This window comes from Acomys russatus, chromosome 3 (assembly GCF_903995435.1).
Source record: "Acomys russatus chromosome 3, mAcoRus1.1, whole genome shotgun sequence".
Classification (NCBI taxonomy): domain Eukaryota; kingdom Metazoa; phylum Chordata; class Mammalia; order Rodentia; family Muridae; genus Acomys; species Acomys russatus.
In genome coordinates this window covers 43,087,299-43,148,246 of record NC_067139.1, presented here as the reverse complement: position 1 = coordinate 43,148,246, position 60,948 = coordinate 43,087,299, and the positions used below count along the sequence as shown (strand labels likewise).

Below are 60,948 nucleotides of genomic sequence, written 5' to 3'. Positions count from 1 at the left end.
CAGGTTCACTGAGAGTCTTAAAAATAAGGCTTGGAGCAACTGAGGAATAAACCCAATGGCTACCATCAACCTTTGGCCTCTTCACGTGTCCCCACAGATAAACACTTTTTTTGTTCTGTTTGTTTTTCAAGACAAGGTTTTTCTGTGTAGCTTTGGCTGACCTGGACTTGAACTCACAGTGTCTCCCCCAGTGCTGGGATTACAGGCATGAGTCTCCTTAGATAAACACATTTTGTTGTTGTTGTTGTTTTCCAAGACAGGGTCTCTCTGTGTAGTCTTGGCTGTCCTGGACTCACTTTGTAGACCAGGCTGGCCATGAACTCACAGCAATCTGCCTGTCTCTGCCTCCCAAGTGCTAGGATTAAAGGTGTGTGTCACCATACCCAGCTTAATAAACACATTTGTAAGTGAACAGAAAAAATCTATTAATATCGCACCCATTAGGAGCGCTCCAAAATAGAAAGCACCTGTAGTTGCCAGCCTAGACTTAGTAAATTTATTTCACATTATTGTGGTCACTTTTTTACAGCTGTTTGGACTTTTTTTTCCGATCACATTATTGTTCACAGAATTCACAGAATTCATTAACACGCTAGTATTTTACATCCAGGGTTTTCAGTGGAACAGCAGAATACAAAAGGTGCTCGCCCGTGAGCGGGTGCCTGGTGTGGAGCTCCACTCTGATTAGATACAAGTCCGGAACATTATTGCTTTATTAGTCCTTATTTTTAAAAATTATAAATTTTTCCTAGGAAACCCAGCCTGTCAGGATTTCTTTGTTCTGGTCACTCATGACATATCTGATTTGTAGGTACGCAAAGCCACCAGTCTATGTGTTCTGCCACTTGGGCATTTCTTAGGGCTGACTGAGGCTAAACGATGCCCCCTCGTGTATGTTTCTACATGTTTTAAAAAAAAAAAGGTAGAAACATTTTCTCTTTTCTAATTTTTGGACATTGTTTCAGTCAGTAGCTCAGGCAGGCCTTGAACTTGGATCCTCCTGCCTCAGCCTCCCAAGTGGCTGAGATTCCAGGTCTGTACATCAGGCCTAGGGGCGGAAACCTCCTCCACAGCTTGCTGTCTCTTCCCTGGTCTTGTGGCTAATGGGCTGCATTCACTCACACATGGGCCTCTATGCAAAACTTAGATCTAAACAAGAGAGTTCAAAAGATGACTAAGGCTCCCGGAGAAGAAGCCACTGACCATGCAGAGGGTACATCTGAAGCGACAACAAACAAACAAACAAAAAACCAGCTTGAGATTAATGTGTGTGGAATGTCTGAAAGAAAACGTCCTTAATGATCTTGATCCAAGGTGGCTGCTTCGTGCTGCTTCTCAGGGACATGGACCTTGAAGACTTCTAGTAGGCTTCGTGGCTGGCTATGTTTGTATTTTGTGCCATTTAATTTTCTATTTTGAAAAGAAAAAAGAAAAAAGATCTTGGAGGTTTCCTTGTGCCTCCCGACGCTCCATGGAACCAAGAGTACTGGGACAGGAGACTGGCTTCCTCAGGGACGTTGGCGTTCCTTCGGCATTGGGGACAGGATCCCTGAGAGAGGTGACTGTGTCAGGTTTTGGGGATGGGAGCAGATGCTGTGTGCACGATGCAGGCTATGGCAGCGGCCTCAGTTCAGCTTCTTGTTGTCTGTGTTATGCACAGAAGCTAAGAAGTCGACAATGAGCTTGGCTGTTTTCCTGGGTCTCTCCATCACCACTGAGTGGCCACAGTTTTCCAGCAGCTCTACCTGGCAGTTACTCACCGCCTTGGCTAATATGTCTGCCCCAGACACATCAAGCACCTGCAGGGGAAGAGAAGGGAAGACATGGCACACAAAGATTCAGAGGCTCCATCCACTGCATTGTGGCACTGCGGTTTTTACCACCGAGGCCTGGCACGCACGGGTCAGGGAGATGGGGTACATGGAGGCCACCAGCATGCCTTCTGTGTGACTCTGAAATGTGGCACTAGAAGTACAGCGCTGCTAATGACAGGGGTGGGGGGTGGGGGGCGGTGGGGACACAGTTCCTGTCTGCAAGGAGGTTAAGCTGGAGGGAGAGGCAGATGCATCAAGAGATGAAGATAGTATGTTGGGAACAGGGGCTGAGAAGGCAGACAGGGGCACAGAAAGGGAAGACATCACTTCTGGGCTCTGAGACAGCGGAGGGAGCAGAGGAAACTTTACAGAAAGGGAGAGCAAGAGGGTGAGGGGTTATGGCAAGGTCAAGGGTCAGGCAGGGCATACTAGAGCAGAGGGAGACCTTTACTCTGGCCTTACCAACACATCCACAGTTTTATGTCTTGCTAGGGATTGAACCCAGGGTCTTGTGCACGTTAGGTGCCATCAACTGCACCCCATCCCCAGTCCTATGCCAGCCTCGGGACAGAGGGTGGCCCTGAGACTTGTTAAGGGGAATGATTTGAGTAGTAGGGAGCCCAGATGTAGGAAAGTCTCACTAGAAAATTCAGGAGGTGGCGTGGTGGCGCACACCTTTAATCCCAGCACTTGGGAGGCAGAGGCAGGCAGGTCTCTGTGAGTTTGAGGACAGCCTAGTCTACAAAGTGAGTCCAGGAGAGCCAGAGCTTGTTATACAGAGAAACCTCATTTAAAAAAAAAAGCCACTCCCCGAAAAAAAAAGAAAGAAAAAGAAAATTCAAGAAGTGAACATCACAGGAGGACTCCCAGAGCTTTTCCAAGACTGATACTTTTCTTCCTTTGAGACAGGGTTTCTCTGTGTAGCCCTGGCTGTCCTTGAACGTTTTCTGTAGACCAGGCTGGCCTCAAACTCACAGAGATCCACCTGCCTCTGCCTCCCGAGTGCTGAGATTAAAGGCGTGCGCCACCATCACCCGGCTAAGACTGATACTTTCCTCCTTAGCTTCCTGCCAGTGTGCAAGTGGGTTCACTTTTCCCTCCACACTGTCCTTTAGAGCTAGGTTTGCAGTTGCACACCTGGTGCTAATCAAAGTCACCTGCAAGTCTTCCAAGCCAAGGCTCTCCCCTCTTGTCCTTAAGAGCAAAAGCCAGGAGCTCAAGTGCTGAAGCTGTTTTTCTGAGCTTCAGTCTCATCAACCTGAGGTTCCCAGCACCCTGAAGTGGGGGAGGCAGAAGGGAGTGTGGCGGAACATCCCGGAACAGGAAAAGGAATGTGAACAGGCAGCTTTGATGAGAAGGGATCACCATCTGTGGGCGGAAACCTCTGCTGAGGCCACTGTCTAAGAGGAACGAAGGCCCCATTACTGGAAATGAAGGGCCCAGAGAGGATGCAGGTTGAGTCCAGATGACAGAGGTAAATGAGAAAAAAGAAAAAAAAAAAACTTCCAAAAGGATCCGTCCTGAAGGTTAATCAAAAGCACTGAGATTCTGGTCAGCTCTGCAGATTTAGCATTCCCTGTGGTCACTCACGTAAAGCTGCCATATGCATGCCGATGGGAACCATAGATGTGATTTTGTGGACAGGTTATTTATAGAAATAGTCTAAAAAAGGTCTCCATTGCATTTGAGGCCAAGTTCTCACCCAGGGTACAAACTTTAAATGAACCCAAATTATATTCAGCATTGGAGATGACAAGTTCCTGAACATGGAGTTTTTAAACATAAACATTAATCCAAAGCGGTGGAGGGAAAGCAAGCTCCTGTATGCCATGCCCTGTGCACATAGAGACAAAAGGCTAAAAAAAAAGAAGCAAAATTCCTACTCTTTAAGGGCCTGGAGCCTGATGTCTCACATAAACATTCTTCTTCTCCTTCTCCTTTTTTTTTTTTGGTTTCTCAAGATAAGGTTTTTTTTGTGTATCCCTGGCTAACCTGAAACTAGCTCTGTAGACCAGACTGGCCTTGAACTCATGGAGATCCACCTACCTCTTCCACCCTGAGTGGTGGGATTAAAGAGGGGGCACCACTACCCGACACATAAACATTCTTAACAACCTATGGTGCCTTAGAGAGATGGCCAGTCTCATGAAAAACAACCTAGTTCTGTAGAATTGCTTACTTACAAGACAGTAAGATGCCCACTGATCTCTCCCATACAAGTGGCCCATGAGACAAACTCAAGTAGCTTCCCCTTTAAACTGTAAAACTCAGTCCCTCTCAACCACACAGTTGCCTCTCTGGGGCCTGCTTGCGCTCTTGTGGTATGTCTTCATAAGTTCTCTGCCTGTTCGTGTCCTGGTAAAATCTTTCACCACCTGCCTGTGTTACTGTCCTTCCATACATAGTGCTGGGAAGAAGAGAGCCTTTCTCTTGATGGACTAAAGATGGAAGAGAGTTCTTTTTTGTTTGTTTTTGTTTTCTCTCAGACAGGGTTTCTCTGTGTAGCCTTCGTTGTCCTGGACTTGCTTTGTAGACCAGGCTGCCCTCGAACTCACAGCAATCTACCTGCCTCTGCCTCCTGAGTGCTGGGATTAAAGGTGTGCACTACCACCGCCTGGCTGTTTTTGTTTTTAAAGACAGGGTTTCTCTGTCTAGCCTTGGCTGTTCTGAACTCACTTTGTAGACCAGGCTGGTCTCGAACTCAGTGATCCACTTGCCTCTGCCTCCCAAGTGCTAGGATTAAAGGCATGTACCACCACACCTGGCGGAAGAGAGTTCTTGACCTGACTGATGAACAGCAGCTCTCTCAGGAAAGGCCTTCAGGTTCACCATGCAGGCTCCTTACTGCCCAAATCCAAGAGCATCATCCATACAACTGACAGGACCCATGGATCCCTGTATCTGGGCAAACTAGCAGCTAACCTCCCAGGGCTCAAAAAAGAGGAAGGCTAAATTCAGTCTGACAGGTCCAGGTGCCGTGACACCAAATCCTGTTAGCAGGGCAGGCAAAGAGCAAGGGAACTTGGGAGCCAAAGGCCATGAATTAAAGATGCTCCTTGAAGCTTCTGTTATTGGGCCTCTGGCCTCGGTATGCACAAGACATAGAAGACTTGGTCCTATCTGTAGCGCCCCATAGGACATTAGATTGTCCTTCCATGCAACAAAATGGACTTCAGAATCTAGGGAGAAATTCTTGACCATAGGCTGAGGCCAGCAGTGAGAGGCAAAGGACGCATGGGATAAATCACTTGTGTTTTGATGGTTGAAAAAAAAAAAGATCATTTTCATACAAGTTGCTGCACTTGAATCTCATAGTTACCCCAACAGCAGAAGAGACGCCCTAACTTGGAGAGGCTGAGGTGCTTGCTTGGGGTCACAGGATGAGGAGGGGCACAAGTGGAACTACTAGAACATACTTCTGAGGCCTGCTGGGCTCTCTGATCATCTACCTTCCTGGGATAATGGGCTATGGGCCTGTCCCTGCAGGTCCACAAGGGACCAGCATTAAAAGAAAGGCTTTTGTTTTTCTGATCGAGTTCTTGCTGGCCAAGCTTCCAGGTCCTGCGTCTCTGGCTGTACACAAGGCTGTTTTCAGTCTCTTGGCTGCTGCAGAAAGATGTAGCTGGAGGGGCAATGGGGGAACGTCCCTCCTCTCCTTGTCCCCAGCCCTTTACAGTGCACCTTGGGCCATCCTTGGCCTATTTACCAGCTACAGGCTTTTGTGAGTACACACCCTCTCCCTCCCTGTCTCCCTGTCTCCAGGCCATAGGCACTCTGGGTCCCTGTAAGTACAGCGTGATTTTTTTCTGCTTCTGCTCTCAGCAGCCCAGAGAAGACTCACAATGGTGATTTTCATCTTGGGTTCTGCAAGAGCTTGAATGTGTCCCTTATTGATTCATGCACTGGAAGCTTTACCCTTCTGCCCTCCTAAATGGATTAATAACCATAGAGATCTCTGCCCTCAGCGATTGATCAATGCCACTATTATACTGTCTACTGTCCCCAGCCATATTATGCAACAGGTAGTCCCTCATTACATGCTAAACAGATGGTGGTGGCACTATGAACGTGGACTTCCCAGCTTCTGGAACCATTAGCCTATAAACTTTTAGTCCTTATAAACTTCTCAGCCTCAGGTATTTTATTATAGCAACAGAAAACAATATCAGAAAAAGCTTGTTTTTAATATCTTTTTCCCCCCACAATATTCCTTAATGCACCCTGTAGAATATACTGTCATTCATCTGCATTACACATTTCTCTCTGCCTCATCTTGCTTTAAACTTTATGAAAAATCTTTGGTAGGCATGATTTCTCAAAGGCAGTTTCAAAAGCCCTTCTAGGAATGAGTGTGGTGCGTCTCTGGAGAACTGGTTATGAGCTGAATGCTGTTCACACTGAGGCCCTAAATCCTGTATTCGGCATTGGCCAGATTTAGAATAGTGCAGTGCAGGTGTTAACGGGTTAAGATGATGTCATAAACTGGACGGTGGTGGCGCACACCTTTAATCCCAGCACTTGGGAGGCAGAGACAGGTGGATCTCTGTGAGTTCGAGGCCAGCCTGGTCTACAAAGTGAGTCCAGGACAGCTAAGACTACACAAAGAAACCCTGTCTCAAAAAACAAACAAACAAAAAAACCCAAAAGAGAACAAAAAAAACCCCAAATTATGCATCGAACACCTCAACAAATGAATGACAGAGTCAGCCCGAGAACTGCCCCTGTTTGAAGAGAATAAAAAGACAGGATATCCAGCATGAGGTGAGGTCTTGGGTGAGGTACTGGCTCAGGTGGCTAGAGGGCGAATGGGGGGTTACTGTGTAAGATACACTAAGGCAAATGATGAAACTGGACTGTGGGCTGTCGCACATTGATTTCTGGAATGTGCTTTCGCTACATGAAAGAGTGTTCTTGTTCACAGCAAATACACTCTGAGGTTCTGGGGACTCTGATGTAGGCACACTACATAGTCTGAATAGATCCTACTCATCTATACACCTAGCCAATGTGGTGAATGGGAAATTCAGATTGCAAGGAAATAAAATTTGGAACATATATGCCATAAAAAAAAAAAAAAAAAAAAAAAAAACCCAACAACTAAGTGAAGCCAGGTGTGGTGGCACACTCCTTTAATCCCAGCCCTCGGGAGGCAGAGGCAGGCAGATCTCTTTCAGTTTGAGGCCAGCCTGGTCTACAGAGTGAGTTCAGGATAGCCAAAGTGACATAGTGAGACCCTGTTTTAAAAAACAAAACCAAAAACTAAAAACTAAAACTATGTATGCAGCAATGTAGATGACTCTTAGAAACATGCCACAGTGAAAGAAGCCAAGTGCAAAGGAGTGCACGTTACATGACGCCATTTAGCTGGAATTTATAGAAAGGTCAGAGTTTAAGAAAGAGGACACACAATCAGAGATTGCATGGAGGTGCGTGGAAGCAGAAATGAGCTGCAAACAGGCAGGAGGGCATATTCTGCGGTGTCATCTTTTTCTGCAACTAGGCCGTGGGACAGTGTGCTCAGGTGAACCCCGGGGCTAAACAGCTATACCAGCCAAGCAGCAATAAAGCAGATGGTAAGATGGCTCAGGGAATACAGCAGCTTGCCAAGTATAGCCACCCATGCCTACACTCCACCCTGCCACACCTACACAAATAAAATGTAATTATATCTTTTCAATTGATTAAAGCAGCTAAAAGCTGAAAATTTATGGTAAAGGTGTGTAAGAAGACTCTGTACTTTTATTTTTGTCTATTATTTTTAAAAATGCAAGTGTACAGGTGTTTTGCATGCATATATGTCTATACACCACATATATGCCTGGTACTTGGAGAGGCTAGAAGAGGGGGTGTCACCGGAAATGAATTTTCAGATGGTTGTGAGCATCCACGTAGGTGCTAGGAATCAAACCTGGATAAGCAGTCAGTGGTAACTGCTGAGCCATCTCTCCAGATCCTTTACTCTTTTAACAGTATTTATTTTTAAAATTACACTAACTAATGTGTGAGCACGTGCATGCACATATATATCTGTACTACTGGCATGTGTGGAGGGCAGAGGACAACTTGCAGGATTTGGTTCTTTCCTTCTACCATATGGGCTCTTACAACAAACTCATACTGTCAGGCTTGGCAGGAAGTGCCTTTCCCTGTCGACCCGTCTCACTAGCCCTTTCTTTTTGCTTTTGAGACCAGGGTCTGGCTATGAGGTCCTGTGCTGGCTTTGAACTCATGATCATCCTTCCTCAAGTCTTCCCCATGCAAATTTTTCTACTAGTTTGAAATTATTTTGAAATAAAATGGTTTTCAAATGAGTACACAGATCTACAGACAGGCAGCATGAAGTGGTTTCTAAGGTATGTGTGTCATATATAAGGCATAGAACTTGGAGCAAAACAGTATGTTTGGGAAAGGTGTATCTTAATCCTGGCCCTCTGGAGGTGAAGGAAGAAATTCAAGGTCATCTTTGGCTACATAGTAAGTTAAAGGCTGGGCCAGCCTGAGCTACATAAAAGCATGTCTCAAAGCAAAACAAATTCCATAAATGTATATATCTGTAATACACACATACATATTTATTTAAATATTAACTGAGTAAAGGTAGGTAAACAATGGCTGTTTTTGTTTTGTTTTGTAGTGCTAAGAATTGAACCCAGAGCCTCCTCAAACATGCTCCTTCAGTGCTCTGCCACCGAGCGATGGCCCCTGCTCTTGCTCTGCTTTTGTAAATAGCAGTTCCTGTGACACAATCACGTCCTATCTTTACAGACCATCTACAATACTTTTATGCAGAGAGTGGAACTGAGTGAACGTGACTGAGACCCTGGAAAGCAAAGCTACAAGTGTTCACTATCTTGCCCTTACAGGAAGTCTGCTAACTTCTGGCTTAAGAAAGCTTGAGAGATCTTGCAAGGCAGTAAAGGATACAGGAACTAAGGTTTGTATGTGAAGGACAGACACCCTATTTGCATGATTAAATTTTTTGTGGTTTTTGTTTTGTTTTGTTTTTTTGTTTTTTTGTACCATGGGATAAAAGGGCATTGGTAGTTTTGATTGAAATAGGGTCTGTGTTGCTAAGGTGGCTGCTATTTCCTGGACACAAGGGACACCCTGCTTCCCCCTTCTCATGTAGCAGAACACAGGTTCGGCACCTGACAGATAAATTAGGACTGGGAGCTCAGCTGGCTTAGAGGGAGAGTGACTGCTTGGCAAGTACGAGGCCCGGTACTCCCCCCTGGTAACCTGTATTCCATTTACAGGGCCAGTGGAAGAAACCTTATCTCAATAAACAAATGAACAAATAAACTCTTTTTCTTGTTAAAAATCAAACATCACTGCTCTCAGCTCCTGGACTATGCCAGTTGTCGGCAGCCCCAGGGAGGCTCACTTTAAAGATCAGCCCTTGCTTTTCTTCTGTGGGGCCCCGTGACATACCTGGTCTTGTTTTCCCCAGATGATCTGTGTTGGGACCTTGATTTTGTCCATGTTCTCATGCAGAGAGTATCTGGATTTCTCATTAACGATTTCAAAGAACACTTGTCAGGGAAAGACAAAACAAAACAAAAAAAAACCCACAGTGAGCGCGTGCAGATTCCGCACATAGGTATCACAGGAGTCAGAGCTTCGTCAAGCCCAGGCCCACAGCTTCCTCTCTTAAGGGGCCCAGCAAACACTCTGCGCACAGAGGTTTACAAATGACAAGGCAGCCAGCTGCTTAAGCTGCAAGCTGGAGCAGGGCTACTCACATTTCCGGTAGAAGCTGTTATGAGGGATGCGGACATCAACAAGACCTTGAAGGATCTGAGGATGAATAAATGCAAAGTTAGAAAAGGAGAGAAGCCTCACTTCCTCCAGCCTCTCCCAGCTCCCGGGCAGCACAGGGGAGAAAGCTCAGCATGCTCTCCCCTTAACCCCCCTACCCCGGCCCGGCCCCCTCCCACCCCCCACCCCTGGCACCGCCCAGGACTGGGCTTCTGAATCCCCAGAATATAGAATATATAATTAGGAATCTTTGCAAAAGCAAACTATGGGTGCTGGAAAGATAGCTCAGTAGTTAGGAGCACTTGCTGCTCTCGCAGAGGACCCTGGCTCAATCCCCAGCACCAAAAAGGAGGCTCCCAACCAACCATCTGTAACTCCAGTTCCAAGGGCTCGGATGCCCTCTTCTAGCCTTTAGAGGTGCTTCATGTGTGTGGTGCACAGATGTGCAGGCAGAACGCCTTTCACATTACAAAGAAATATTTTTTAAAAATTCGGTAGGAGGAGACCCTATGAGCATATACAGGGGGAGGTAATCCCCCTCAGGAACAGTCATAGGGGAGGGGAATAAGGGGAAAATGGGAGGGAGGGAAGAATGGGAGGATACAAGGGATGGGATAACCATTGAGATGTAACAAGAATAAATTAATAAAAAATAAATAAATAAAGGTTACATTAAAAAAAAAAATTAGGGAGGAGGGGCTCAAGAAATGGCTTAGTAGTTAAGAGCATTGACTGCTCTCCCAGAAGTCCTGAGTTCAATTCCCAGCAACCACACGGTGGCTCACAGCCATCTATAATGTGATCTGATCATACTGTATTCATAATAAATAAATCTTAAAAAAAAATTAGGGAGGAACTCAAGAAGTGCTGCAAAGCAGAGGTCTGCACATTATGTTAAAGACATCTGTAATAGCATGGCATCTTGAGAAAGTCTTGATTTAGAGTTCAAGACAAAAATCTGAATAAACAAAACACCAGGTCATTATTCAATGATCTCCAAATGCAGAACAAGATTGAACCATCGAGAGTGATGATCCTATAAACCATGACGCAGCTGGAAACATAGCTCAGTGGGCAGAGTGCTGGCCTAGCAGGCACCAAGCCTCAGACATCTCCAGCACTACATAAACTACATGTGGTGCCATACAGCATGCCTGGAGGTAGAGGCAGAAGTATCAGGGGGTTAAATTCATCTGCAGCTAAACAGTGAGCTCCAGGCTAGCCTGTGAGACATGAGAAGACCTTCTTGAAAGAGGAAGAAGAGCCAGGCGTGGTGGCACAGGCCTTTAATCTCAGCATTCAGGGAGGCAGAGGCAGGCGATTCTCTGTGAGTTCGAGGCCAGCCTGGTCTACAAAGTGAGTCCAAGATAGCTAAGGCAACACAAAGAAACCCTGGAGAGAGAGAGAGAGAGAGAGAGAGAGAGAGAGAGAGAGAGAGAGAGAGAAAGAGAGAGTGAGAACGAGAGCGAGCCTGGGGAGCCTCCCATAGTCCCATAGAACACAGGTTATTTTTTGACACTGCCTTTGCTTTCCTTGCCGTAGCACATATACACAGGCCAGATCAGATCTCCAAGCCCTGGGCTACTAAGCCAAACGGTGGCAGTGTCCATTTGTAAAGCAGTTCCTTACCTCTCATCTACCAGGGACAGGCTTAGAGCCCTGCAGCATACCTTTTCAGAACTCTATACAGACCAAAGTTGGGGAGACTAGTGCTGTGGCCCTCAACAGACCATGTACTAAATGCTGGGCCTTCAGCCTGTGGTGCCAATGGAAGGTGGGCTTCAGACGGTGGCACCCACTTGGAGGAAGCAGGGCACTGGCGGTATACTTTTCAGTTATGATCTACCGGGGCCCTATGTGCTTCCTGTCCTCCATGAGAGGAACAGTCTGACCTATTACATATTTCCAGCCAGGATGTTCTGAATCACCCTAGGCTTAAAGGGGCCAAGAGACAGTGGCCTGAGACCTCTGAACACACAGTGTTAGAAAGGTCACCAAGGCACCGGCCAGAGGCTGGAGACTGACAGACCCTGATTTTACAGAGCACAGAGCAGCAGCCACAACGTGAACAAACGCAACTTGCAAGACAGTCTAACAGGCTCAGCGGCAGGTGGTCCTACCCTCCTGGAAAAGAAAGGCTTCTCTCAGTGCTTTCTTATCCCTGACAGCTAAAAGCATGGAGTCTCCTTGGGTCACAACATACTGAAGACATCCTAGTGGGAAGAGGGCAGTGCTGCTTTATGACTAAAAAGGTTTCGGGGGCAGAGTACACCACTGAAAGAGACTTGGATGCTTCCCAGAAGTACGCTGCACTGATGAACGGAGTCACAGTCACAAAGTCCGGACGGCACCCATTCTGAACAGCCTAGGAGAACCCCACCCCATGCTGAGTCAGGGCTCACAGCCTCCAACACAGGAGATAATCTGGGTCCATATTAAGCCCTCAGCTGTGGACTTTCCTCAAATGGGCTCATTCAGACCTATGATCCTCAGTACTTTCCTCTGCCAATGGCTCCTGCTCTGCCTTCAGGCACAGACGTCCCTTTGCATCACTTCAGTGTCCAGCTGCCTACTTGACGCGTCCCTTGGAGTCCTCAAATGCAATCTGAACTTAATATATCCAAACTAGAACTCTCAGTGGACATCCCAGGCCCGAACTTTCCCCTTTCCTTTCCTTGCCCATAAAATGCTACCTTTGCCCAGTCATACAACCTGGAAGTGACCTATGACCCCTCACTTCTCCTCACCCCCACTTCCATTCTTCCACACAACACATCTCAGCTCTAGTGCTCCTACCCAAGTCTGTCCCCATTACCTCCAAGCCACATAATATCTTAAGTGGCCCCTGTTTCTATTAGTGTTCCCCTACAGTCTTCCAGTGGCTCTCCCACTATGCGTAGGGAAAACACACACCCATTCCCATAACCTACAGGGACCTACAAGATCTTCTGAGAGCAGGTCTCAGGAGACCATGAGGTCACATTGTGTTCATACTTGGTGACACCCAGGGTCGTCACCTGTCACATACATTCTCTTAAGCATACTGTTGTTCGGTTGGTTGTTAGAGACTGGTCTGATGTATTCTGATGCTAACTGCTGGCTCACAAGATCTTGTTACTGCCCAGAACCTTGCCTCCCTGATTGGCTGAATAAATATACTTGGGCAAGGCAGAAGGAAGGGGCAGGGTAAAGGTTTCTCCAGCTTTGAGCAGAGAGAATCTTGGGAAAAGGGAAAATGGAAGAAGGAGGAGACTCGCAGTGATACAGGAATACAGCCATGTGGGCCCAGAGAAGGAACTCTGAGGGGCCACACGGAAAGAGGTGCAGAACAACGTTAGCAAGTATTTTGGGACAGTGGATGGGAGGCAGCCCACATAGAAATTATTAGAAGCAGGCCGGGCGTGGTGGCACACGCCTTTAATCCCAGCACTCGGGAGGCAGAGGCAGGCGGATTGCTGTGAGTTCGAGGCCAGCCTGGTCTACAAAGTGAGTCCAGGATGGCCAAGGCTACACAGAGAAACCCTGTCTCGAAAAAACAAAAAAAGAAAAGAAAAAAAAAAAAAAAAAGAAGAAATTATTAGAAGCAGGTGGAATGGGATGGAGACTGGGGAGTTATTGGAGGACAGCTTAGGAGGTAATAATCTCTGCCTTGCCCCAGGTAGAGGCTTGTTATAAAATACATCAGGTGTCTGTGTTTTCATTGGTTGCCAGCAGGTTAGAAAATACCACTGAAATAAAAATTATAGGGCTAACAATAAACATTTATTAGACGCCACCTTTAAAGTAACAGCAACATTTGGTACCTATATAACATGAGATGATATCAACTCTGATGGCAAATGTACATGTTTGTGTTTTAAAATTTGTTTGTGTTTCAATACCAGCAAATATAACTCATAGGCAAAAAGCCCTTTGGGTTCACCCAAAAAAGTTTTCTTAATGTAGAAGTCTAAGAGTCTTATAATAATTTTTTTTTTTTTTAAGTTGAGAATATGATTTAGCCCCTGCCTCCTTTCCAACTCACTGTCCAGGCTCCAGCCACTTGTTTTTTTTTCATTGCCACAAACCTGTGTATGTGTTTTTTCCACTCTACACATGTTCCTCCAAAGTACCTTATCAAAGCCATCCTCCTCTCCCCCCTAGCCCCCCACCCCACCCTCCCACCCCCTGCACTGACCTCCCCGTGTCATATATTTACCACAGTGTTCAGCACAGTGACCGACATATCACAGACAAGCTGCTTGCTGAATAAATGCAGCAGACAGAATGGAGTCAGAGTAGATGCAAGAGGATATGGGGGGAAGGGCGGGGCTGCTGGAGGGAGGGGCACGGGCCGGTTCTGACACACTGTACCTGCTGGGGCACCTTGAAGCGGACGTAGGAACAGAGCTGGAGCATCTCGCTCATCTCTTCTGGGGTGGATGGGATCAAAGGGATTTTCTGAACGGCAGCCGAGTCATTCAGCTCTTTGAGCCGTTGTACAAACTGATTGTCAGTTGAATACTGTAGACCTGGGATGCAAAACGGAAGAGCCCAATCATACACTGACCTTCTTTCTTACCATGCCACCGATAACATTCAATGACAAACCCGGGTTACTATGCCAGCTTTCATTCACCAGGGCATCCCTTTCTTAATTGGTACTGGCACCCTTGCTCAAAGTGAAAATCCAAGTTTAAGAAATACGTTAAAAATATATTATCCAAGATATTTTAGAGTTGGAGTTAAGCATGGTGGTACGTATAGGTTCCAGGAGGCAGAGATAGGGAAATCACAAGTTCAAGACCAGAATGGGCTATATAATCAATTCTAAGAAAGTCCAGATTAAAACAACATGTGTATCTGATTGCACAGACTAGCTCGAAGTGCAGAAACTCGGGCTGTTCCTTAGCCTCTTGAACCAGAATTTGCATTTCAGCCAGCTGCAAGGGGAGGAGCCTGGTCGCCTGTGGGTAGCCCAGGCTGTTTTCATGCCTGCATTACTTCAATTGAAGGAAATAATATGATGGAAAGAAGGAAAGCACAGGGCTGAGCTTGTACTAGGAAGGTGAGTGACCTTCCCTGGGGGTGGAGGTGGGGGGCTGCTCCTTCAATCCCCAAGCTTTACTATTAAAGGACCAACAGATATCAGAGATGGTGCTGAGAAAAGGGGGGAAGAGAAAGCCCACCGGGAGCTTGTCTTTGGGTTCAGGGTCCTTAACAGGCCTGAAACTGATCAGCATTCACGATAGCTGTAGTTGTTGGTTTTTTTATTGTTTTTAAATTTATTTATCCTTATTTCGTATGTATTCATACATATATTCAAATATGTATTCCCGTGTGAGTGTGTCAGATGCCCTGGAACTGGAATCAGAGACAGTTGTGAGCTGCTGAGAATTGAACCTGGGTCTTCTCGGCAAACAGCCATCTCTCCGTCCCCCGGTTGAAGGGTTTTAAGGGTCAGTGTCACAACCTTTTTGGGGGCCAAATGGCTCTTTCACAGGGGTCGCATAGCAGATACCCTGCGTATCTGATATTTACGTCACGATTAATAACAGTAGCAAAATTACAGCTTTGAAATAGCAATAAAAATAACTTTTGGTTGGGGGTCACCGCAACATGAGGAGCTGTATTAAACAGTCCCAGCTGTAGGAAGGTTGAGAACCACTCTGTGTGTGTGTGTGTGTGTGTGTGTGTGGTGTGTGTGGTGTGTGTGTGTGTGTGGTGTGTGTGTGTGTGTGTGTGTGTGTGTGGTGTGTGTGTGTGTGGTGTGTGTGTGCGGTGTGTGTGTGTGTGTGTGTGTTATGTGTGTGTGGTGTGTGTGGTTGTGTGGTGTGGTGTGTGTGTGTTGTGTGTGGTGTGGTGTGGTGTGTGGTGGTGTGTGTGTGTGTGTGGTGTATGTGTGTGTGGTGTGTGTGTGTGTGTGTGTGTGGTGTACGTGTGTGTGGTGTGTGTGTGTGTGTGTGGTGTGTGTGTGGTGTATGTGTGGTGTGTGTGTGGTGTATGTGTGTGTGGTGTGTGTGTGTGGTGTGTGTGCGTGGTGTGTGTGGTGTGTGTGTGTGTGTGTGTATGTGTGTGGTGTGTGTGTATGTGTGTGTGTGTGTGTGTGTGTGTGTGTGTGTGTGTGTGTTTTAAGCCATACTACAAAGGGAATGCATGGGATCTGCTTCTATCCCGGCTCAGACATTAAAGATATTTCTTCGCGCCTTAACGTTCTCTTCTGGAAAATGGGGTACTACTTTTGTTTCTGTAGCTATCACACGTGTAAAAGGTCACTGAGATAGACATCCAAAGTTTGAACACAGGAAGCTGGAGAGAGCCATTACGCAAGAGTACCCAGGACTTCTGCAGAGGACCACAATTTGGTTTCCAGGATACACACGGTAACTCAAAAACATGTTAATTCCAGGGGGGGGGGACGCGGATATGCCTTCTCTTTTCTGACGTCTAAGGGCACCAGCCATGCACATGGTACATGTAAAATACGTGCAAACAAAACATGCACACACATAAAATAAATAAATCTAAAATGATTAAAGAAGCAAATCAACAAGATTTGAGCACTCCCGTCAAGTGTGGTGGCTTATGTCTACAATCTAATACTCAGGAAGCTGAGGCAGGAGCATTACAAGTTCAAGGCTAATTGGGACTAAGTAGACATACTCTGTCAAAACAAACAAACAAAACCCACTTTATTATGCGTAAATAATGTCCTAATATCAGGGGCACAGTGGTGCATGCCTGCAATCCCAGCATTGAGGGAGGCAGAGGCTGACAGATTTCTGTGAGTTGGAGGCCAGCCTGGTTTATAAAGGAAGTCCATGACAGTCAAGGCTACACAAAGAAACCCTGTCTTGAAACAAAACAAAAAAAAAACCCAGAAGTCCTAATATTAAAGAGAGAAGAGGATGGGGAGCAAAGTTGGAGAAATTAATATTTTTATCTAACACGTGCTATCAATTCAAACGTAAAGACTTATGCGAGAAAAATAAATTAAAAATTCCAACCTGAGATGGTAATTTCTGGAGTTACAGCTCAAATTGTTGTAAGATGTATGTGTGTAAATATGTAAAAACGTACATATACAAATATGAGAAGAGAAACTGAAGCCCACTGACTTTTTGAAGTGCTCTTATCATGGGACTACTGGGGAATCGAAGGGGATTGTGAGGGGTGTGGACACAGGGACAGGCAATGACTGTGTAGAATTTTTTCTACTAACTCACCACTTTGTACAAGGAACACACGGTAAAAATTATTTTAAAAATCCTTAAATGAGTAAGACTTTTGGCAAAAGAAGAATGTAATAGCACAGGGCTAGGCAAGAATTCAATCTATAAAAAGACATCAGCTCAAAAATAAAATAAAATAAAAAAGACGTCAGCTCTTAGGAATCAATAAATGTTGTAAGTTAACATAAGCTTCACAGTCATGAGAACCAGGGGCCACATGGCACTGTGTGCTTGCCCACTGGCTCCCTCCAGTTCTCTGTGGAATTGAGCTGGCTCCACAGCTCAAGCCAGGCTGGCAAGGGTTCCCACCGTACAACTGTTATCTGGGCAGAGTTATCAGGGGACATTGCTTCTGACGTCTGTACCAGGAGGATGGCGTGTTTTAAAGTAGTCACAGCAGATGCTGTGCAGATGTTCCTTGAAATCCAAGTCATTCGTAAGGTTGTTCTGGTCATGAAACTCACCAGCGGGGCACACAAGACACAGGCTACAGATGTCAGACGGGTAGTAAGCGGCGTAGACTCCAGCCACGTGGCCACCCATGGAGGTGCCTATAAGGTGAAAGGGCTTTTTGTTCAGCTTAAGGCATTCGACAAACTAGGAAGAGAAACGAGAAGGAGATGTGATTACAGTTCAGATGTCAGCAAGGGCTGTAGAGCAGAGACCCCCTCCCCACAATACAACTGAACACTACTGGCTCTGACACTATTATACCCCATTATCTAGTTGAGCCCTGTGACAGATATGTACTTTGCTTTATATGGCACATGTGACTGTAGGGACATGTATAAATAGAAATCAAACAACGAGGATTCCCTTCATAGGTCATAAACTGTTCTATAAAGGGCCGAGGCATGGATGTATTTTGTTTGGTTGGTCTTTTGCTCTGTGGGTTAGCTTGCCTATGCAATTACTCGGCTCAACTGCTATGTTGCTAAAGTTGCCAGAGGCCTAAGTAAGCAACCACATCTGTGCTCCCATAAAATTCAGTTTACAAAAGCATAGTTTGATGACTCCTGTATAATTTGAAGCACTATCTACGTAGATATATGTCCACTCAGCCACCTATACACATAGCTCTCATTGGAAACACATTTTCTGGATATTTAAACAAGTAACTATGTTTAGCTGCTGAGGATACAGCAGAGAGACAGACAGGAAGCCCTCATTAAAATATAGAGATTAACAGCAGAGGCAGAAATTGCCAAGTAAATATCCTTTCTTGGAAAAAAAAAAAAAAAACACCAAAGTTAACCTGAAATTTACAAACTACTCTGTTAAGAAAGAACTCATAGCTGGGCGTGGTGGTGCACACCTGTAATCCCAGCACTTGGAAGGCAGAGGCAGGTGGATCTCTATGAGGTCAAGGCCAGCCTGGTCTACAGAGCAAGTTCCAGGATAGCCAAGGCTACACAGAGAGAGAGAGAGAGAGAGAGAGAGAGAGAGAGAGAGGAGAGGAGAGAGAGAGAAGAGAGAGAGAGAGAGAGAGAGAGAGAGAGAGATAGAGAGAGAGAGAGAGAGAGAGAGAGAAGAGAGAGAGAGAGAGAGAGAGAGAGACCCTGCTCAGCCCCTCAGAAAAAAAGAAAGAAAAGAAAAAGAAAAAGAAAGGGCTCCTGAGTGCTAATAACCTTAGGAGAGCAGCCAGAGATGGATGCTACAATGTAACAACAGGCAAAGTCTCCCACCCCTAAGCAGGCTGAAGCAGAAAAGCAGACCTCTATAGGGGAACAGGTCCATGGAGTTCCAGACGCCTTTTCAGAGGGCTGAGAAATTGCCCGGGGTTACGTTTCTCCACAGACAAATGGACAGGAGATAGAAGTCAGTGGGTAGAATGCTTGCTTAGCATGTACAAATTCCTAGGTTTGATACTCCCACACAAAGCATGTGGTTAGCACAGGAACTGCACATGGGAGGTAGAGGCGGGAGATTCAAAAGTTCAAGGTAACCTTTTGCCTACATGACACCCTGCTTCAAAATACAAAACAAAGGCCAGGTGTGGTGGCACACAGGGAGGCAGGCGGATCACTGTGAGTTTGAGGATAGCCTGGTCTACAAAAAAAGCAAGTCCAGGACAGCCGAGGCTACACAGAGAAACCCTGTCTCGAAAAACAAAAACAAACAAAAAAAACCAAAAAAACACAAAACAAAAAGTTTAATAGATTTAAAGGAAAAGCATCTGTAATGAGTTCAGCCCCTCCTCCAAGGATCAGAGATAGAGCCCTAGGCTGCCATTGTTTACAGTCTCTTGGAGCCAGAACGTACTAGGGACTGGCCACAAGCCAGTGTGCAACTCTTGCCTGCTGCCCTTGTGCTGGGAAACTATCTGTGCATATCTGGTAGAGGCTCCCGGCTTACCTGGTGTATCCTTTTCACTTGCCCATCTATGGACAGGTCATCCAGGGAGGAGCGGGTGGTACCTTCGTGTCCAGGCATGTCCACACAGACCAAGTGCAGGTTCTTTGGAAGGAACTGAAAACCTAGACAATCAGTATATGATCTACAAAAATATGTCTGCCCATTTCTCTGGGGAGGTAGCTCCACCTACCCAGTGACCCCAACAGCCACTGAGATTTTTTGCGAGCCTCCCGGTGTCTTAAATGACAAACATGAGTAAGTATTGCCAGCAGCTTCCTACAGAGGAGAGGCCCCCCCAAGAGTGGTGCACAGATAAAAAGAGGCTCAGTTGGTGACTACAGAGGGAACGCCAAATGAAGACTGTCATCTTGGGCTTAATTAAAAATAAAAAAAAAATCTACCATTATGTTTTAGGTGTCGGCTCTCTCCTTCCACTTTTTGTGGGTTCCAGGGATCAAAGTTAGTGTATTGGGCTTACGTGGCGCTTTTCCCTCAAGATGGCTCAATATCTTAAAACTTCTTAACGTCACTGTTTGCTCAGTACAGCACTGTTTCCTTTCCTTTACATGCCAAATCTCCTCTATCCATGTGGCTGCTGTCCTGGAACTAGAACGGATGGTGCCCAGAGCCCTGGCTGGCTCCAGAGCCAAGAGGATCAGTATTTTTCCCTAAAGCCATGAGGCTGGCTTCAACTTTCTTTTTTTTTTTTTTCTTCATCAGGGTCTAATTCTTGAGATAATTATTCTCCCAAATCATCTTTCCTCTCCTGTCTAAAAGATGGCTCCAACTTTGGCCAGGAGTCTGAGAGATATTAGTCATCAAAGATGTTTACTGGAGCCTGGCGCGGTGGCGCACAGGTTTCATCCCAGCACTCTGGGAGGAAGAGGCAGGTGGATCTCTGTGAGTTCAAGGCCAGCCTGGTCTACAGAGAGTTCCAGGACAGCCAAGGCTACACAGAGAAACCCTGTCTCGAAAAAAAAAAAGCCAACCAAACAAAAGGGTTCATTAAGGCTTGAAGATGGCTGGCCTCATGGTGGCCTGTGGAAAGAACCACACAGGGAACTCAATGTGATACGTGCCTTTCATTCCTACGGACACTTACGGTCTCTCAGATCCTGACCTACTTGAAGTAGGAAGCCAGGATGCTGTCCTTTCAGGAGAAGTGCCAGCCTCAGCCACCAGCTGGCCATGCTCACAAAGTAGAGAAAGGCCACAGGAGTTAACAACACAAAAAGTGACTTGGAAAAGGATTCTGAAAAGCTGCCAGATCTAGATCATTTCTCTAAATGACTAAGGGGAAGAAAAAAAAAGGACAAACAGCAAAATGAAGAGGCGTTTGGGGCTTGACAGGGAAGGAAAGAGAAAGCGTGGAACGTAGGAGAACTGAGACTTTTAGGAAAAGCCCAGCCTCAAGCATCACGGCCATTCTAAGATGGAGCTGTGCTCAGACACTCCCATCCTTACCCCTGCCTAAAATATCCCTAGGGTGGGAAGATTCCAGAGACACAGGTTTTTCCTCAATCAATTACGTAACACAAAAAAGGGTCTGGATAATATACTTCGGAAATTTTAACACTGAACTTGAGCTGTGTGCCCACCCCTCTCCTCTTAAGGCAGAAGAGTCGGAAAGTGTACCTTGACCACGCTGAGCCACATATCCTTGTGTGCAGAGAATCCATGGAGCATAAGGATGGATGGCTTGTGTCCTGGCCTGCCCCGGAAAGAGTAACAGAACTGATAGTCCTCGTGGTGTACGTAGCGGACTTGCATACCCAGTGTCCTCCGCCAGTACCTAGGGTCAAGAAGGGCAAGACACAAGTGGCGTGCTCAGGGTCCGTGGCTTCAGGAGGGGCACAGGTCCTCTCCAGAGATCCCGCTTCTGGGTGACACAGATGCTGTCTGTGCCCAGCTCTTGTACTTTACTTCACTCTCAAGGAGGACTAAGAGGACAAGTATGTCACACATGTGTTAGGAAAGAGGAGGAGGACCAGCACGGTGTGCGTGTGTGCAAGTGTGTGTGTGTGTGTGTGCTCACACGAGCACATGTGTGTCAGAGTGGATGACAATGTATGGACAGCAGAGAATAACAGGAACAGTATATATTGCATTCGTGGAAATGTCATCATGAGACTCACTATGCTCTCACAATTAATATATTGTAATAAAGAAAAGGAAAAATAATGAGAAAAAAACCCCTAGTACCTGAATGAACAACAAAACCAAAACAACAGCAACAAAAACAGCACACCATACACAATAACCTTTTTTTTTTTTTCCTTGTTTTTTTGAGACAGGGTTTCTCTTGTAGCCTTGGCTGTCCTAGATTTGCTTTGTAGACCAGGCTGGCCTCGAACTCACAGGGATCCGCCTGCCTCTGCCTCCCTGAGTGCTGGGATTAAAGGCGTGTGCCACCACCATCACCTGGCCACAGTAACCTTTTGTTAGACATCTCTCGAGGCTCCAGAACGAAACTCACTGCTCAAGGCCTACATGCTGGCTTGTCCTCTGGCTTCGTTTCACACACACCAGCAGTTGAAGGCTCAGCGTCTATTGGTTACGAAAGCCTTGGCAAGGCTGCAACTTGGCCTCAAGTCCATTTCAATATGAGATTACATTGAAACAAACTGACCTCTCAACATGAAAAATCTCTTCAAAAGCGGGGCATGGTGGCACCTGCCTTTAATCCCGGCACTCTGGGAGACAGAGGCAAGTGTATCTCTGTGAATTCAAGGCCAGCCTGGTCTACAAAGTCTAGGACAGCCAAGGCTATACAAAGAAACCCTGTTTTGAAAAAACAACAACAACAACAACAACAAACCTGTTTTGAAAAATCAAAAGAAAAACAAAATCTGTTCAAAGGTGAAAGATAACTAAATCATCAAAATATCTTCTCTGTGATATGGTAGACTTTAGCCAGCAGAGGCAGCCAAGTCTTGTGAAAGTAAGGGGTCAAATGCATTAGACCTCTGTGTGGAAAAAAAAGAACTTTGTGGGATATAAAGTGGAGGTGTTTGGCCATATATTCCTGTTTACTTCTATCTACAGACAAAAGGTGTGGGTGCTAGCTGTTCTAAAAAAAAAAACTCAGGAAGTGGGAATTGGTAAAAGAAAAATGATTTATTTAGTTTTGGCCAGAACTGGAGAGAGAAAAATTCCCAGCCTCTCTCTCCCGGGCCTTATTCAATTTACAGAAATGGTGAGCCAGGAGCCAGGAATAGTGCATGCATTGACTTAGCTACAAGTTAAGTTATCCAAACTGTGAGACATGCTGTTCCCAGGAGGCCTTTGGTTCCAGCGTCTGGTCTACCCTCACTGCCAGCATAGAATTTCCTGAAGGAACTCTAATTTTTTATTTTATTTTTACTTATTTATTTAGAGACAGGATCTCTCTACATAGTCCTTGGCTGTCCTGGAACTCACTATGTAAATCAGGTGGTCCATGAATTCACAGAGATCTTCCTGCCTCTGCCTCCCAAGCATTAGGACTAAAGGTGTGTGGCACCACATCCAGAAAAAAAAAAAATTCTACATTTTTATTTTGTTTGTTTGTTTCGGTTTTTTGAGACAGAGTTTCTCCGTGTAGCCTTGGCTGTCCTGGACTTGCTTTGTAGACCAGGCTGGCCTCAAACTCACAGTGATCTGGCTACCTCTGCCTCCCAGAGTGCTGGGATTACAGGTGCCCACCCCCCACCGCACCCAGCAAAATTCTGATTTAAAAAATAATGATGAGGAGTAGGGGCTACCTCTGACATGAAATCTGGTGCCCACTTCCCCCGGGTGAGGTGGCCCTGCCAGGCCACAGAGGAAGAGGATGCACACAATCCTGATAAGACTTGAGAGGCTGGGGTCAGATGATAGGGAAAGAGGGCTCCCCCTTGCTGAGGACTAGGGGTGAGGGGATGAGGGAGGGAGGGAGCTACAATTGGGATGTAAAGTGGATACATTAACAATAAAATTCAATAAAAAAAGAATTTATGTGTATGGGTGTTTTGCCCACAATTATGTATGTCTATGTACTATATGCATGCCTGGTTACCCACAGAGCTAGCAGAATTCCTTGGGAAATGGGGTTACATATGATTGTGAGCATCCATGTAGGTACTAGGAATCAAACTTGGGGTCCTCTGGAAGAGTAGCCAGAACTCCTAACCACTGAGCTAACCACTGAGCCATTGCGCTCGCGTGCTCTCTCTCTCTCTCATATATATATTATAATATATATAATTTATGATGATGTATACAGTGCACTGCTTGCATGTACACCTGCATGCCAGAAGAGGGCATTAGATCTCATTATAGATGGCTGTGAGCCACTATGTGGCTGCTGGGAATTGAACTCAGGACCTCTGGAAGAGCAGCCAGTGCTCTTAACCTCTAAGCCATTTCTCCAGTCCCAATTCTGGTTCTCTTACAGCTTCTGTATATGTAGACTTTCAAAGTGAAAAGTAGCATTTTTCCTCCCCCCCCCCCCCTTTTAGACCAGTTTTAATGTCCTACCTTTCTAAGAAGCAATCTAGCAGCATTAGCCATCAGGAGTTTAAAAATTGGCCTATTAATTATACTTCCAAGAATAATTCGTCCCAAGGAGGTAAGAAGAAACATTAACAAAAAGAAAAACTTGGAAAAAAAATAGGTCACAGAAACACGAATAGAAGGGCTGGGATGTGACTCAGTGGTAAGATATTCCTCCAGTGTGCACAGCCCTGGGTTCTTTCCCCAGCACTGGAAAAATACGCAGTGAAGAATGTGAGATAACAGAGGATGAGACCAGCAAAATGCAGCTATATAGCAAAGAATGCCAGCATTGACAAGAAACTCAGAAGAGGCAAGGAATGCGTCTCCCTCAACACTAAAGAGAACTACCCTGGCAGCACCCCAATTCCATGTTCCAAACTCAAGAAACATAAGACAGTTTGTACAGTTCTGTTGTTTAGATACCCAGTTCATAGTTAATAACCACAGGTGGCCTACCGTGTTTTTTTACCAGCACTTAGAATTGCTAGTCAGGTTGGGTTTTTTTGTTTGTTTTTTTGTTTGTTTGTTTTTTGAGACAGAGTTTCTCTGGGTAGCCCTGGCTGTCCTGGAATACACTCTGTAGATCAGGTTGGCCTCGAACTTAGAGATCTGCCAGCCTCTGACTCCTGAGTGCTGGGGTTAAAGGCGTGTACAACTCACCCAGCTATCAGGTTGGTTTTTGTTTCTGAAGTATATTTATTTTTGTATGGATGGATGTTTTGTGTGCATTTATGTCCACAGGTATGCCTGATGCTCTCAGAACCTGGAATATGGAGTCAGATTCTCTGGAACTGGAGTTATAAACGGTGTGGGTACTGGAAATGAGCCTGATGCCTCTGGAAGAGCAGTCAGTGTTCTTAACTGCTGTGCCATCCCTCCTGCCTGGATTTTTTTTTTTTTTTTTTTGCTTTTAACGCCTTTTTGATAAGGAGCTAATAGTATCTCACTGTACTTTGTTTTCAGTTCACATTTGAACCCTTGACCTTATGCACCCTCTTGCTCAACCTCCCCAGCGCTCAGATTCATTGTGGCTTTGAGTGTCCCTATGACCAATGAACCAGAGTAATTGCTTCATTTCAGGCGGATGGGCTATTTGATACTGTCTCTGTGAAGTGTCGGAGTTTTCCGTCCATTGCTTTCCGTTATGCTCTAAAAAGACTTACTGGAGGAATTCTTTATATACGCTGGGTGCAAGTTCTTTATGAACAGACTTCCTGCAAATACACATGGCCACCCCTTGGTTTGCATTTTCACTTCCTAAATAGTGTTCCTTTGGGGAGAAAGTATGCTAAGGGTTGACCACAGTGTCCAGGGCACGCTGGGCACGCTCCCTGTTGAGCTACATTGCCAGTGTGGTCTTTCTGGTTAACAATACTTCTTCATTTAAGATGATACAGTTAAACTAAACAATTTTTATGGCTAGAAGATTTTATGTCATGTTTCTGCCTATCTCATTCAAATGGCAAGAAAACACATTTCCATGTTGTTTAAAGAAAGATTTGTTAGGCACGCGTGGTGGTGCACACCTTTAATCCCAGCACCTGGGAGGCAGAGGCAGGCAGATGGCTGTGAGTTTGAGGTCAGCCTGGTCTACGAAGTGAATCCAGGACAGCCAAGGCTACTCAGAGAAACCCTGTCTTGAAAAAACAACAACAACAACAAAAAAGCCCACAAAGATTTGTTGAGTGTTTACACTAAATCTATCAGGCTTTGATTTTTGTGCAGATGTTTTTCTATAGCTATAAAACAATGCAAGCTCAGAGTGTAAAACCACCCTTCATTAGTCCCTGTGCAGGTGAGAAGTGCTGGGCACCTGGTTCTTCAGGGCTTCAGCGCTGACATCAAGGCCTCAGGCAGGTGGTCTCTCACTCAGCCCTGAGCTCATTCAGCTTGTTGGCAGAACTCAGTTCCTTGTGGGTGCAGGACTGAAGGCCCCGTGTCCTTGCTAGCTGCTGCGAACTCTCTGCCTCGTCCAGTCTGGATCCCTTGCTAACATAGCGCACTTCCACACTGTTGTAAATCTACCTCTGGACACCTCTGGCCCACTGTTCCATTTGTCCTCTGTACCACTTTCATGGTGACTTGACTTCTGTGACTTCATAATTAGTCTTGATAGCTAATAATATAAATCGCCTAGATTCATTCTTCAAGACCACCTTGTTCAGTTGGCCCGCTCCTTTTCTTTATTAAGGATTTGTTTAGTTGGATGGGACAGAAGGCTCAGCTAAGTGGACTGGCTGCTCTTGCAAAGGACGCAGGTTCAGCTCCCAGCACCCACGTGGCAGCTCACAGCTCCATTTCCAGGGTATCTGACTCCCTCTTCTGCCCTCCGTGGGCATCCTGCACACACATGATAATATCATACATGCAGATAAATACTCATATACATAAAATAAAAACAAATATCTTTTAAAAAAAGAAGAACTCCCTTATTACATGGAAGTAGGAGAGGGACTAGGTGGGAAAATGAAGGGATTAGCAGGGGTGGGAGAGGACAAGAAGAGAGGGTAACAAGCGGTGAACACAACCAAAACACAGAACATATATGTGTAAAAATGTTATAATGAAACTCGCCCTAACTACTATAGCTTATACATGCTAATAAAAACTTTTTATGAAGAGCTTTTTATCTAGAGCTTCAGCAGTCTTATTGTAAAATGAGGTGAATGACATTTCCTTCCAACCTGAAGGATCATATAAAAGTTAAACATGTCTAAACTAATGAAAGAAGCTACTTGCCCTAATTCGCTTTCTACTACTGTGGTAGAGATCCGTGACCAAATGCAACTCGAGGAGGAACCAGTTTATTTTGGCTCACACAGCCCGGGTCACAGTCCATCAAGGGAAGCCACCGCAGGAACTCACAGCAGCAACCCTGAGGCAGGAACAGAAGCAGCAGCCATGGAACACCAGTCATTACTGGCTTGTTCCGTGTACTTTTTTTTTTTTATACAGCCCAAGACCACTGGCCCAGGGATATCACCACCCACAGTGGGCTGAACCTTCCCACATCAATTATTAAGCCAATGCCAGTTTAATGGAGACATTTTCTCAACTGAAGTTCCCTCTTCAGAGATCATCCTAGTTCATGTCAAGTTGACCAAAAACTAACCAACACGCTGCTTATCAAGTGCCACCAGAAACCAACAGGGAAGGGTGTGCCGCAGGCCTTGCCAGCATCTGTTGTTTCTACCTGGGTGACAATAGTGACGAGTCACTTGAGAGCAGGCCAGGTTTGCAACTCTATTGGCGATCATGACAAGCAGCCAAGGAAGCCTTTGGAGCCCTGTGACTCCAAGTGATGTGTGGGAAAGCTACTCATCCTCTGTGTAAATGCAGCTCACAGGGAGGAGATTATGGGGCTGTGCTTTTCAGTGCAGCAGAGGAAGCCGCTAGTGGGACTTCTGACAGCTCTCTGGGACAGCATGGAGGGTGCTGTTACTAAGATCTCAATCCCTCATGTCACCTCGCCATCTGGCATGATCTGAAAAGTATTCCAGGATTTTCATTCTCTTCAACTAGCTGAGTCTTCCTTTTGGCCTGTGAGTCTGAGTTCACAGAATAAAGTGCAGTGTGTGTGTGTTGCTGGCTCCGAGCTGGGTGACAGTCAGGCTTTAAGATAATCATTCAATCACACTGACCACCAACAGAGGAGTAAATGCCCTGCTCAGTGGGGCCCCTGGCTTTGGTGCGATCACTTGCTAATTAAAGTGAACGGTTTGCTCTGCAGCATTATTATGAAAGAGCCACAGACAGAAACAACCCAAGCACTCATCAACAGCTGAATGTGTAACCACAATGTGGTATAATCACACTACCCTTGTTTTTCCCTTCGATCACAAAAACCCTGAAGACTGGTAACTTCTAAAGGAAACAGGTTTATTCAGGTTAATCGGTCTAGAGAAGTGGTTCTCTATCTGTGGGTCACAACCTATAGGTGGGGGTGGGGATGGAGCGATTCTTTCACAGGAGTTGCACATCAGATATTTATATTACAAGTCACAACAGTAGCAAAATCGCAGTTATAAAGTAGCAAGGAAAATAATTTCGTGGTTGGGGGTCAGCACACCATGAGGAACTGCATTAAAGGGTTGCAGCATTAGGAAGGTTGAGGACCTCCATTCTAGAGGCTGAGAAGTCTGAGCCACGGTGTCACTTCCGCTTGGCTTTTGGTCAAGGTTTTCAGCTGTTTCAACTCATGACAGAAAGGCATAGGGCAAGTGGCCATGCACTGAAAAGACAAACTATGAGGTTCTGTTTCCATCTGCCTACCTGTGATGTCACCGCCTACCTGTGATGTCACCGCCTACCTGCCGTGGGGGCGTGGACCTGCCCAGTATATAAAAACACAGACCTACCCTGCCCCCCCTCACTCCCTCCCTCTCTTCCTCTGCCTGCTTCTCTCTCTCTCTCTCTCTCTCTCTCTCTCTCTCTCTCTCTCTCTCTCTCTCTGGAGTACCCTTCCCCCTTTCCCTCCCTCCCTATGCTCATTTAATAAACCTCATATAACCTAATATCTGGCATGTGGTATCTTCTTATCATTTTCTTTTATAAACATAGAAGCCTCGACTCACACAACCAACTCCCATAAGTTAGCAATGAGTCCAATCTCACCAGGTACAGCATTAACCTCTCTAAATGACCTAGTACTTCTTACAGGCCCTTTTAACGCTGTCCCACAGGGGCTTGGGACGTGCAAAGTCTCATTCTACCATAACAAGGAAACCCGTACTGTCAGTGCGCATGGAACCTGGTGCAATGGTGGGACAAGCCTGTAATCCCAGCACTGGGAAGGCTGAGGCAGGAGGATCACACACTTAGTGTGGATTTTGAGGAGATAGAAAAGGTCCAGAATGACACAGTTGTCACGACAGCACACTATTATAAATACAATAAAAACCACTAAGCTGTACACTTTAATATGGTGAATTTTAAGTAAAGTAGAACTTGGTAAAACAGTAAAGATTATTTGCTAAGAAGATCTTTTTCCTCTTTAAAAAAAAAGGGGGTGGAGAGCCGGGCGTGGTGGCGCACGCCTTTAATCCCAGCACTCGGGAGGCAGAGGCAGGCGGATCGCTGTGAGTTCGAGGCCAGCCTGGTCTACAAAGTGAGTCCAGGATGGCCAAGGCTACACAGAGAAACCCTGTCTCGAAAAACCAAAAAAGGGGGGGGCGGGGCTGGAGAGATGGCTCAGAGGTTAAGAGCACTGGGTGCTCTTCCAGAGGTCCTGAGTTCAATTCCCAGCAACCACATGGTGGCTCACAACCATCTACAATAAGATCTGGTTTCCTCTTCTGGTGTGCAGGCACATGCAGGCAGAATACTATATACATAATAATAGTAAATAAATAAATAAATCTTTTTTTTTTTTTTTTTTAATGTTAAGACTACTCTGATACCCTGATTCTGATAATGTGCTTCTTAAGAGTCTAGGGAACTAGGGGATGGGGAGACTAACATGGCATTGAGGCAGCCATATCTGTGGTTACTGTCCACATTTGCACACTGCATTCTCTGTTTCAAGTTCATTTGTTTAACAATAATGGCATCTGTGTGTGGAGGAGCAAGGTCCAGGGCAGGGTCTTGAGGTGGAGACATGGCTCTGACTGCTTCATGTCCAGGACCACCCAGGAGTCTTGGCGATGCAGCAAGGACAGTGGCGTATAGGCAGCGGGAGGTCTGATTTGTCAGTGCAGAGGCAGGATCCTCTGAAAGGGTGACAGCCCCATCGATGCAGAAAAGGCCAAGAGAATGAAAGACCATAAACCATTTTGTTGCATTTGCTGCTTCCCAAAGCTTGGAGCCTAAGCAGCCTGTGGAAAATTCCACAAGCCAGTGAAACAAAAGGGAGCCAGAAAGGAGGGCAGATAGAGGGCATCAGCATCCTGGCACTCATCCCGTGTGCAAAGGCTCCTTCTAACTGCCCAAAGCTCAGATAAGTCTCCTGGGGTGTATCTACAGTGCGTATAGGAACCTGGCCTGTTTCAGTACTCGTTTCATTATGAAGTGGAGGAAGGTTAACTTTAATCTCATAAAATGTCCAGTGGCACAGAAAAAAAAAAAAAAAAAAAAAAAAAAAAAAAAAAAAAAAAATCAACGCAGCATAGCACTTTCTTTTCAAATGCTAACCTTTTATAGGATGGAGGAAGACAGGTCAGTGCTAGGGGTCCTGCCTGCATGCACAGGCCCTGGTGTCAATCCTCCAATAGGCAACAACAGCTAGGCTAGGCTAGAATTTAGTAAGAGTGTCTGTTTAAGGTAAATGTGTTTACTTTTACTCTTTTACATTAGTTACTTTTTATGGCAAGTGTTCCACATTACAATAGAGATATTTACACACACAACCCTCTTTTCTAGACAGGGTTTCTCTGTGTAGCCTTGGCTATCCTGGACTCGGTTTGTAGACCAGGCTGGCCTCGAACTCACAGCACTCCACCTGCCTCTGCTTCCCCAGTGCTGAGATTAAAGGCACGCACCACCATGCCCGGCTAAAATTTAACAGTCTTAAGGCTAAAGAAAATACAGAAGAAGCCGGGCGTGGTGGCGCACGCCTTTAATCCCAGCACTCGGGAGGCAGAGGCAGGCGGATTGCTGTGAGTTCGAGGCCAGCCTGGTCTACAAAGTGAGTCCAGGATGGCCAAGGCTACACAGAGAAACCCTGTCTCGAAAAACCAAAAAAAAAAAAAAAGAAAATACAGAAGAAAAGGACAGACAGACACATACTAAGGCAGGGCAGGAGTGAAGGTGGTAAGAACTACAGATATTCGGGAGTTGTATTTGTCTCTCCACCTCACCAGTTACCAGTTCTAGAGCAAGGCTGGGTATGCCGGCATATCCCTGTAACCCCAGGATTTGGGAGGCAGGAGATTGGGAGGCAGGAGATCAGGAGTCCTCTTCACAGCAAGCCTAGGCTACATAAGATCTCATCTCAAAACACTAAAATAAAACACATTTTGTGCCACATGCGCACTTGCCACTGCATGTTCCAGTGCTGCTTCTTAAGTGTCTCAATGACATCCTGGACCTGATGGCTAGGAGGGAAAAGCCTTGGGAATCTTGAGTGATCCTGAGGGAAAACAGGCTGTCAGAAACTTGAAATAGTCTGCCTGCTTTGAAGCAGCTGTCAGTTCAAGTACACACACACTCTGCTGGGCGTGGTGGCACATACCTTTAATCCCAGCACTTGGGAAACAGGGACAGGTAGGTGGATCTCTATGAGTTCAAGGCCAGCCTGGTCTACAAAGAAAGTCCAGGACAGCCAGGGCTCTATGTCACAGGACAACCCTATCTCAAAAACGAACAAACAATCAAATCAAAAAACAAGAACCTATTCCAAGTTCAAAAGAGGGGCTTGAGAGATGGTTTAATGGCTAAGAGTATGCATTGCTGTTTCAGAGGATTATGAGCATGGCAGCTTACAACTGTCGGTGGCTCTAAGCTCAGGGCACCCAACACCCTTTTCTGGCCTCTGTGGGTACCAGTCATGCACGTGGTCCATAGATATGCACACAGGCAAAAACACCCATACACATAAAAATAACTATTTTTTTTAAAAGATTTCAAAAAAAAAAAAAGATGTGAGATAAGTAACAAGGAGCAGGACAAAGCAGGGATGACAATATTGTGATACTTTAAAAACCTCAATTATACAGCTGACTTACCAATAGTAGATTTTTATCAGCGCTGAAGGCCACAGGAGAAAAGAAGCGATGAATGCCAGGATTGGAATGGCCAGTGTCCCACCCGCAATCACAAACATGTTGACCACATCGAGATCCATCCTGCTCCTTGAGGCTTGTTGACACCTGCAGAGGCTGGAGAGAGGGCAACAGTATTGAAACCATCCCAGGGGGAAAAGAGGAAGACACGGAAAGGGAAGGGACCCCGAATGAAAGAAAACACATGTGGCACCTGGATGTGACTTGGAAAACTCACGAGGACCTTGGGCCTCAAAATGTGAAATCAAAACTACACGGTGCGCTGCCGGGATGACGGGAGAGATCTGATACCAGTGGGTATCAGACAACAGTAGTATGCATAGTGTTACCGTTCTTGAGTATTCACCAAAACTGTACCTGTGGACAAAGCAGAATGTCGTGCCTAAGAGAAGCACGTGTGTGTGTGTGTGTGGTGCATTTGCAGCGGAGGTGGGGGGGTGTATATAGACTGGTATCCAGTACTCACATTTAGAAGTTCAGGAGAGAGAAAAAGTAATATATGTGAATTGTTGATTATAATGTATTATTGCTTCAGGTCTTTTATTGGTTTGCAATATTTTATTTTCATTGATTGATGGGGACAAGTCTACTACGTAACCTAGGCTGGCTTGAAACTCACTATGTAGCCGCCAAGGTTGGCCCAGAAGAACTTGAGAGATGAGATGGCTCAGTGGTTAGGAACACTACTGCTCTTTTGTTTTTTGTTTTTGTTTTGAGACAGGGTTTCTCTACATAATAGCACTGGCTGTCCCAGACTTTGTAGACCAGGCTGGCCTTGAACTCATAGAGATCAGCCTGCCTCTGCCTCCCCAAATGCTGGGATTAAAGGTGTGCACCACCATACCCAGCCACTTACTGCTCTTAAGGAGGACCTGGCTTGGGCTCTCAGTACCCACAGTGCGGCTCACAGCCATCTGTAACTCCAGTTCCAGAAGACCTGATGCTTTCTTCTACCTTTCTCAGGCACATAAGCACTTCCTTATGGACTGGTGTATGTACATACATGCAGGTAAAATACCCATTTACATAAAATAAAAATTAGATTAAAAATATAAAACTGGCCGGACATGGTGGCACACTCCTTTAATCCCAGCACTTGGGAGGCAGAGGCAGGCAAATCTCTATAAGCTCAAGGCCAGCCTGGTCTATAGAGTGAGTCCAGGACAGCCAGGGTTACACAGAGAAACCCTGTCTTGATATATATAACCATGCTCATGCAACTGTCCTCTCAGCTGCTGAGTCACCGAAAAAGTTTTCCCAGCATCCTTCAATCATTCTTGTAGAAGCACACTTTCTTCAGGGCAAGAATAACCACATATGTTCTTTCTTAGTGCCTGGAATAGCACAAGGCAAACACAAAGTACAAACAGACTGAAGAAAAGCAAAGGGACAAGATGGGATTAATCCTGTGCTCCATGTTTTAGGGAAGGAAAAGCTACAGTGCTACAAGAGACTCTAGTTTTCTCCTGAAAGTTAAGCAGTTACAAATCTCCCTGGAGGGGTTGCATATTAAATTCAAGGCCTAAGGGCCCTGTGCCAGCCCCGCAGCATCACCTGAGCCATAACTGGACCCTGAAGGTCTCCTTACTTTATGTCTCTGCCTCCTCCATGCAGTGCTTTCTAGAACATGCATGCACTGGGCATCAGTTGTGCATGAAACTCATACGTCAGTGACTTCTGACACCCACCACACTTCTGTTCCTCTGCTCAGGCACATGTTAATACAGTAGCAACCTTGACAAGCTACCAGTCTTATCCATTCCTTATTCCTGATGCTATGTTTTAAAAAACTATTCAGGGCTGCTAAATTTCTTCAGCTTTTTAATATAAAAATTCTCCCCATGAAATTTACCACTAGAAAAAATACTTTTATTGCTATGCTGGGCATGGTGGTACACACCTTTTAATGCCAGCACTTGGGAGGCAGAGGCAAGCAGTTATCTGTAAGTTCAAGGCCAGCCTGGTCTACAGAATGAGTTCCAGGACAGCCAGGAGTACACAGAGAAACACTGTCTCAAAAAAGCAGGGGGCAGGGAGAGAAAAACAGTTATTTTTATTTTGCGTGTACAGGTATTTTTGACTATATGTGTGCCTGTGTGCCATGTGGATGCTGTACTCACTGAGGCCAGAAGAGGTGGGTGGATCCCCAGGACCTGGAGCTCTAGATGGTTGTAAACCACCACGCGAGTGCTGGGAACTGAACCCTGGTCTTTTGCAAGAGCAATATATGTTCCTAAGTGCTGAGCCATCTCTCTAGCTCTAAAAAAAAATACTGGTTTTAGCTAGACCTCACGGCACAGGCCTGTAATCCCAGCTCCTTGGGAGGCAAGGCCAGAGGATCATTAATTGAAGGCCCTCCTGGGCTAAGTAGCCAGTTCCAGGCCAGCCTCGGCAATTTAGCAAGCTCTTCTCTCAAAATAAATTTGGTGGGTTTTGTTTTGTTAGAGCCAGGGACACGGTTTAGTGTTGGAATAGATTCAATTCCCACTGTGGGTGCAGTGGTACAGTTAAAACACTATAAAGAAGTGTAGGAAAAGAAAAACACTATGTTCTTGAAGTGTGAGTGCCAGTGACCCCCCCACCTCACCCCAGCCCCACCCCACCGACTGGCCAATACTGTTGCGTGTCCACAGACTTCTGAACTGGTTCCTGGAAAGAGAAAGTGACCCTTCAAAACGATACCTAAAGAGCAACAGCTAAAACATCACTGAGTGTCTCTCCTCCGCCTTCTCTGTGGCGATCTTGTCTCTTCCTGGCCTCTGGTTGAGCTCAATCCTACTGCGTAATTTGTAGTTCTAACAGTCTAGCTGTTGAAGTAAGCCATGGCTGAGCATGCCTGGCCGGGGCACCTCAATGCTCTCCTGAATTTCTCCCTGGATAACCCCAGAGGCTTTCTACTATCCTCTGGTAACTCCCATAATGCCCTCCTGACTCTTCGCTCCTGTCCATTCTCCATTACTCTCCCCTACAGGAAATTATAAATATCACCACACTTGACAGGATTTCCTTCGAGATTTTCCTCATGCCTGCTTGACGACACCATGGTCATGCCTCAGATATAGCACTTCCTGGTTCTCTTGGCTCACCAACTTCTGCTGACACCCATCCTCCTAGCCTCCTCAGTGCCCATGTACCTTCCATTCCTCTCACTTGTTCAACATAGCAGGTACACCCTGGGGAAAAGACACGAATACCCAGGTCAACTCATCTGAGTCTATGGAAAACTGCCATGCAAGTTTTAATAATAACGTTTGGGGATATAGTTCCGTGACAGAATTTGCCTAGCATGTATAAATTCTTAGGTTTAATGGTCAGTGCCATAAGTTAGAATAATATACTAAAATCTAGAGTTTACTTCTCAATTACAATAACTGCCTTTCAAGCACTCAATAGCCATGTGTAGATATAAACTCCCATACGGACCACATAGCTTTGGGAGTCACAGATATACATGGACACACAGCTTTGGGAGTCACACCCATACAGGGACCCACAGCATTGGGAGTCACACCCAGACAGAGACACACAGCATTGAGAGTCACACCCATACAGGGACATACAGTATTGAGTCACACCCATACAGGGACACAAAGCTTTGGGAGGCACACTGGGAAGGCCCTAGGCAAGCAGTTGACTAGACCAGCTTGGTTCAGTATTTAGTGGGAATACTGAGTAGGAAGAGCAATCCACGTCAGACATAGAGATAGACCTTTCCATCACTCAGACTTGCTCCTTTGGCTGTACACTGGATCCAGCCCTTGTTTCTCCTGGCTCCCTTTCTGTAAATGCTGTTCCAACATATCAAGTGCTTTTCCAACACCAACTCCTGGAGAACTCACTCATCTCAGTTCATGGTAAAGATTAGGCTGTGCTGGTCCAATAGCCACCAGATGAAACAAGAGCCACTCCATATGGTCCCAACTCAACTTTCCAAAGCTGACTCATCCCACGTCCGCTTACATCTCAACAAACCAGCTTCCTGCCCCGCGCCTGCCCACATAGCCTCCTGCTCTGTCCTTTTTTGGTCCTGCTCTCCTAGCTAACCAATTAACTCCTCTCTGCATCTAGGGCTGGTTCCAATGACACATTCCCCAGTAGAACACTGTCATTCCCCTGTGGCCTTGCCTTCTAGACACCCTTTATATCAGAGCCCTGCGCCTACACGGGTCTTTGGAAACTGTAAGAGCTTTTGGACTGTACACGGGAGTTTTCAAGACCCTTCCCCCCAGGGACTTAGTCCCGTCCCACCACACATACTGAGAGGTGCCCTGCACAGGTTGGACAGGAACTCAGAGTGGCCCGGCCTGAGGAAGGCCGCTCCTGTTTTAGATAATCTAATATATTAAAAACCTTCTACTGAGCCAGGTGTGGTGATGCACGCCTTTAATCCCAGCATTCAGGAGGCAGAGGCAGGCGGATCGCTGTGAGTTCGAGGCCAGCCTGGTCTACAGAGTGAGTCCAGGACAGCCAAGGCTACACAGAGAAACCCTGTCTTGAAAAAAACAAACAAAAACAAAAACAAACCCCTCATACTGACTTTTAGCCGGGCGGTGGTGGTGCACACCTTTAATTCCAGCACTCGGGAGGCAGAGGCAAGTGGATCCCTGTGAGTTCGAGGCCAGCCTGGTCTACAATGTGAGTCCAGGACAGCCAAGGCTACATAGAGAAACTCTGTCTCGAAAAACCAAAACCAACAAAAAACAAAACAAAACAAAGTGAGTCCAGGACAGGCAAACCCTGTCTCAAAAAACCAAAATAAATAAATAAATAAAAACTCATACTTACTTTTCAAGGAGCAACTCTTTCCTAATATTACTGAGCTGAAGAGGAGATTCTATGATCACAAGAAGTTAAATGACAAAGCATTAGACCAACGAAAGGAATGTGGCCAGATGTCTAGGCAGCCAGCCAGATCTGCCTGAGGTGGAGCACAGGTCTCTCTCAGCACACGGAAAATGAGCACATCGTATGGCTTTATAGTCCTCCTCTATCTCTGGCCATCCCCCAACTAGGGCAGGGCACCTAGATAAACTAGTCAGGCTCTGGGAGGGCTATAAGGGTGATAGGTCAAGCCTAGAAAGTCACCACAGCACATGAAAAGTCACACAGAAGGAAACAAGCATGCTTGGAGCACAAAACAAAGAACCTCAAATAAAGATCTAGAGTTCTGCTTGTCATTTGGATCAGGCCTTACCTAAATGCTACATTCTAGAAGGAATGCAAAAAAAGAGACTTAACGAGTGGGTGAAGGAGGGCAGTCCTGCTACAGCAGTGGCCAGCAAACAAGGCTAAATGCTCAATTACAGGGCTAGCGGAACACAACAGGGCTGGTGACGGCTTCACAGCCAAGTGTGAAGAGATGGGAAGGAAAAGTGAGGACCTAGGACCCAGGACGCAGAACAAGCAGAAGATTGAGTAAGTGACCTGACAGCTCCCCAGGAAGGAACTAGAAACAGCCCTGAAACCCATGAAAACATGCCAGTCTCATTTACAGTAAGACACAGGTAATCTAAGCTCTCACTTAGGAAAAGCCCATTGTAGATTGTATGGTGAGGCTGTGTAGACACAGACCCTGTACCAGTTTATACAATCACCATCAAACCCCATGGGACAGTAATTTGTCAAAACCAGTGGCAATGTAAAATGTGCCTTCCTTTGACCTAACAATGTCCTTGTCTTTTTCTTTTTTAAACTCACTCTTATTTTCTTTCTGTCTATCTAAATCTTGATACAAGCTTATTTATTATAACATACTATAATGCAAGACTAGAAGCAACTCATATGCCCACTTATATGGGATCTGGTAAACAAATGCTGGTATAGCTTTTTAAAAAGGTTATAGGGAGCCATTACATACAAATTAAAATTACTGGACATTAAAGTAATGGGGAATATGACCAGGCACGGTGGTGCATGGCTTTAATCCCAGTGCTAAGGGAAGCAGAGGTAGGTGGATCTCTGTAGGTTAGAAGCCAGCCTGGTCTATACAATGATTTCCAAGCCAGCAATGATACTTAATGAGATTTCCCCCCCCCCCCAATTACATTTATTTGTGGCTGGAGAGATGTTCAGTGCTTAAGAGCAGTGACTGCTTTGCAGAGGACCTGGGTTCAGTTCCCAGCACCCACATAAGTGCTCGAACTGTAACTCAAGTTCTACCAGATCTGATAACCTTCTGCTGTCCTTCCTAGGCACCAGGTACACACGGTTCACATACATACAGGCAAAATTCACAAGACATACACATTAAGGAAGCAAGCCGAGCGTGGTGGCGCACGCCTTTTATCCCTGTACTTGGGAGGCAGAGGCAGGCGGGTCTCTGTGAGTTTGAGGCCAGTCTGGTTTACAAAGCGAGTTCAGGATAGCCAGGGCTACACAGAGAAACCTTGTCTTGAAAAACAAACAAACAAACAAAAAAAACCCTTTGTCCCAATGAATAATAAACAATAAGGCACATAGTTAATTTAAAAGAAAGAAAGAGGTCTGGGGAGACGGCTCAGAGGTTAGGAGCACTCACTGTCTGCTCTTCCAAAGGTTCTGAATTCAATTCCCAAGCAACCACATGGTGGCTCACAACCATCTATAATGAAATCTGGTGCCCTCTCCTGGCAAGCAGACCAGGACACTGTATCGCCTGTGAGTTCGAGGCCAGCCTGATCTACAAAGTGAGTCCAGGATGGCCAAGGCTACAAAAAAAAAAAAAAAAAAAAAAAAAAAAAAAAATAATAATAATAATAATAATAATAATAATAATAAATAAATAAATAAGAAAAGAAGAAGGAAGGAAGAAAGGAAAGACGGTAGAGAAGCCAGGCATGGTGTAAACATCTATAGTTCAATCACTCAGAAAACTGAAGCAGTAGGGATTAGAAGCTCAAGGCTAGCCTGAGCTGTACAGCAGGACTCAGTCTAAAACAAACAAGCAAGCAAGCAAGCAAAACCAAAACAGACAGTGGAGGGGCGGGGAGGACTTCTGCACTGAAAAAAGAATGAGAGAAGAAACACACAGAACTTGAAGGCTTACATTAAGACACTACTCAGAGTCGGGGGCTGGGGGGTGCGGTCCTAACCTATGCGACAGTGCAGAGACACTGCACATCAGCAAGAATGCTGGCTTTTAAGGTTCAGGGTCCAGCACTCTAAGACAGACACCGAAAAGCACTTTCCACCCTGAACCACACATCCACGGTTAAGCTGTAACTTCCTGTCCCCTAGTGGTTCGGAGAAGAGCTAATGAGAAAGCTCGTGAAACACCAGCAACCCATTTCCCTGGAGATTCTTACCCAGGAACCAGTCAACATTCAGCTCCTCCCCAATTCTGCCACCCAAGTGACACTGTGGACAAGACAGCTCAGCACGCTGGTCTGTGCCCCATGGGCAGAGGATCACAAAGTCTTGCCACCCAACCATGGGGATGCAGCCAATTAGACAGACCAACCAGGAACTTAGCTAAGAGGAGGAGAAAACTCTTATTGTCTAAGAAGCAAGGCCTTGGCATTTGTGAAACGCCAGACGCTTGAGCTAAGATGTGAGCTGTGATAACCGAAGATAGCTACCTCCTTGAAATCATGTTTGAAATAAGACAACACCCTGAAACCCAAACCAGTTTCTCTGTCTGTGTCAAACAGAAGCTCAAAGCCACTCGGGCAGCTCCTTAGGTGGTCCCTCAGTTCCAGGGGCTAGGAAGCACCCAGCAAGCTGCCATCCTCCACGGTAAAGTCTGAGAGAGAGAGAGCATCATATCTGCATTTTCCACTGGACTAAAAGGGAATCAAAATAGCCCCGTGTGTGCTATGGTAGAGGCCTACGATGGGGACTAAGCACTCCCAAGACACTCTCAAAAAAGCTGGGAGTTTGAAGAGGTTTGTCTTCAGCAACAAGGATAGGGCTTATCAATGGGATGTCTGATTATAAGAACAACGCCGGCTTCACACAGAAAGGGCCCTGCAAGATAAACAGTGGCAAGGTTGGGGGCGGGGCACAAAGTTTGGCTGGACCTTGGTGAGCTGGTCCCCACTCTCTTTCTAGCCAAAATTCCTCCCCAGAAGAAGCTTTAGGAACATAAAAAAAGAAGCACCAAAGCTAGACCTGGAACCACACAGCATGCAGGAAGAGGAGGCAGGAGGATCGTGTTCAAGGCTGGCCTGAGCTACAAAAAGAAATCCTTGCTAACAATAATAATAAAATAAAATACGAAGAAGAAAAAGAAAGAAAAAAGACGCAGGACAAAACCACACTCAAAATCTTATAGTTGGTGGATGACACTGGAAAAGACTACATTTTGAATGTATTTTTTTTTTAAATATACAGGTTCAGGGGCTGGTCATGGTGGTGCATACCTTTAATCCCAACGCTTGGGAGGCAGAGACAGGTGGCTTTCTGTGAATCTGAGGCCAACCTGGTCTACAAATCGAGTCCAGAGTATGCAGGGCTCTGTTACACAAAGAAACCCTGTCTCTGGATGGGGGTAAGAACCAAGTTCAGAAAAACAAATACCAAAGGCCACACAGTCTTCCTCCCATGCAGACCCTACCTTTTAGTTCTTATAGATGTGTATCTATGGGGGAATGAGTGTGGGGATATAGGTTATGAAACTACATAGGTGAGTGAGAGGGAGAGAAAAGGCATTAAATAAAGACCGAGTAATGGAATACATGTGATACAAAAGTGCAAAGAGGAAAACTGGAGGCAAAAGGGTACAAGCCAAAGAGAGAGAGAGAGAGAGAAGGGGAAATCAATACAAAGTATGTATGAAAATGCCAAAGAGCTGGGCGCAGTGACACATACCTGTAATCCTAGCACCCAGGAGACATAGGCAAGTGGATCTCTGTAAGTTCAAGGCCAGCCTGGTCTACAAAGCCAGGCCAGGACAATCAGGGCTACACAAAGAAACCCTGTCTCAAAAATTAAAAAACAACAACAACAACAAAACCAAAAACAAACAAACCATAAAAGAAAGAAAATGCCAAACAAACCTGTTACTTTGTACGCAAATTTTAAAAATATGCAGGCAACAGTCTTTCATAGTAAACTTAAGGGGGCTAGGATGCACAAAGCCCTGGGTTCCACCCCACACACTTATATAAAGTGGTCATGACGGTGCCCACCTGTAATCAAGCCAGGAAGGTAGGATATTTGAGACTCTGAATAGGCATAAGTTTATTGTGTAATTCAAATGTTGATCTCTTCCCCCCAGATCTGGTTGCAAGCCTTGTTCTGAGAATTTTCTGTATCAATGTTGTGTAAACACTGCTCCCCACTTGTACCCCTGATATGTCAATAAAGCAGCTTACAGGCCATCGCTGAGCAGGAGAGAGGCTAGGGCTGCACTTCCTGCCAGGTAGGGGAGGAGGAGTTAGAAGAGGAGGAAGTAGGGGATTCAGCTACAGGCAGAGGTGCAGGAGAAATGAAGATTCAGCTGGAGCAAAGAAAGAACTACAAAGCAAGTAACTTGGGGATTTTGGGCAAAGATGGAGTCAGGGTAACATAGAAGGTTAAGAACAGAAGTAAGGCTGGGTGTGGTGGCACACGCCTTTAATCCAGCACTCAGGAGGCAGAGGCAGGTCGATTGCTGAGTTCGAGGCCAGCCTGGTCTACAAAGCAAGTCCAGGATAGCCAAGGCTACACAGAGACCCTGTCTTGAAAACAAACAAACAAACAAACAACAGAATTAAGCTGGTCAAGATTGTGTTGTAAAGCTTCATATACAAATATAAAAGGGTCTCAATTACTTGTGTGATAGCCAGGTTGAGAGAAACTAAGAGAAACACAGTTTTATAAAAATAACCTTCAACAAACACACAAATGGAGAAACAAATATTAAACAGTTGTCTTTTGATTACAACCCTGTGCTAATTCCTAGAACAAAGAGTAAAGCTCCTTAGACTGTTAATAACATGAAGGGTCCACCCAATTAACATCTGGTTACCATAATGATACCAAAAGACTTTTTCTTTCTTTCTTTCAAAAAATACAGTTTCATTTCTCAAGGGTCCCCCAAACCTCTAATTTCCCCATTTCTGTCCCCGGAAGGGGTGCTTATCCCTTATCTTTAACTGTTCACACATAAAATACCAGATCCTGCCCACTGCCTCAACACATCAGGCAGGAGGCTCTCAAACATCAGCTGCTTTGATTTCATGAAGTCCCACCTCTCTTTTAAGAGTAGTGATTTTACAGGCCCCCATCTGTCCAACATTTACAAACAACCATGGCTTGGAAGACAACAAACCATCATTGCTCCTGGACCCCTGCCTGGTCCCCAGGGTGGAAAACAGCAAGAGTAATGATAGAATGGAACCTAATATTGCCTGTTCATGAATCCATTAATGAGGACTTTCCTGCTAGGAGAACTTCTAGCTCTGTCTCCAAACTAGACCCTTTGGGGGGTTGAGATATGAGACCCACTAATGGCCTGGCCCTCTGGGAATTGTCTGCACTGGCTTGCTTTCTCTTCTTCTCAATAATCCCCACTCTACCTACAGGACACCTGTTACACACCTCATCTCCTTTACAGATCTTTCTGGTAAAACAAGAAAGCTAGATCCTCAGCTAGGGTTTCCTTGGCATCCCGAGTTCACCTCACCCATTCTTCCTCCCCCAAAGCTTTGGAACGAGCCAGATCATACCTTCATAAGCACTTGAGACCCACTGTGCCTTGGCCCTTGGTGAGCACTTGATAAATCCCAAATAGTAGGCTAGAAAGTCGAAAGAAAGCCAACTCCTAGAGTGAGAAGAAAGAAGCCCCTGCAGCCAACATACAGTCTCTCGTGGAGGAGTTACGAGTCCATAGGGTTGCCTCACCAGCGTCCACCCCGTTCCTATGGCTACCGACACAATGAACATTCCTGTCAGAACAGCCAGCTAGCGGGCACAGGTTCGGTGGGGCAGCTGAGACCCACAAGGTCACACTGCTTTCTTTTTTCTCCCCCCCCCACTGCCCCCCCAGCCCCCCCCCCCCCCACTCCTTGGTTCACAGGGGCCTCCAGCGCCAGGCTACTAGGAGCTTGGTGCCTGCTCATCTCTCAGAAGTCATTTTCTTCTCGTCAACTACCCAGCATCACTTTCCCAGACAAGTCTACAAGTCTTGGGCACATTGTTGTTCGTTGGTTGGCCTGCTTTCCCAATTGGGTGGGAAGGTGTCCGGGAAACCCACAACTCTGAGGCCTGGGAAGGAACCCCGGCTCCAAGGTGGGGCAGTGCCCCGAGGGAAAGGTATCCGAGTTATGGCACCAAATGTCATTGTTTGGTTGTCCTTCCTGGGACCCAGATGGAAGGGTATGTTCCTAGGACACAGAAGCCCAGGAACCACACAGCTCTGAGGGAAGTTATCTTAGGACACAGGAATCCAGGAAGCACACCGCTCTGGGGTGGGACAGTGTCCCCAAGAGTACCCAAGGACACAGGAGCCCAGGAAGAGGCCTCCTCTGCAGAGATGTTGCAGCTTCAAGGCAAGGGTTACCCCAACCCTTGATGAACTGAGGAGCCTAGAAGCCTGTGCTCTGCTCCTCTTCCGGCATCTTCTCTTCTTCCAATAAGTCACACCAGGCAGTAAATCTCTGGGGTTTGTTTGTTTGTATTTGGTTTTGTTGTTTTTTCGAGACAGGGTCTCTCTGTGTTAGCCTTGGCTGTTCTAGACTCGCTTTGTAGACCAGGCTGGCCTCAAACTCACAGTGATCCACCTGCCTCTGCCTCTGAGTGCTGGAATTAAAGGCGTGTGCCACCACGCCCGGCCAGGCAGTAAATCTCTTAAAAGAGATTTATTGGAGGGACAAATCCAAGAGTAACTGCCTCTGCTCCTAAGAGAAGACAGCAGGGAACTGGGCAGACCCAGCCTTTTATAGGATTTCTTAGGGGCTAGAGCTTTCTAGGGCAGGGATTTCCCGAGTGAGGATTGGTGGGCTTTCCTGTTCACGGAGTGGTTTGTTCTCCTGCTCAGGAATTGGTGGGGTTTTTTTTTTGTTTGTTTATTTGGTTGGTTGGTTGGGTTTTTTGAGACAGGGTTTCTTTGTGTAGACTTGACTGCCCTGGACTCACTCTGTAGACCAGGCTGGCCTCCAACTCACAGCGATCTGCCTGCCTCTGCCTCCCAAGCGCTGAATTGGTGGGGTTTTGTCCAGATTTTTCACCTAAAATTAGCATAATCTGGGATGAGTCCTACTGGGGACTGGTATGACAGTTAACAGCAGTCTGGGAGAGGAGCTGGGCTGCTGGAGACTTCTCAGGCAGAGGTCTGGCCACTTCTTTCCTTGAGTGCTTATAAAGTTTATGACATTTACCAGGAATGCACAGCAGGGAAGCCTTTCCCTACAGCATGAATAGCCCAGAGACTGAAGAGGTGCTGCCACCCTCATGGACAGCTTCTGTGAAAGCAGTCACCATCATGGACAGCTCCTATGGTATTGTAGCCAAGGATGACCTTGAACTGAGCATCCTCCTGCTTTCACTACAGTCCTGGGATCACAGGCATGTGTCTCCATGACTGCATGTGGTGGTGGGGATTGAGCACAGGGCTTCATGCACATTAAGCAAACACTGTGGCAACTGAACCCCATCTCCTGCCCAGAAGGCCTGCCACCCAAGGACTCGGGTACTCAGGAACTTACAAAAGCTAGGCAAGGACTTTACCACCGACCCACAGCGGAGCCCTTCTCACCCGTGCCTCTACGTTTACACAGAATGTACCATAACATTGTTTTTTCCTGCCAACTCCCAAGGCAGAGGAAAAAGCCAGTGGTGCAGCCAAAACAAGTGGAAGATGTCTCACACTCCTTCCTCATGATGACACACCTCTGTGTGCTCTGTTCCTTGGCCTGTAGACAATTTAGCAGAAAGAGAGCTTACTCCCACTAACAGGCAGCTTTCTTGAGGTCTCACTGGGTTATAGTGTTATCCCTTGGACCACCATACACAGGCCTGCCTCACACAGCTGTTGCCCACCTTTGAAACATAAAGAACTGAACTTCAAATTTAATTTTAAGTAATTTTTTTGTTTGGTTTTGGTTTTGGAGACAGGGTTTCTCTGTGTAAGAGAGCCCTGGCTGTCCTGGACTCACTTTGTGAACCAGGCTGGCTTCAAACTCACAGAGATTTGCCTGCCTCTACCTCCCGAGTGACCTTTTAAAAGAAAATTTGGCTCAAAATACAAGCCTCCTGCACACACAGCTACTTGATCTTCCCTGCCCCCCCCCATCCCCCTCTAGGAGCATATGGCCCCTCCCCCACGGGTCTGTGGACTAGGGAGCAGTAAATCATGCACCTGCTAGCATTTCACAATCTGCATCTCTAAGGTGATCAGAAAGCCCCAGGCGGTCTAAGCTAGGGTGATAAAAGCCAGCTCTTACTGTCAAAGTGGTTAGGCCAGCATCCTGACTCCACCAAAGGGAGAGGGAGTTGGGACTTGTTAAGGTAACAACAGCTGAACGGAGGCAGGTTTGGTATTAGTAGAAGGAGAGAAACCTTAGGGGAAGTACAGAAGTCTGGTCATGACAGGGGAGGTGACACAGGACTAGGTCATTTGAGAGTGTTAGATGGCCAAACATTAGCTTTGGGGCTTCACCTCTGGTCTCCCTGGCAACGCATCATTTCTTTCTTTCTTTCTCTTTTGGTTTTTTTGTTTTGTTTTTTGTTCGTTCGTTTGTTTGTTTAAGAAAAGGAAGCACCACAATCGCCCTTCCTCCTTAAACATTTCAAGTGCCATATGCAAGAGAGCCAACTAGAGCCTGATGGTTGTTGTTGAGACCCAGAAAAAGAAAGCGTTTTCTCCTGGCAAATAAAACATGGTCTTTAAGAGTTGAGCCAACTGTGTCTGTCAGTCACTTAGGCAGGAGACCACCTTTTAGGAAGGCTGATATGCCTGAAGACTGTTAAGGTAATGGTAGGTAGGAATACTTATCACCTTAGTGAGATAAGTACACACAGACCCCAGTAGCCCTCCCTGGAGGCAGTTGTTTTACATATCTTCACTGCTAAGCCTGCCCACTTCCCAGCCCTCTTCAAAAAGCTAATTTCCCCCTTCCCCTTCCCACCTCTTCTTCAGATCCTAAGCTTGCTTGCCCTGGCATTCGGAGCCCCTTCCACACAGATGCTTGCAGACTTTTCATTGCCAAGCCTGCTTTGATCGTCCCTCAAAGGACACGAATTTCTTCCTCTCCATCTCCCTCCTTCCAGCAGCTACGGAGATTTACAGCTTGCCTGCCCAGTAGTTTTCTCCCAAACTCCGAAAACAAGGTCCTCGAGCTGCGATTCCCCGGTACCAGGAAAGCGTGTTGTAGCCCAGCTCCAGGGCGGTGTAGGCAGCATGGATGGGGGTGGGGGTACAGGACTAAATCCACCCTGACACTAGGAGGAAAGGCACCGCGGCTGGTGCAAACGCGGAGGATCCGGAGGAGGAAGAGAAATAGGATGCAGATTCCAGAGTCCTCCTCACTCTATCCCTGAGCTTAAGGAAGCTGGCAGTCGGCCAGCCAGTAAGGAGACCAGGCTTGGGGACATCTCAGGCCTCCCCGCCCCTCCCCCCGCCCACCACCACCTTAAGAGAGAGCGGGAAAATGGAATAGGAAGAGAGGTTTGTATCTCGGACTCATCTGCATTCACCCTTGTGATGCTGGGGTGAACAGACTGGCCTCGGACAGTGGGGGCAAGTGGCCAGTCTCTGGGAGGCTGCAAACCCTATCCTAAGAGCGTAGCCACCGTCACCTTCTCTCCCACCTCGCTAACCTTACCTACCTTAGAGAGGCCAGGGGTCCAGCAGTCAGCCGTAGAGCAGCCCTCCGCTCCCAGGACCTTGCACCTGCGCACTCAGCTCTCCGGCGATAAGCTTGGCTTGATTCCTTAAAGGGACAACGCTCTCGCTCACTTCCTCCGACAGAAAAACCAGCCCGGCCCGTTTGTGTCTTCAGCAGGCGGGTTCTGTTGCGGGGGACGCTGAGCTGCTTCCCCACAAGCTAATCAGCATCCCTAGCTCAAAAAATTAAACCCGGAAGTACAGCCTGTCTCCAACAACTGTGAACCTAACGCAAGCACCTACTGAGTTTTCAAAAGCCAAACGGAATCACCCTTCCTACAGAGTGCTCTGGGCAGGACGCATTAGGCATCAGGCATTGCCACTTTGCCAGGCAAGCCATAGCTCATGGGGCACTGTTTCATTTACTGAGCATCTACTGTGTGCCTGGCGCTACAGAGCCTTGTACCCATCACAAAGCTTTTGAGAAATCCAAAGCAACCCTTCCTGGGCTACTGAACTTAAAGGGGGGAGGGGGGTGTAGGGATGGGGGATGGAAAACTTCCTGAAAAGTATATTGTGGTTTCTTCTTCCTTTGTAGGACCATGCAAAGGACAGTGTGGCCTGACTGTTCTTCCTGTTGCAAAGTCTCAGTTAAGATATTTCAGGAAGCCGGGCATGGTGGCGCACGCCTTTAATCCCAGCGCTTGGGAGGCAGAGGCAGAGGCAGGCGGATCAATGTGAGTTCAAGGCCAGCCTGGTCTACAAAGTGAGTCCAGGACAGCCAAGGCTACACAGAGAAACCCTGTCTTGGAGAAGAAGAAGAAGCAGAAGAAGAAGCAGAAGAAGAAATTTCAGGAAACTCCCTCTAAATCCCTTTATGCACGTAGTATTTGGCAAGCTTCTCCCATCAAAATACCTAGTCATTCTTTTAATATTATGTACTGGCTGCAGTGAGATGAGCAAAATGGACCCGGCCCTATAGTCACAGCACAGCTCTTCCTATCTCCCTTGTCTGCCTCCACCTCCAGACATTGATGGAGTTAGTGTCTCATAGGACTCTGGACCCCTTAAGTCCTCTATGTAAGGGCACCCACCCAGCATGTCCCACCAGGCTCTGGAACAAGCAGATCTGGACTAAGCTGAGAGGGTCTTAGCTTCTAAAAATGAGTTTTTTAAAAACCCAGAAATTCCAGGTGGAGCTCTCTGAAGACGCTGGTGCACACTCCTGTCTGCAAAGTTGTTTTTTTCTGGATCAGGCTCCTCGAATGTATCCCAAAGTCTGAGACAAGATTTCTGTCTCAGGCTGGATCGCCAGTTGTTGGGCCACCCACCTCATCACTCAGGCCTCGAGGGCTGCCTCTGGCTCAGGGCAAGGAGCTGTTTTCCAAAGCTTGCATAGCAGCAAATCACCCACCAAAAGACAGATCTCTGGCTTTCTTTCTCCTTACCTAGTCACGTTTGAACCTTTCCAACTCACCTGTTCACCGATGACCTCACAACAGACCTGGAGAGCTGAGGCCTGAATGAGCTATCTGGCTTCTCCACTGACCAGTTACTATAGGCCCTGCACCCTTGGACTGGGGAGCACTTACCAAACAGATGCTGGGGGGGGGGGGGAGGGTGACTTCTGGATTTAATTAATAAAGGAATGAGACCAATGAACAAACAACATCATAGAAGGCCCAACCTTTACTGTGTGTGTTTGAAAGCGATTTTTTTTTTTTTTTAATACATTAAGTTTCCCTCTTCAGTACTTTAAAAATGGTTGGGATATAGCTCAGTGATAAGAGTGGTATTTAAAACTGAGGCCTGACATGTTTGGTGGCACACATCTTAAATCTCAGCACTAGAAAGGCAGTGGCAGAGTGGATCTCTGAGTTCCAGGCCAACCAGGGCTATATAGTGAGTCTCAGAAGGAAAAACCAAACAAACCAATCAAAACCAACCTCCGCCCCACCCCACCCCCACCAAAGTGAGGCCTTGGGTTTGACCCCCTAGCATGTCAAAAGCCAAACAGAAACTAAAAAGTGGTTGGCTAGTCCTCGTTTTTTTCCCCCCCTCCTTTAAATTTATAGCCTGTGGTCCCAGGCCTTCAAGAGCCTAAAGTCTTTTCCCCTCACAGTTTTATTATGCAGACATACTTGAAACTCAGAGACCAGTCACATTCTTCGTGACTCTTCAGATGATGGCTGAGAAGAGGGGAGTCTGAATACCCCCCAGTCTTGCAGTGCAGCTAAGGATGTAGGAAGAGATGAAGGAGCCTTCCCAACACCTGGCTTCCCCCACCCCACCCCATTCCCCTGAGTCCGTGACACTTCAGGAGCCGCTGGGTAGGGAGTGGTCCTAGGAGTGTCCTTCTTTCCTGACTAAACAGAACTCCATATCAGCCACCAGCTCTCACTCCAGGGTTTTGAAATCTCTCCTCTGGCAGCGGCTTCCCTCTGCCTCAGGCTCTGTTCCATCACAAGCCTATAGAAAAGGCGTAGCAGCACGTCAGCCAGCGACGAATGGCATCCACAGTGGTTATGTTTAATGCTTGTTTGTTCTGCAGGCTCTGGGTACCAAATCATCAGGCCCTCATGAGCACTCCACGCACCACGTTGCAGAGAGATTTCCTGATAGACCCTAGAGCTAACTCATAGCAGAGCTAGGAGTCAAAGCATTCATTTGCTTACTGACTCATCAGACATTACTATGAATTTACCACTCTCTAGGTGACAGGTTTGGTTTCAGCTTTTTTTTATTTTTTATTTTTTAAGATTTATTTATTATTATATACACAGTGCTCTGCTTGCATGTTCACCTGCAGGCCAGAAGAGGGCATCAGATCACATCATAGATGGTTGTGAGCCACCATGTGGTTGCCGGGAATTGAACTCAGGACCTTTGGAAGAACAGACAGTACTCTTAACCTCTGAGTCATCTCTCCAGCCCCTGTTTGGTTTAAGTAAAAACAAAATAAAACACTTATTAATTGAATGAGTGTGTGGTGTGTGTGTGCGCGCGCGTGTGTGCGCACGCGCGTCACCACGGCATGTGTGTGGGAGTCCGAGGACAATTTAAAGAGTCAGTTCTTTCCTTCTATCATATGAGTCCTGAGGTCAGAACTCAGGTCCTCAGGCTTGGCAACAAGCACCATGACCGCTGAGCCATTCTGTGGGCCTAGGACTCACTAGCTGCCCTCAGAGACTTAGAGTTTGTGAAGGGTACTATTGTTTTCAGTTTGGCTGGATCTATAATCACACGGGAGACATCCCTGGGACTGTCGGTGCGCAAGTCTCCAGATAGGCTGGTGAAGTGGGTATGGCTGGCACCGGTCCATGATCTGGGGTTTCAGACTGAGTAGAAAGAAAGGGGAGAGCTGAGCACCAGCATCCATCTCTCTGTGCTGCCTCACACCCTGCCTCCATGCTCCCCCTAAGGTCCACTGTGTCCCCTCGAATGTAAGCCCAAAGAAACCCTGCCTCCCTTGACTTGCTCCGCGTCATGTGTTTGATCCCAGCAACAAGAAAACTAATACAGAGTCTATTTACATATAAGAAAAGAATTCGAGCCAGGCATGGTGGCGTTTAATCCCAGCACTGGGGAGGCAGAGGGAGGCGGATCTCTGTGAGTTCTAGGCCAGCCTGGTCTACAGAGTGAGTCTAGGGCAGCCAAGGCTACACAGAGAAAACCATGTCTTGAAAAACCAAAACAAGAAAAGGATGGCGATTGCTTCACCAGAGAATGACACAAAGGCCGTGTTCAACATGAAAATGCTGCAAGATAAAGCAGAAAGGATTCCATGTGTACCCACATGCCATCTGGATGCATCTCCTCTTAGAAAGCATTTGCATGGCCCAGCCCCCGGTAGCATATCTATTGTTTTTTAAATGTATCTGCATTATCAGTATCATCTGTAGGCCTGGCTAGCAACCAATCAAGACACAGACACTTGTTGTATTTTAAAATAGCCTTGTTTAACCTGGGGCAGGGCAGATATCAATCCTCCAAAGTACTTCCGATTCATAATCCCAAATACTTGTTCATGTTCTTTATCTGGGTTGGATTCTCCATCCATGCCACGGGCCATGAGCTTGTCCCCTAGCTAACCCATGGCGGCCTTCCTCTCTTCAATTCAGGTCTCCTTCTCCTGGTGGCGGTGTCCTTCTTCTTCCCAAAATTTCTCTTTCTCCTAGCCCTACCTATCTCCTTTGCCCTGCCCAGGTGGGATGGTTTTTTATTAAGCAAAAGGTTGGTCAGAGACAGTAAGCACTAATTAGCACCAAAACACATCAGGCCTTCCTCCAACATATATCTGCATGGCACCTGTAGGCCAGCCACCGAGCCCTCTGCTCAAGCTGCAGCTCAGACGACACTGCCCTGTAGTCCCTTGCGTCTCTCCGTTCTCGCACGCGCACACACACAGAGAACTCACTATAGTGTATGTATTTATTTAGGTGACTTTCAGCTCTCCCAGGCCGTGGCTCCTTTTCTGTTCTACTTCATGTCTTCTCCAGGGCTGAGTGGCACGGAACAGGCAATATTAATTAGCTTTTCCTGCATGCCTCAACCGCATGCTCAGGGCTTCGTCACAGGCTGTCTCACAAATCTATTGGCATCTAGGTTGGCTTCCTGACGTGCTACAGTGAAACCCCGTGTGCTGCTTTTCATGTCTTTTTCTTTCTTTCTTTCTTTCTTTTTTTTTTTTTTTTTTTTTTTTTTTGGTTTTTCGAGACAGGGTTTCTCTGTGTAGCCTTGGCCATCCTGGACTCACTTTGTAGACCAGGCTGGCCTCGAACTCACAGTGATCCGCCTGCCTCTGCCTCCCGAGTGCTGGGATTAAAGGCGTGCGCCACTACGCCCGGCTTGCTTTTCATGTCTTTTTTATTTTTTATTTTTTAAGATTTATTTTATTATTATGTATACAATGTTGTCTGCTTGTTTACCTGCAGGCCAGAAGGGGGTACCAGGTTACATTATAGATGGTTGTGAGCCACCATGTGGTTGCTGGGAATTGAACTCAGGACCTTTGGAAGAGCAGGTGGTGCTCTTAACCACTGAGCCATCTCTCCAGCCCCCGCTTTTCATGTCTTATCTAAGAAAGCCACGCCTACTTCACTCTCACATGGCTTGAGATTAGAGGAGATTAGTGAACCAAAGAAATAGCTTGGGGTGCGGGAGTCAGGGACAATGCTAGCTGGCTGCACAGGGAGTGGACATGCCAGAGAGCAAATTTGTGTCCCCACCCATCACCCATCACCTTGCATTGCTCTAGGGAGCTCCTGTGTTAACTATGACACTGAGAGCTACCTCCTAAGACGTCAGTAGAAGCTCCAAGTGTTTGAGCCACTTCATCCCGAAGTGGCAGGGAACAGGCTGAGGGGGGAGGGTGGGGACAGATGTTGAAACAGCTGCATGAGGTGTTTCAGGCCAAGTTAGAAAAGAACCACTTCCTGCCCCATCGCGCCAGCAGATTGGTCTCATTAAAAGGCAGATGAGCCGTTAGCCGTCGGCTACTCTGCGCCTAGCTTTTTTTTTTTTTTTTTTTTTTTTTTTTTTTTTTGGTTTACATGCATTAACGCAGTTGCTTGCATCTTTAGCCTTTGAGCCTGCCATTTTAGCAGTGAGGAAGCTGACCCTCAGGGGTGGGTAACTTGTCCAAAGACAGGAGAAATGAAGGGGGGAGGGGGGCAGGATTGCTTGCTGAATCTTTGCTGTCCACCAACCTGGCACTCTGGAGACTCTGAGGCTTTGTGCAACACATGCTGCAGGCTGCAATAAAGACTCCATTGAGATCACAAATAGTGGGAGACATGTTGGAGAAGCTGGGGGAACCTCTAGAAATGTACCTTATTTTAGTGATGATGCCCTCTCACCGTTGGGGCTACATTTGAACACAGCTTGGTTGGATGTGAGTGGGTCTCCATGGAAACAGCTTCCACTGACTTCTTACAGAGAAGCTGGCTCTCGCTCTCATAATTAATTCTAAATACAGTTTCTGGACTTTATGTGTTCCATGTTAACACAGGAGCTCCTTAGGGCAATGCAAGGTGGGGACACAAGCTAGCTTTCTGGCATGTCTATTCTGCCATTCACTCAATGGATACCCTAAAGAGCTGTATACCCTCTCTCAGATCCAGGCCATGCCCTATTATACAATAGGAACAGAATAACACTTACCTTTTATGTTTGTCCATATGTTAATACATTCTTAGATAAAATGAATGTTAATATGTCTATTCCTTCCCATTTACCCATCCTCAGCCTCCTATCCTGACATGAATGCTAGATGTTTAATTCTTTTTTGTTTTGTTTTTGTTTTTGTTTTTCGAGACAGGGTTTCTCTGTGTAGCCTTGGCCATCCTGGACTCACTTTGTAGACCAGGCTGGCCTCGAACTCACAGCGATCCACCTACCTCTGCCTCCCGAGTGCTGGGATTAAAGGTGTGCGCCACCACGCCCGGCTAGATGTTTAATTCTTATTTGCTTATGACACATTTTGATTTAGTGTTGAAAACCTAGTACCCTAGGAGCTGACCCAACTTCAGGCTTGAACAAACTGGGATGGCAACCTTCCCAGCATTACAGTCAGAAGTTAGAACTTCAGATCAGGGCTGGAGAGATGGCTCAGCAGTTAAGAGCACTGTCGGCTCTTCCAGAGGTCCCGAGTTCAATTCCCAGCAACCACATGGAGGCTCACAACCATCTATAATAAGATCTGGTGCCCTCTTCAGGCTTCCTTGCTGGCACACACACAGGCAAAATACTGTATACACAATAAATAAATCTTTAAAAAAAAAAAGTTTAGATCAAAAAGTGGCCAATGGGACTCAAAGTGATTTGAGCTTATGATTTAGGATGGTAATTCAAAACTGTAACTGTCCCATAGCCATTGGATATAGATATTTCAGAGACCCAAAAACTCAGGGAAATGGAAAATTGGTTTCATTAACTACTTAATTTTGAGTCCTTCATGGCAGAAACTACGTTATTCATTCTTTTATGTCTCTCTTAGTCTGGGGGTTCTGCTTGTATAACAGAATTTGGAGGTGGGGTAACTTATAAAGAAATGAAGAGCCAGGTGTGGTGGTGCACAACTTTAATCCCAGCACTCTGGGAGACAGAGGCAGGCAGATCTCTGTGAGTTCGAGGCCAGCCTAATCTGCAGGGCTAGTTGTAGGACAACCAGAGCTGTTACACAGAGAAAACCTGTCTTGAAAAAAAAACCCAAATCACACCAAACCAACCTAACCAACCCACCAAACCAAAAAAAACCTCCTCCACTACCACCACCACCACCACCAAAAGAGGTTCATCTTGTGTCCTGGCCCAGGAGACCAGAAAGCCCATGTCAAGTTGCAGCATTGGGTCAAGTGGAGGCCTCATGCTGCTACATGGGGAGAAAGCAGGATGAGAAGAAAACGAAGCACAGCAGGTGACTTTGCTTTGTAATCGCCTGGATTTTTTTTTTTTTTAAAGATTTACTTATTATTATGTGTACTGTACTCTGCCATGCAGTACACCTGCAGGCCAGAAGAGGGCATCAGATCACATTATAGATGGTTGTGAGTCACCATGCGGTTTCTGGGAATTGAACTCAGGACCTCTGGAAGAGTAGCCGGTGCTCTTAACCTCTGAGTCATCTCTCTAGCTCCTAACCTGGATTTGTTTGTTTGTTTGTTTGGTCTTTTGGTTTCTCAAGACAGGGGGTATCTGTGTGACAGGCCTGGCTATCCTGGACTCACTTTGTAGAGTCACAGAGATCTGCCTGCTTCTACCTCCCGAGTGCTGGGATTAAAGGCCTGTGCCACCACCTCAGCTTCTAACCTGGAGTTTTGAGACAGGCTCTTACTGTGTACTTTAGGCTGGTCTCTAAGTCCTGGGATTACAGGCATGTGCCACCAAACCTGGTTTATTGTATCCTTCTTGCCAGAACAAACCCACTTCTGTAGAAGACAGTTGCTCCCTCCTAGTGATCTAATCTTGTTTTAATGATCTCAACACTTCTTCACATAGTTCTATCAAAGTGACTTGTTTTGGGTTTTGTTGTTGTTTGTTTGTTTGTTGCTTTGCAGAGGATGAAATACATTCCGTCATGGCAGCCTTCACTCTTTAGAGGGCAAATTGTTGAGTAAATCTCTGAAAACCCCACTGTGTAAAATGCTTCCAAGCCCCAGGTCAAGAACTATTGTTTCATAGTCTCCAGAGATTTTTTTTTCCCCAAGACAGTTTCTCTGTGTAGCTCTGGATGTCCTGGAACTCCCTTTGTAGACCAGGCTGGCCTCGAGCTCACAGAGATCTGCCTGCCTCTACCTCCTGGGTGCTGAGATTAATGGCATGCATCACCATGCCTGGCTAGGGATCAAGGTTTGGGGTTTTTTGTTTTGTTTTGTTTTATTTATTTATTATGTATACAATGTTCTGTCTGTCCCTCAGGAGAGGGCACCAGATCTCATTATCGATGGTTATGAGCCACCACATAGTTCCTGGGAATTGACCTCAGGACCCCTGGAAGAGCAGAGAGTGCTCTTAACCACTGAGCCATCTCTCCAGACCCACAGATCAAGTCTTAAAGAAGAATGCTATGAGCCAGGCATGGTGGCTCATGCCATTAATCCCAGCACTCAGGATGCAGAGGCAGGCAGATCACTGTGAGTTCAAGGCCATCCTGGTCTACAAAGTGAGTTCCAGGACAGCCAGGGAGAAACCCTGTCTCAAAAAAACACCAAACAAAAATAAATATAAAAATGCTATGAATGACACAGACCTGCAGGTCAGGGGACTGCTTTGGGAGGCTCTTATCTACAAGGGAATTTCCAAGCTTGGAGTGTCACTTGTGAGTCACTGTTTAGTTGAGGCTTGACACCTGCTCAAACTTGCTTTCCTCCTCTGGCACTTACCCTAACACAAACCAGGGAGGATTCCCAGCTCTGTCATTGGGCAGCAGTTACCACAAAAGACTGCCAGAACCATTACCTTATACAAATGCCATCACAATGACACACAAAATCCTTCTAGCTGAGTACGGTGGCCATATCTGTAATGCCAATGTAAGAAAGATTGAAGCAGGAGAATGGCAAGTTAGAAGCCAGCCTGGGCTACCTGAGACCCAGAGAGGGACAGACAGACAGACAGACAGACACAGACAGACAGACAGACAGAGACAGAGGCATAAGCAGCAATCTCTGGAAAAATCAAGAGGAGTGCCAGTCACACTCAGAGAGTTTTCAGTAAATGATTGAACTGTGTACTTCCAAAAGTCCAAAAGTTCAAGGTCATGACTGAGGGAGGGTCCATGTAATGGTTCTGATAGGAACTAAGATATTCTAAGGGAGATACTCAGAAATAAACCCTATGGACAAAGGAGCAAAAAAAAAAAAAAAAAAAAGACAGCATCTTCAACAACTAGTGCTGGTCTAACCGGATGTCTACATGTAGAAAAATACAAATAGGTCTATATTTATCACCCTGCACAAAACTCAAGCCCAAGCGAATTAAAGACCTCAACATAAAACCAGACACACTAAATCTGTTAGAAGAAAAAGTGGGGAAGAGCCTTGAACACTTTGGCACAGGAGACAACTTTCTGAACAGAACACCAATGGCTACAGCTCTAAGACCAACAATTAATAGATGGGACCTCATGAAACTGGAAAGCTTCTGTAAGGCAAAGGACACTGCCAACAAAACAAAATAACCACCTACAGACTGGGAAATGATCTTCAACCCTACATCTGACAAAGGGCTAATATCCAAAATATATAAAGAGCACAAGAAATTAAACAGCAACAAACAAAATAACCCAATTAAAAATGGGGTACAGAGCAAAACAATTCTCAACAAAGGAATCTTGAATGGCAGAAAAGCACTTGAAGTGATATTCAACACCCTTAGTCATCAGGGAAATGCAAATCAAAACGACGCTGAGATTCCATCTTACACCTACCAGAATGGCTAAGATCAAAAACTCAAGGGACAGCACATGCTGGTGAGGATGTGGAAAAAAGGGAACACTCCTCCACTGTTGATGGGAGTGCAAACTTGTACAACAACATTGGAAATCAATCTGGCGCTTTCTCAGAAAATTGGAAATAGTGCTACCTCAAGACCCAGCTATATAATCCCTGGGCATATATCCAAAGATGCTCCACCATACAACAAGGACACTTGTTCAACTATGTTCATAGTAGCTTTACTCATAATAGCCAGAATCTGGAAACAACCTAGATGTCCCTCAACCCAAGAACGAACAATGAAACTGTGATACATTTGCACAATGGAATACCACTCAGCTGTTAAGAACAAGGAGATCATGAAATTTGCAGGCATGGAATTAGAAAGGATCATCCTGAGTGAGGTTACCCAGACCCAGAAAGACATACGAGGTATGTACTCATAAGCAGATATTAGCCAGAAAGTACAGGATAAACACACCACCTCTTGTGGCCATGCGGGGAAGGTCAGTTTCATGCCAACGAGCTGCTTTAGACTCGCCAGAGACCCCGCCGTGCGTTTGTACAGAAAGCGGCGAGAGAAAGGCAAAGAGTAGCGCTTCCCGTGGGAAGAATTAGGAAAGAGGTTGCAATGACATCGTTTGACCGACAGTACTCTTTTGTGTTATGATGGAAATCTGAGGGACAGCGATCTAGCGCTGAGCTCAGCAGAGGGCAAGCAAAGGCACGACCAGCTCACCAACAGAGAAGCCGTGCTCGCGCCTGCCAGAAGAGGGCGCTCTTGCCTCCTGAGTGAGGTGCCAGAGGCAGGATTAAACAAAATGAAAGAGACAAGAGTCACGGGAAATGCAAGGTCCCATCTGTGTCCTTGTTTAAAATGCCGATATTCTGCTCACCATAGATTTTTTTTTCCATAAAATTTTATTTTTACAGAATACGCAGTTAACTTGTCTTGACTATTAATTTGTTTGGTACTACCTTGACTTTTGAGTCCTAAACCAGCATCTTACCAGACTCTCCCTAGTCCATCCTGGCGGATATAATAAGGTATGCATTGCAACACCAGCTGGTCAGGCAAGGTCTGAGGTTATAGGGGCCTTTTTGTACCTGTAAACAAAGAATTAGACGAGATAATTCGTTTTGAGAAATGAAACGAATGCCTTTGATGTCACACCATGACCGATGTCTTTAACTCCGACTTTCTATCTCCTTGTCTAAAAAATGAAAGTAGCAATACTTTTCCTATCTTTTCAGAAGCTTCTCCAATTTATATTCTCTGTCTCTGTCTCTTTCTGTGTGTGTGTGTGTATTTGTGTGTGTGTGGTGTGTGTGGCATATGCTTATGTATATGTGTGGGGTAGAGAGGCCATAGGAGGGTCTCTGGTGTCCTCCTCTACCACTCTTCATCTTAGCCTTTGAGGCAGGGCCTCTCTCTGAACCTGGAGTGCTCATGGTTTTTGGCTAGACTGGCAGTAAAGAAGTGTGTGTCCCCAACCCTCACAACTGCGGGGTTGCAGGTGTGCATGAGACCACGCCCAAGTTACTCCATGGCTGCTGAGATCCAAACCCAAGTCCATGGTTGCACAGTAAGTACTCTTTTTTTGTTTTGTTTTTCAAGACAGGGTCTCTCTGTGTAGTCTTGGCTGTCCTGAACTCACTTTGTAGACCAGGCTGGCCTCGAACTCACAGAGATCTGCCTGCCTCTGCCTCCTAAGTGCTGGGATCAAAGGCCTGTGCCACCACTGCCCGGCATAGCAAGTACTCTTAACCACTGGGCCAGCTCTCCAGTTCAGGGACGGTGATGTGTTATTCACACGGATGAAGGGCCAGGAACTGTGCTGAGTTAGTGCTTCAGTTAAAAACTGAATTTTCACAGCTCTACTACATGGGAGCACTTATCTTCCATTTTGAAAACGAGGAGACAGGCACAGAGAGGTTTAGCTCTCTGCCTAAGGTTGAACAGCCAGGAACTGGAAGTACATCGGCTCCAACCTCCACACCAACGTTCTCAGCGAGACTCCCTCCACTCCTGGGGTTACCTTTAGCCTGAGCATGGTTCTAGTTGTCACAATGTGGAGGATACTATCCCCTAGCTGGAAGTAGACACCATATAATGCCCTGGACAGACCCGTGGCGAAGAGTTACTTGGCCCTGAGTTTGTTAGCTTCTCATCACTACAGCCAACACCTGAGATAATCAAAGTATACAGAGAAGTGGTTCCCTCTGGCTCAGTTTTGAGGTCAAGGCCATCATCTGCAGGCTGTGTTTATTTGTAGCCCGTGAGGGGGGAGCACTTCATGGCAGGAACATACATTGGAGCAAGCCTGTGCCCCTTATGGCTGCTCCATAAGCCCCTTCAGGGCGCTAATGACACAAACTTTCCACTAGGTGCCACCACTTAGCAGCCCCCAGTCTCTGGGTTGGGGGAGGGGAAATACTTGAAATGCAGACTTCAGCAAGACCCCCAAAGCCAGCCAGAGTTAGTCCCTCATGCCCCATGGAAGGTGACGTCATTCTGGTGGCCTTTGTTACTGTTGTTGTTTGCTCTTGCCTGTGTGGCTAAGGAAGGGGGTACCTTTGGTTGTCAGGCAACCTGAGTTCCCTGGTTCAGCACCAATACTGTCCTGGAGAACCTGGGCTTTGGAGAGTCAGTGAGTACCACGTTTTACATTCAATAGTGATTTATTGAGCACTGTTCCATGCCCGTCCTTTCCAGGCCAGCACTCGCACGCATGCACACATACACATGCATACACATGTGCACACATAACATGAGCTCACACACACACATCCACATGTGCATGTATACATACACAAGCACTCATACATGCACAAGCTATCCAGGCCCACGAAGAGCTATTGATAAGACAGGTATCAGATGAAGAAACACGTAACTCATATATGATAAAACATTGGGGTACCTGGAACAAAGCACAGGCCCTGGACACCATGAAAGAGAAGAGGAACACATGCATTGGGAGAGTGTGGAATTACATCTGGGGCCGGAAGCCAGAGCAAGGAGGAACACTGAGAGTGGAAGGGTATGTGTGTGCAAAGGCCCTGGGTGAGAAGTGGAAACCAGACTGTGAAGGGGCGGTGGGGGAGGAAGTGTGCATGACCTTGAGCATGGGACCCAGTAGAGGCCCAACCCAGGAATATGGTCTTTGAGTCAAACAAGAGCCTTTGAGGGGCTGGAGATGTCATTCGGGTGGCTGGGTGCTTGCCTAGCAAACATGAGGCCCTGGGTTTGACCCCCAAAAGCGCACCCATTGGGGAGTGATGGCTCTTAGGAGGTGGAGGCAGGGAGATCAGAAGTTCAAGGTTATTCTTGGCCATATAGGAAGTTTGAGGTCAGCCTGGGCTAAAGACCCCGTCTCAGAAAAAGAGAAGGAAAGAAGGAAAGTTCGAAGAATTCTGAAGGCATAAGACTTGGACTTTCCCTTCACAGGCTTCAAGGCTGAGCACGGCCCTGTGTAGAAGCTGTCATGTGGGGTCAAAACCGAGAGACTGTTCCACCAGCTGCCACAAAAGTGTCTGCCAAAATACAGCTCCCACTGTAAGAGAATAAGAGAACGAGGGAATAAAAGAACCACATTCGAATGGCCATGGATCAGAAGCACAGATTTAGGCTTTCCCTGAGGCCATGTTTCAACGTGATAACAGTTTTGGTTTTTTTAATTTTCTAATTTTTAAAAAAATATGTTGTTTTTCAAGACAAGGTCTCTCTGTGTAGCCTTGGCTGTCCTGGACTCACATTGTAGACCAGGCTGGCCTTGAACTCACAGGGATCCACCTGCCTCTGCCTCTTGAGTGCTGGAATTAAAGGCGTGTGCCACCACCGTCCAGCCAGTTTTTGTTTATGTGTATGGGTGTTTTGTCTGCATAGATGTCTATGCCATGTCTTGTGTCTGTGAAGGCCAGAAGAGGGTGTGAGATCCCCTGTAGACCAGGCCGGCCTTGAACTCATGGAGATCCGCCTACCTCTACCTCCCTAAGTGCTGGGACTACAGGTGTGTGCCACTGTGGCAGGCTGTCATTCAGTCAGTGCCCTTAACTATCTCTCTAGTCTCCAGTTTTAGGATGTTTTTGTAGGAAGAAGACAAAAGAAACATTGGTGGGAATACTGGGTAGGTGGTTTCAGCAAAGCAGAGAAGCCGTGCTATTGGTGTCAGCTGCTATCTGATGACATTTTTGGATTCTGGGCTCGAGGAAGCTAGGGCTCTGCTCATGTATTCCGACAGGGCTTTGCCTGATTGTTGCAGGATGCTAAGTCAAGCACAGAACTAGGCAATGAATAGAGTTAAAGATGGCTGCAAGGTAATTTGGCTCTCATCACTCACAGCAGTTCTATTAGTCAATCAGCTTTGTAGCACCTGTAAGATGGGTGTGGCCTTTTTTTTTTTTTTTTTTCTGAGTGCTCCAGTTTGCACAGGGGAGTTTTACTAGAATTACACAATCTTAAATGTGGGCTCCCTCCTTAGCCCAAACCCAAAGCTGTTGGTGAAATGTGATGACGAACTACAGTGTGCACATTACAGGATTACTGCCTGGTTGCTCACTCATCTGCGCACAGCAGCGTGAGCCACTGGAAACGCCTGTTTGGATCACAAGGCCCATCCCTGCCCATCATGGGAACTTTCCTGCAGGCTCTTTGTTTATCTCTGCCACCTCTGAGGGAATCAGTCGGTGACACCTTTGCTCCTGGGATCTCCATCTTGCCTTCCTCAGATTCCAAGGCATCCTTTGCCTCATTGCATTCAAAATATGCCTGCCCGTATACGCCCACGGAGATGGTTACAGAGCCACTACATAGATGTGTCCAGTGGTGGTTATTCACCAAATATTTGTCCCCAGCAGATGGCTCCACAGACCCAGTACCCTCTGGGTGGACACTTCCAAGCTCATCAACTCTCAGAA

The 60,948-nt window shown here is 46.4% G+C and overlaps 1 protein-coding gene across 1 annotated transcript; it reads right to left on the bottom strand.

Annotated features, from left to right (window-relative positions):
• Positions 1 to 1,425: 1,425 nt before the first annotated feature.
• Abhd6 (abhydrolase domain containing 6, acylglycerol lipase) lies at positions 1,426 to 36,321 on the bottom strand. Its single transcript, XM_051172913.1, has 9 exons — positions 36,157 to 36,321; positions 31,315 to 31,467; positions 20,774 to 20,930; positions 19,139 to 19,252; positions 17,248 to 17,380; positions 13,926 to 14,083; positions 9,557 to 9,611; positions 9,246 to 9,346; positions 1,426 to 1,799 (listed from the first exon to the last, which is right to left on the bottom strand). Exons 2-9 carry the CDS (start codon positions 31,431 to 31,433, stop codon positions 1,626 to 1,628), a joined length of 1,011 nt encoding a protein of 336 aa, XP_051028870.1. The 5' UTR covers positions 31,434 to 31,467; positions 36,157 to 36,321; the 3' UTR covers positions 1,426 to 1,625.
• Between the last annotated feature and the right edge of the window lie 24,627 nt (positions 36,322 to 60,948).

Bases quoted from the DNA above. Each gene is read 5' to 3' on its own strand.
- Abhd6 (XM_051172913.1), bottom strand. From the start codon at position 31,433: ATGGATCTCGATGTGGTCAACATGTTTGTGATTGCGGGTGGGACACTG. The intron at 14,084-17,247 runs GTGAGTTTCATG...TTTGCATCCCAG, and splicing joins GTGTCTTGTGTGCCCCGCTG to GTCTACAGTATTCAACTGAC. The intron at 9,612-13,925 runs GTACAGTGTGTC...ATTCATCCTCAG, and splicing joins GCTTCAAGGTGCCCCAGCAG to ATCCTTCAAGGTCTTGTTGA.